Raw genomic sequence first — 71,939 nt, 5'->3', positions numbered from 1 at the left:
ATGCCCAGTCTTGTTTTATAATTGAATTATTTTTGCTGCACAAGCGCCTACCTAAGAGTCTACCATTGTACATGCCCTAACAACATTAGTAGTGGCTTGTGATATTTGCTCAAGAAGAAAGAGCATGTACACCGTATTATCCGTCATCCATGCTCTCATGAGGCGGGGACGGTGACATATGGGCGACAGGGACGAGCATTGACAATGGAGACGATGACATGGACCGGTGGTGGAGACAAGTATCGGAGGTCTACATAGCAGGGTTAGAAGGGTCAGACGCTGGCACTATAGAAGAAAACCATGCTCCCAGGATTAGAGGGATGGTCGAGGGTCATGGTAGGACGGTAGGAAGAAGTGGTTGGCTCGGTGCACGCCATGAGAATTGAGCAAGCTCAGACAAACCAATTGGGTGCGACAGAAGAAGAAAAATGTCTAAAAGATCAACAGACATTCTAGAAGAAACAAAAGACTGAATTATATATATGCAACCACAATAATGTTTATCTTGTAGTGTAGCTGTACTTTTTCCATTGATATTTAGAAATGGTGGTACCAGAGAAATAGACAAGGAGACATGGATCCCAACCAATCATGCAAGTGGTGATTTCTTTATACTTCTATATGACATCTCGCCAGATCACGCTTGATCATATGATGCTCAGATTGATGGAGCTATCAAATACATATGTATGGGCAAGTTTGGTTGGACTGCGATACTTTTAATACTGGTTATGTCTACTGAATTTGGTCATCTGCCGTGCATCACCAAGTGACAAAGGAAATGATAGAGTTGCACCTTCTCTTTCATTCTTGTCGTGGTCAGATAGGCCGCGCAACGCTTGTTAATTCATCCATTTGTCCCCTTTTTGTTCGTTTTTGAGTCCATTGACTTTCTAAATTTCTACTGCATACTTCCTCCGTTATGAAATACTACCTCCATCTCAGTTTAATAGGCACGCACGTAGTTTAAGAAATTGTTTTAACCATTATTTTGGTCAATAAAATATGAAATTTATGTCATAAAAATTATATCATTGGAAAACCTTTTAGCATACGAATCTAATGATATAGATTTTGTAGACATAAAATTTATATTTTGTTGACCAAATCAATGATCAAAGTTTGTCTTAAACTGCGTGCGTGCCTGTTAAACTGAGACGGAGGGAGTAGTCTACATTCTAGCCCTAAAATTTATTCCAAAATAGTACTATACATTCTAAGTTTTAGTCAACAACAACACTGAAAACGATGTGGTTTTGTTCTTTTTATTGGAGGTTTCTATTTTTAATGTAGCTTGGATTGGTTGTTCACATATCTAAGTAGTACTAATAACTGCAATGCTAATTTGTCTCATTTTTTTAGAATGTAGACTAAATCAGAACATATAGAGTAGATTTGTATGGGCAATTACTTCACCAAGGGAACAGTGGTGGCGCCACCGGAGGGCGAGGAGGGGTGCCCCCCGACTCGAGGGTTTAGGAGCAGGAACCCCCACTACTCCGAGGTCCAGCGGGGCAGCGCCATTACAGAAGAGGGGCGAGGGATGAAGCTTTTTGGCAGAAGTCAAGGAAGAAGCAGTTTTTTTTTAGAATAAGAAAGAAGCAGTTACGTGCTGGTGTTAGACCATGGGCTTGATTCACAGAATCACAGGTGAAATGGAAGAGGCCCAATAGGCAGTCAGGTGTCCAAAGAAAAGAATCAATTTCAAATACTTCACATTTTGAGCTACACAAAAACAATAGACGTGTGTGGATCTAAGTAAGCACATTTTTAAATCTCCTAACTTAATTAGATTTCATTATTTTTTGTCTAGACCATAATACAAAAAATCCGCATTCTGAGCATGCTTATTTCAAATCTCCAAATTTTATCATATTTTTCATTTTGCATTGCGATTTTGCATGCTTATATTTTTGTGTTTATTTTCAAAAAAAAATGCTGATCCCAGTGATGCAGCCTGCAATCAAGTTCTAGGACAAGCCGCCAAGGTCCAGGCTGGGATGGATGCCGAGGAAGAAGCGGCATGGATCTACAAGACGTAAAAAAAAGGAAACGGTAGAACGCCAACTGCTAGCAACATATTTGAATTCCCCTCACTTTTTGAATTTATTATTAATCACATCTAGTTTGATTTTATGCCTCAAAAAATTAGACCTTATTTGTTCAAGCTGGCCCATCTCAATTGTTGGCTCTGCCAGTGCAAGGGAAGGCCAACTTCTCACCTTTTCGGTCACTCTCACCCCGCTCGTTCCTTCACTGTGGCGACATGGCACTTCTGTCCGGGGTTCGTTTCCGCCTCAGAAGGTGATGGTGGAGCACGACAGCTTGATCAACTGGATCGGGTTGCGGTTCGTGCTGATGGAAACACAAGAGTTGTAGGGTGAGAGTCCTTAAATTGGTGGACTTATCCCACAAACGTCGCCTTGTTGAAGCCTTGAAGGTATTGCCCCGTAAGAAATATGTACATTATGAGTTCTGACCCACGCACGACATGCTTAACAAAACATGTGTCTTCTTCTACATGTTGATGCTCCGGCACCAAATGGTCTCGTTCATGCTTCGGCACCAAGTGGTCTCATTTGTTCTCTAGGAGGAGGGGTTGATGCATCTGTCCACACAAATTGAGAATGGTAAATGAGATCATTAGAAATATAATACTTCCCATATTTAAAATGTGGATATTGTAAAGTTAAGACAATACATGGATTAATAGTAATCCTATTAATATCTAGTATGCATCACATGAAACATTGTCCTTGTAAACTTGGTTTGGTTGTACTCCAACCAACCTTTTGATCTTTCTTCTCCTGCCTAACATATATACATGCATTTTTCTTGCATGGTTAATAAAAAAAATATTTACTTATGATTGTGTTCTTTTATCAATTACTGAAAACTTCAGTACATTAACTATTAGTTAAAAAATTCTTTAATGCACTAAAACATGTCTTACATTCTAGGATGGAGGTAACATTTTTTCTTGTTTTCAAGATGTGCCTATTTTTAGGTATTATTAAGATATTAAGGTTGTGTGGCATTGCGCTCGGACTTATAATAATGTTTTCCCAACCCCCACTTTTTTAATTTAGTGGTTGTCTGGTCCTCTTTTGAGCACATTTGGATATATTTGAACGACAAGTTATGACATCTTTACATTGATTTCTATTTTGTAGGGATTTTTGCTTTGGTGTCCCCTCCAAACTTTGCCCTCTTGTGGATGGCTAGGATCTCCTGAACCCCTTTGTGGAATAACTTATTCTAATTTATCCCTTCAACTTTAGTGGTTGATAGGGGAGGAGAGGATACCGAAACACACCTCATTTTGTAATCACAATCACCCATCCCATTTTCCTTATCTCCCTACGATCTCCGCAACTTATTACACACCATTATTAGATCTAACATGTCCGAGCCATTCATGCCACTTTTCCACGTGCACCCCTTCTTGCAAACAAAAACCCCTATCCATCTACCACACGGAAAGGAAAGGAAGTTCCCCCTCGAATTGCAAGGAAAAAAATAAAGATGCGGCTTGATTTATGTTTAGAAAGAAAAGAAGCAACCAGTAAAGTTTGGACCAAGAAACATGATAAAAGCTCATTCGGAGGAAAAAAAAACAACTTCAAATTTGTCGTGAAGATCTCGTGCGCATCACGCTCACAACGTTCATTCACAAAGCTATACAGTCCTGGAATGTCTCTACACATCTTTTTGTTTCCAAAGCTACATACTTATATGGTTTTGCTTTTCGTAGCAACAAGTAGTGTATTTAGATAGCAAGAATAAGACCCGTGAAGTGAGTCTAGATGTCGTATATTTTAATTTTACTAATTGAATGTCCATGAGTTGGCACGGGTTTTTTTACCGCATGGTAAAGTGTGCGTTGCTACGCAATAAAAAAAAAAGACTTGGAAGGGGAAATGCACTTTGGCTCATAGGAGCATTTGCTCCTATTGTGTGAATCCACATTTCAAAGTGTCAAAAAATTCTAAACTAAATTTTTACATGTACATCTAGACATTTTATGTTGGTACACAAATTTTCAGAAATATAAAGTTTTTTATGTGGCTCCTGTTAAAATGACAAATTTTGATGTTGTAACACGACTACGTACAACATATTTTTTTTGTCTTTTTTGTACACACCACACAAAATGTTGTTTTTCCATAAAAACTTGTTTACGAACATAGAATGTCACGATGTACACCAAAAAAATTATGTCAATTTTTTTTAACATTTTTAAAATTAATTTTTAATTATTTTGTATAATGGGAGCATTTGCTCCTATGAGCCAAAACGCCACTTCCGCTTGGAAGTCTTTTTTTTTTGAAAGCCTTCTTCTTTTCTTTTTGTTGACTGGTGGAACTTGGAAGTTATCTGTCAGTCACTAGGAGGGTGCCTTTGTCCTTTTGGTGGGCTGTGGGCTGATGGGCCAGGAGAAGATGATTTAAACGCGGGGCCAGGTGGTGGCGGGACAGGAATGCTAGGCAGGCTCCCTCTGAAGTGCAATATCCTGTATCGGTGTTGTCGGCGAGCCCATGTATAGCGGTTGAGCTGAGCCATGTATAGCAAGTGGGCGAGTTTATGCTCAAAAAAAAAAAACAAGTGGGCGAGTATAGTACTGTACTACAGTGGAATACCTCAAAAAAATAAAAAATAATACAGTGGAGACCCGGAGATAAGATCCATCTGTCAGTGAGTGCCTCTCTGGCACATGAAAACGAAACGGAACACCTTGCACCTTGCACCTTTGCATTGCCCCACACGCCAACTATTAGAACCAGCAAAAGGCAATAATCAGGACAAATTCGACGATTAGGACAGAGATGGATAGACGACGATGATCCAACTACCATACACTATAGTCCTAGTCCTAATTATTGCGCCGTGTCTCTAGCTCTCTGCGTGGCTGCTTCTTAATTCTCACGAGCTAGCTACCCCTGCCAACAACCTCGATCGATCATCCGTCCTTCCAAGGAAGAAGAGGCGGTAGTTCCCCATTTGGAAAGAAGGAAGAAGAGGTAGTACTAGCAAAGGAGAAGGAGCTTCAGGCTTCAGCTGGCAGGCATGACGAAGCCGGACACGGCGGAGCTGGACCCGGTGATGCACGCGATGGGGTTCGAGCTGGACACCGTGTCCCCGTCGCTGCTCGCCGGTCGGCTCCCCGTCACGACGCGGTGCTGCCAGCCCTTCCGGGTGCTCCACGGCGGCGTGTCGGCGATGATCTCCGAGGGCCTGGCCAGCATGGGCGCCCACATGGCCTCCGGGTTCCGCCGCGTCGCCGGGGTGCACCTCAGCATCAACCACTTCCGCAGCGCCGCCGTCGGGGACCTCGTGCACGCGCGCGCCGTCCCCGTCCATATCGGCCGCTCCACGCAGGTATGCACGTGATTCAGCTGGGTTCGCGACTTGTATGTGTTGGATTATTGAACTCTGCAAGATACATGAATGGGATGGACATGGAACTGATTGATTTGTCCAATGATTTTGAAGGTGTGGGAGGTGAAGCTGTGGAAGGTGGACCCTGAGTCGCCGGAGAAGAAGACGCAGATCGCCGAGTCCAGGGTGACGCTGCTCTGCAACCTGCCCGTGCCGGAGAACCTCCACAACGCCGGCGACAAGCTCAAGAAGTACGTCACTGACGCTGGGCCTGCAGCTCCGGCTCCTCCAACCAGCAAACTGTAACGAAGCATCGATCTGCCGTGAACATCTTATTTTGACCTCGATTGGAGTCAAATTAAACTCTATGCAAGTCAATGATCGACTCGATTGCAGAGCTGTGTGAAGCGTGTGCTCTGTTCTGTTCGTCGAACTCAATAATATCTCCTTTTCTTTTATCTGTAGTTGATCCGATATATCTGGCGTCGATCGTGCATACATGATACATGATAATCTTCTTGGTTTAAGAATTGATTAGTTGGAGGATACAAGAGTAGCTAGCACGATCAGCATGGTAGAGGATCAAAATATGGCTATGGCTTTGAGACGCCAACCAGAGACAGCACCTTGAAGGAGCACCTTGGAGGACTGGTGGGGACAGGTTAGGGGCCTCGGATAGGGAACGTTTCGATGGCTTTGTCTGCATGACAGGGTCTGCCTCTGGAAGAACGGAAACACTTGGCGTTTCAATAACACCAATCGCCAACGGTCCGCACCTGCTCTTGTTGACGCAATTCTTGATGAGTGTAAGGCTAGTCAGGCTAGCCAGACGATTTACACAAAAATAACCCTTTTCTGAAAAGAAAAAAAGCACAGACTAGCCCTCCGATTAAACTATTTGACTCGTCTAACCCATTTATGTGGCGCCTCTTCCACCGGCGCCACACCTTACTGTGTGGCACCCATGGCATCGGCGCCACTCATCCAGCCGACGTGGCGTGCTCGACGCTGCGCACGGTTGACCAGCCGACGTGGCAGGACATGTGGCGCCGCTTCCATCGGCGCCACACATTGAAAGCAATGGGCGCCACACGTCCACTTATAATTGCCCAAAACATACTGTAAGACAATTCTCCAGGGACTTAGCCGTTTTGGCGACCCTGTTTGTGTGGCGCCGACGCCAAGGGCGCCACACTGTGCAGTGTGGCGCGGATCCCATGGGCGCCAAAACGGCTAAGGACTAAGCGTCCGAAGCCCCTGGATGTTTTCGATATATAAGTTGCAATGTGTGGCGTCGATGTTATGGGCGCCACACAGTGCAGTGTGGCGCCGATGCCATGGGCGCCACACATTGACTTGTACTAAACCATGAAAATTTCTACCATTTTTCAACATTTTTCAATACAACATTGCACACAACATGTATGAGACAACATAATGGTTCAGATAACACATAAGGTTCGACGACATCAAGATTCGAATTACAATAAGGTTCGACGACATGAAGGTTCGAGAAGATCAAGGTTCACACAACATCAAGGTTCGACAACATAAAGGTTCGACAATATGAACCTAGCCAAACGGACATCACTGCGTGGCAAAGGCTCCCTCCCCCTTCGCCTTCTTCTTCTTAGATTGTTCAGCCAGTTCTTCCTTCTCCCTTATGTCATGAGCCAACTGAACCACCGAGTCGAAGAAATGGTGGCGCTCCTCGGTCTTTGAAGCTTCCGCTTGAGCTCTTTCCTCCCTTATGCGCTCAGCCTCCTTAGCCACCTCCTCTAGGTGCATCCTATTTGCCCTCTCCCTCGCTAGTTGAGCAAGTTGCCAGTTTCTCTGGAATTTTTCCCTCCATAGACGGTCTCGTTCGGCCTGGAGCTTCTCATTCCTCTTCTTCTCGCGTCATAGGTATTCCTCATACTCCCTTTGCATACGGGCACGCTCGGTCATCTTCTTGTCGTGCTCCTACTTCTCATTCCTCGCAACTCCTTCCTTCTCCCTCTTCCGCACCGTCCTCAGAGCCTCCTCCCAAACGGACTCCTCCTTCTCATTGCCCTCCCACGCCCCCTTCCCCTTGGTGGGTTGAGTTACCATACCTGAAAACAAAATTGAAAAAACCAAAGTGAGTCACGGAATAGGAAAGCAGAAAGTACAATACAATTAATATATTGGAGACACATACGGATAAGGCCCCGCTAGGTATCCTAGCATACTACCACCCCGACGTCCACCATGGCGACCTCTACTAAGCCCTACATGAATCCTTGGTTGCCTTGGAGCTTGTCGCCATTGTGATTGATGCCTTGGGGCTTGATGCCTTGGGGCTTGTTGCCTTGGAGCTTGTTGCCTTGGAGCTTGTTGCCATGGGGCTTGTTGACTTGGAGCTTGTTGCCTTGGAGCTTGTTGGCTTGGACCTTTTTGCGAAGGAGCTTGTTGCCTTGGAGCTTGTTGGCTTGGACCTTGTTGTGAAGGAGCTTGTTGCCGTGGGGCTTGTTGGCTTGGAGGTTGATTTGAAGCTTGTTGGCTACTTGATTGTTGGCTTGTGCTAGCATCATTGCCCTTTGAATTTTTGCCGGATGTACATTTTCTTCTATTGTGCCCCTTACTATTTCATGATCCACAATTAGTTGGCTCGTGAGCCTCTTGGAATAACTTGTTTCCCGAATGACCCCATCTATCAATATCTCCATGATACCTCTTTGTCTTTCTTCTTCCACGTTTCACAACCTTCCATTCCGGATCGGGCCAAACTTGCACTCCATGATACTCCGGCCATTGTGATTGGTCCAAGTAGGGAGAAAACCTTGGAGCCCATGTCCTCTTTGTGGCTTCGATGGAGAACTCGGACTCCCGAACGATGAGCGGGTCATTATAGTCCACACGTCTAGTGCGTGCCGCTGTGAGCAAGTGGGAGCAAGCCAAATGAAGCAAAAACGGCCTCCTACATGTGCATTCACATGTCTTTAGGGACACGCGGAAAGACCGGCCTCCGTGTTGGACAACACCTTGTGTGGTGCCTCCCGGCTCATTCACTTGATAAATCCAGTCAACATTGTCATAACATGTAGCCGTTTGGGAGTCCGCCTTCCTCGCCTGAAATTCCATGAACTCGTCAACCTTCTTTGGGTACTCGCAGTTCCTAGCAATTTTCTTCTCCGTTTCTTCGGTGTAGTTCTGGAAATAGACATTCAACGTCTCAAATGTGTATTGAATTATTGTCGTCACGGGCAATGCATGGACACCCTTCAGCACATTGTTGAAGCACTCAGCCATGTTGCTTGTCATTTGACCATATCTCCTCCCATCCTTATCATAAGCTCGAGCCCACTTTGAGTTAAATATAAGGTACCTCTGAAGAAACTCAAAACCACCCGGGCTGAGGTCTTTGTGCTTTAGCAAGCCGTTGTATAGGTTTGCGAAGCGGTGCTCGGAGTAAGCGAGGAAACAATCTTGAAGAAGGTCATACAACTCTTTGTTCTTGCATGCCCGGTAGAAGTTTGCACAAAAATGCCTCATGCACCATCGGTGGTGCAAGGGAGCATGCCCGGGATTGTCAAGCTCCACCGCATTGAGAATTCCTTGATGACGATCCGAGATGACACACACTTCCTTTGAGGGTGGTATGACCCTCGTCCTCAATATATGGAAAAACAATTGCCAGTTATCATTGTTCTCAACCTCTACCAATGCAAAAGCCAATGGTACTAAACGGTTGCTCGCTCATTTGCTATTGCCACCAATAGTGTGCCCTTGTACTGCCCGGTCAAGAAGGTACCATCGACGGCGACCGGCCTACAATGTTCGAATGCCCTCGTGCATTGCTCGAATGACCAAAATGCACGGTGAAATACCCTCACTCTTTTACCGTCATGCAATGTCATTTTGGTACTAGAAGGCTCCACCATATGCACCATGTCCGGGTTAGTAGCGGCCATCGCTAACAATAACCTAGGGACTTGGTTGTATGCTTCCTCCCAATCACCGTACAACATCTTGAATGTGGCTTGTTTGGCCTTCCATGCCTTCCCATACTTGACGTCGTAGTCAAACCGGGATTTCACCGTATCTTGCACGGACCTAATGCTCATGATAGGAAGTGATGATATCTCCGATGAAGGCTTGTATGCAATGAACTCGGATGTGAGTTGACGGTGGTCCGACTGCGCATCCTTGCCATCAAGCTTCGGCCCTCGGCACATGTGGGTGGCTACATAGCTTGTTATGTGCCAAGAGGGCCCTTTTTTTAAAGGTTTTGCACGGACAATCCATGGGCACCTTTTATCTACACATTTTAGCGTGTACCGCTTCTTCAAGTCCGAGTGAACAACGGTGTAAGGGCGATGATGCTTAATCGAGAACTCCTTCAACCATATCTTCAATTCCAAGAAGGTATCAAACGTGAGCCCTTTAGAGATCATAACCATCCTACCATCCACATCTCTCTTGGAAATTGGCCTAGCTCCAAGAAGTAAACTTTTGCCACCATCAACCACGGCTCCATCCGCAAGACTAACATCACGGAACAATGGTATCCAAATATCCCGTATGGTTACCTTCCTGAATATCTCGGCTCTTTCGGCTTCCTTAGCAGTCAAGCCATCCTCATCAAGTTCCTCATCAGGTCCATCATCATCCAAGTCGGACGCATAACATCGGGAATAAGGAATGGAGTGGTACATCTCCTCTTGCGTCCAATATGTATCCAAGTCACCGACATTGTTGTCATTCATCTCGAAACCATCATCACCATCGTCATGATAGTCATACTCCTTCTCCAACGGAGGATCTTGGGCAATGGGAGATTGGACAATGGGAGCTTCGGTGGCTTCTTCTTGGCTCATGGGTGGTGGACTCCTAGCTTGAACGTGGGAGGAGCGCCGGTTAAGGTCAAGCTCGATACGAGCATCAACCGTCTAGGTTTCAAACAACTCCAAAGCCTTGTCTTGTGACTCGGCCACCGTCTCCTTGTAAACGGACCAACGTTGCTCGGAGTTGATACGCATTGTGTTCCAACGGGTGTGCATTCCAAACCCCATATTATGTCTTCCCTCTAGCTCAACACCATCATTCTACCACCTCGGCAAAGCTAGGGCTAACGTCAAAAACCAAGTCAACCTCTTCCGGGTCTGGCTCTAGGTTTCCCTTCAAGAAAGCATCCTTGTCCACATGATGAACATGAACAATTCTTTTCATCCCCCTAGCATAATGTGAACAACACATACATACATGGGTTCATTAGTTACCACAATCAACACAAATCTACCCATGGTTTCTACCCATACAACCTAACACTACCATTTCTCCTACTTCAACAAACCCTACCATCCAACCAAATCCACATCCACCCTCAAATCAACATAGAGTTTCACATCTAGGGTTTCACATGTAGATCAAACCAAATACATCAAATCATTGGATGAAAAGAAGGGGAACTGTCGTTGCCTATTCGACGATATCCCGGAGGAGGGATCCTCACGAGGGGGAGAAGAAGTAGGGGCCATAGGGCGGAGTGCACACGGGACGGTGGTACGCGAGTTACCCAGCTTCGGAACACCTGCACGATGACAGGGCCTACTGCTGCTTGTCTGGAATTATCTGGGCGCTTTCGCGTTGTTACAATGAGTTGTGGTCGTGCCTCTAGGGCCCCCGAGATCCGGCTTATATAGGCGCACGGATCTAGGGTTTACATGGAGAGTCCTAGCCGGAATACAAGTTACCTAACTATGGTACAATATCTTGCCGTGTACGTCAAGGATCCGCCTTCCTTCTAGGTCGTGCTGGATCCGGATACTTTATGGGCCTCCACTGATCCGGCCTCCTTCGTAGGTCGGTTAAGTTCCGGCTCCTCGTTCCTGGGCTGGACTTCATCCTTCACGATCAACAGCAACTGGGCCGCCCGATGGGCCACATGCCACCATCGCCGTCAGTGGGCCACCCGGGCTTGCCGGATCCAGGCCCTGTCATTGACATACCCATAAAGTATACCCACAACAGTAGCCCCCGAAGTTCTCCGAGATTCATCATTCCTCCGACCTCATTCAGCTCGGATCCGAAGAGAATCTTGAAGAGCTTCAAAAACCTTTACTTGTTTCCGGTATCATCTATTCGGAAATCTTTCTTTCTTCTGGATTGGTAATGAAACGGAAGTCCCACTTATCCCGCGCACAACTTCCTTCTTTCCCGCGCTAAATTTTCGGAGATGCGAATCTTTTAGCCGGAAATTTCGGGAGCGCACAGTTAAGTTACCTTCACGTCATTTTACCGTTATCTGACCTAAGACACGTGTCGATCATCCAACGGCGTGACTGTTCAGTTTCCGCCGTTAGATCTGAAACATGAATCTCCGCGCGGGGTCTATATATAACCCTCGCCCGCGGTAACTTCTCATTCTTTCACCTTCTCACCCTCATCATCTTCTTCCTCGCGCTGCGCCGCCCGACGGATCTCATCTCCGGCGAACCTTGCCACGGTGAACTCCGCGCGCCGCCAGTCCAAGCCTCTCCTCGCGCCAAGATCCTTTCGGTTGAACGGGAAATCCTTCCCGCCGCCGATTCGTGGTCACGCGAGGTGATTTCCTGCAAGTCCGGCGACCTCGACTTCACCGGAGCTCCGTCGAGCCACCGCGCCATTAACGGTACGTGCGCCGGCCTCGTAGAAGATAAACTTAGTTTAGATCCGGATACTCAAATAATTTGCATGGGTGCAGCCGGAAGCATGCCACTTGATTCATCGCACTGTACTGGTAGCTCTCCGAGTAGCCCGGATCCCAATCCATTAGAACCAATATGTCCGGATCCCATAGAATACCTGCCACCATATGTTTCCGACATTAGGTTAGCTCAACCGTTTTCCGCATCTTCCAGCACCGCTCCAGGCCGGATCCCCTCCCTCAAAGAACTTCAAGAAGAACTCGAGGGACAAGCTAGGATGGCAGCCAAAGTACAGGAGGCGGAAAACAAGAGGGCGTCCAAGGCCCGGATCCGTGAAGGAGAGCGGGGTCAGTGGTGGCCCTGCGAAACTACTGATGCGGAGCTTAGAGAGCTCCAAAACGAGGGTATGATCTCCGCTCACTGGAGCTTCATACGCGATACCGACGTCCCCAAGCCCGGAGCCGGAGAAGTTGTTATGACCAAGGCTTGGGTGGAACGCGGACTATCGCTCCCTTGCTCGGAGTTTTTCCTCTCCATCCTCAACACATACGGGCTCCAGCCCCACAACATCTGCCCAAACTCATACCTCCTCCTCTCCAACTTCGTAACACTTTGCGAAGGGCACCTTGGGATCCGACCAGATGTCAGATTATGGCAATTCTTCTTCCGGGTGAAGAAGGAAACGAAGGACAAAGCAATGGTAAACTGTGGGAGCATGACGTTCATGCTCCGTCCTGGCCGCATGTATCCCCCTCACGATTCGCACGAATCCGTCCGGTACTGGAACGCCGGATGGTTCTATGAGAAGAACGCCTCGGTTCCGGACATCCACGATGGCTTGCCCAAGTTCATCAACGAGCCTCCGGAAGAGCTCGCAAGCTGGAGCTTTGTTCCCTCGCTCACCCAAACCCCTATCTTGGAGAAGGCAGCGCGGAGAATCTCCTGGCTAGTCCATGACGGGCTAACCGGAGCTCAGCTTACCCTTAGCTGGTTCACCCGGCGGATCCAGCCACTTCGGCATAATGCACGGTTAATCTGCGCATACACCGGGGCGGACGACCTGCTCCGGGCTACTCGCCACGACCTTCCAGCTGATTCCCTCAAGAGAAGAATCAAAACACTCGTGAAGATAGGCCGGGGCCAACCGGTCCCGGAACTGATCAAGGATATCTACACAAACGACCAGTGTCCTCCGGTAAGCTCTGTTCTTTTCGTTATTTCAAACTTCACAAGTTTTTGGATGTTTAACTTTAACTTTTATTCATGCTCCTCCCAGCTCAATACTTTGGCGGAGGAAAACTTCCGCACCATTCTTCGTGTCCCGGAAGACGAAGAAGAGGAAGAGGAACAGGCTCCCCGCAAGGCGGCCCCTCGTCCTTCGAAGCGTCCCCGCGCCAAAGCTTCCGGCTCAGAAGCCGGAGCTAGCGGCGAGGCCTCCGCCAAGAAGCCCAAGACCGTAAGGCCACCTCCGCTAGACTCGAGGAAAGCGGAACATGAACGTCTGAAGATGCTTTCAACAGCTGGCAAACGCTCGCGCCCCACCATCCCCGGTGCCCCGTAAGTTTCCGAATATGGTGTACCTTTATTTTGGCGAAGTTATTTCTTATGTGATCCCTTTCACTTGTTTGCAGGAATCCGAGTACCGCCGCCACACGGACCAGCAGCCAAGAGCCTATTACCAAATACATGAAAAAGTCTCCGGCAGTTGGTCCCACTACTCCAGCTCCGCCAAGTACTTCCCACCCCACTCCTCAGCCGTCTCCCCCTCAGGCTAATCAATCTCCCCCTCCTGCCGCAAACACTCCACCGGAAATAATTCCGGTTAGCAGCGAGAAAGTGGGCGGAGAAGATCCTAAGGCCAAAGGCCCTGCCCAAGAAGACGCAGAAGAACAAGGCCAGGGAGAGGCTGAAGTCACTTCTTCTGAAAAGGCCGGAACCGGCGCTGGCGACATCGTCGTTTTTCCAAAAAACTTTGGAGATCCGGCTGACATCACTTCCACCCCCAATGCATATGCTACCAAGTTTTTCAACAAGTTAACCGAGGCGGAGAAATGGGGGCTTGAACAAGACTTGCTCAACGCCATGCTGAACAACGCCTGGGGGAAGCCTGACGCCGCGACATCGGAAATCCAGGATTTCAAGAAGGATGTCGGCCAGTTCTTCGACAAACTCATCTGCAAGCAAAAGGTACTCCCCAGTAGCCCCCAAGCATGTAGGCGGAAACTCAAATAATAGTTAGCGCTTAAATGCTTAGAGAAAGATTACTTCCGGGAAAGTTTTTAAATTGGATCAGTAGCCCCCAAGCATTATGGCGGAAAGGTTCCGGCAATAATGCTTTGAAGGAAACCACTGTTACAGGCGGAATTTTTACTCCTGCTCTGTCTATGTTTTACAGGAACAGCAGGCACTGCATTACGAGCTGCACAAGAACATTGCCCTCCAGCGCCGCGTTACCCTGAGTCAGGCGGAAAATATCCGGACTCTGAAAGATGCTAATGCAGAACTGAACAAACAACTGGCGGACGCCCAAGGTTAGTTTCCGTCTTTTTTGTCATTAGTTCACATTCCGACTTTTGAACTTGTTTTTGACTTACGTTATTATAGGCGCATCCTCTTCCCTTGTTACAGCCTCCTCGGAACTTGAGAACCTGCGCTCCTCGTGCCAAGAATTGGAAACGAAACTAAAGGAGGCGGAACTAAAAAGGGAGCAGGCCGAGAAACAGCTGGCGGAGAAAAACTCCGAGCACGTTAGGGAAAAGGGCGAATTTATACTGAAAAGAAATGCTGACAGCGAGACCATCAAGAAGCAGCAGAAGGATCTCAATGGGCTCCGGAAATATATGGAGACCGCAGAACGTCATTGGGACTTACTCAATGAACAAATTCTCGGTACTTATCCGAAAGCTTTTCTAGAGGTCTAAACAATTGTTGTGCTCAACTTACATGCTGATATCCTGAATATCTTATGCAGAGCCGCTTGGGTATCCGGAAAAGCGTCGGAATTTGTTCCCACGAGACGACCTTCTTCAACTTGCAGGCGATGATTGCAAAGATCTCATCTCCGCCTCCCGCAAGATATGCCACAACTTATCCATCAAGAGGAGTCGCACTTGCAACGTTCGCAAACTTGTTAGAAAAATGGACGTTCTTCCGGAGCTGGTGACGGATCTACAAGCATCATCAGCCCGAGGCGCAGCTGCAATGACCTTAACTATGTGCTTAGCACATAACCCGGAGCTTGATCTTGAGCAGGTAACCACGGGCGTTCCTCCGGATGCGGATGTCAACGCGCTCCTGGATGCAGTGAGCGGCTACGACACCCGCATCGCGCGCAGGATCCGGCATGATGAATTCTACGACAAGGTCGTTCTTCCTGCGGACGAGCCCCTGGAAGCCGAACTTCAAAAGGAGCGCGACGCGGAGGCGCGACCTGCGGAATCCGGAACCCAATTTACCTGGACCAGCTCCAAGGACGCTCCCCAAGAGGAACCCAAGGCCAACGCTGCAGCTTCTGAAGAAGAGGAAGAGAGTGATGAAGACGTGTCATCTCCGGCCGAAGACGCCAAGGAAAAAGATCCAAAGGGCAAGACTTCTCCGGCTAAGGGGGAGTAAAAACTTCTATTCCTGCGGGAGAAACAACGCATCATTTTGGCCCCAGCGAGGGTTTGTAATATAATTTAAATTCTTGAGTAGCTAGGAACGAAACAAGTATGCATGGGCGGAAAAACTTATCCTGCTATCTGTTATATTTTTTGCATGTTTCGTTTTGTTGGAAAGCAAGTGCTGATATCGATGTTTTCCGGCTTACTCGCTTGACCTTCCGCGAGCCAGAAGACCTTTAACCGGGAACGCCGCGGCCGGCGACGAAGCCCAATGGCAATCCGTCAATAACCGCGGAAACAAGCCCCCAGCCAAGGTGCCGGAAATCGCTACTAGGAATCCACGAATTCGCAATGATAAAAATTTCCATCAGAAAACTTAAGCTTACGTCCTAAAGGACGATTTTGAAAATCAAAACTTTCATACACGCCTAGGCGGAAAGATCCAGCTCTGCGGTTTTAGTCGGAAAAAAAACATACACGATCTAAAATGAACAAGTAAAGGAGGTAAAAGACTCAAAGAGTGAACCATAAGCTTTATTTCATTGATCATGTATAACTATTACAAAGTTTGTAACTTGGAAAAAATACGCTAAGTGTAGAAAGGACGTAGCTGTGCGATGTTTCAGGGGCGATCTGTCTCGTCGTAGATGTCATCCGGATCCTCACGCTTGCGTTTCCGGTGCCAATTAGCAGGTCTGTCCTTCAGCTCTCGGAAATCAACAAGGTAGTACGATCCGTTATGAAGCACTTTGCTAACGACGAAGGGTCCTTCCCAAGGAGATTGCAACTTATGGTCTTTCACCTGCCGAAGGCGGAGGACCAGGTCTCCTGCCATGAAAGAGCGATTCCGGACTCGACGACCGTGATAACGTCGGAGCTTCGCCGGTAGATGGCGGAGCGCCGGTCAGCTAAATTCCGAGCTTCCTCGATCGGATCTACGGATAGCTGTCCGGCCTCGTCGACCGTTTCTTCGTTGAAGGCGGAAACTCGCGGCGAATCGTGGATGATGTCGGAGGGAAGCACGGCTTCGGATCCGTATACCAGAAAAATGGGGTAAACCCCGTTGACCTCGTTAGGGGTAGTTCGCAAACTCCACAAAACAGCTTCCAACTCGTCAGCCCAAGCTCCAGCTGCTCGTCGCAGCGGTTCTTCAAGGCGTGGTTTAATTCCTCGATAATATTAGGCCGTTAGCCCTTTCAACTTGACCGTTGGATTGTGGGTGAGCCACGGATGCAAGGTCCAGCCTAATCCCTACCTGTCTCACAATAATCCTTCAATTCTCCCTGTGCGAAGTTTGTGCCATTATCTGTGATTATGCTGTGTGGGATGCCGAATCTCATCACGAGGCTGCAGACAAATTTTAGTGCCGTAGCACCGTCGGCTTTTCTCACTGGCTTAGCCTCGATCCATTTGCTGAACTTGTCAACAGCGACCAAAAGGTATTCAAAACCGCCAGGAGATGATCTTTTTAACTTACCAACCATATCGAGCCCCCAGACCGCGAACGGCCAGGTGATAGGTATGGTCTTCAGCTCTTGGGCTGGAGCATTTGGTTGAGTAGCATAGTACTGGCAACCTCGACAGGTTTTTACCAACTTGTCAGCATCTTCTTTCGCTGTAAGCCAGTAGAATCCTAGCCGGAAAGCTTTGGCAACGAGGGACCTGGGAGCGGCGTGATGCCCGCAATCCCCTGCGTGGATCTCTCTGAGAATTTCAATGCCATCTTGACTGGAGACGCATTTGAGGAAAACTCCCGTTGCGCTTCGTTTGTAGAGGTGTCCATCAACGATTGTGTAGGATCTTGCTCGCCTGATGATCTGTCGCGCTAGGACCTCGTCCTCCGGCAACTTCTGATCAATGAGGTAGTCCAGGAAAGGCTGGGTCCAAGCCGGAATGATAACCATCACTTCCTTTGCCGGAGATACTGCCACTTCTGGATTTTCCGGATTAGCGCCCTTAACTGAGGGTATCCGTAGGTGCTCCAGGAAAATGCCAGGCGGAATTTGCTTCCTGCCGGATCCTAGCTTGGATAGCATGTCTGCCGCTGCGTTATCGTCTCTCCGGACGTACTTGACTTCGTATCCGAGGAAGCACTTGGCGATCTCGTCAACTTCGTCTCTGTAGGCCGCCATGACGGAGTTTCTGGCGTTCCAGGTTCCGGCTACTTGTTGTGCCACCAGGTCGGAATCTCCACAAGCATATAATGTGCTTGATCCCGATTTCCTTAGCGATGCGCGTACCGTGTAGTAGAGCCTCGTATTCCGCCATATTGTTTGTAGCTTCGAAGTGGATCTCGCGAACATACTGCAGCTTCTTCTCCGGTAGGGGACTTCAGGGTGACTCCGGCTCCTGAGCCTTGATGCTGCTTGGATCCATCGAAGTGCATGACCCATGTTTCTGATTCCGGCTCCAGGCTTGCATCCGGAGCTTCTGTCCAATCTGCGATGAAATCTGCCAAGACTTGGGATTTAACCGCAGTCCTAGGCTTGTAAGCAATGTCGAAGGCGGATAATTCGATGCCCCATTTGGCCGTACGCCCTGTTGCGTCAGCGTTGTTGAGAATCGTTGACAGCGGAGCCTTGCTCACAACTCGTTAATGGGTGCTCTTGGAAGTAATGTCTCAGCCTTCCGGCTGCCTAGGAACACTCCATAAGCTAGCTTCGAAAGTGAGGGTATCTTTGCTTTGACTCCGTCGCACCTCGCTAATGTAATAGATCGGTCTTTGGACGTCATATTCATGACCTTCTTCCTTTCGCTCCACCACGATGACGAGATCGATGACTTTGTTGGTAGCTGCCGGATAAAGGAGCATTGGCTCGACTCGCCGGGGCTGCCAAGATAGGTGGGGAGGTAAGTATTTCCTTCAACCCCCGAAGAGCTGCATCGCCTGCGTCGTCCCGTACGAATTTGTCTCGTTTTCTTCAGCAGCTTGTACAAAGGTAGCGCCTTCTCGCCAAGACGACTAACAAACCTACTGATTGCTGCGACGCAACCAGTTAGTCGTTGCACATCTTTAAGACAAGTTGGCCGTTTGATACACAGGATTGCCTTGATTTTTTCCGGGTTAACCTCAATGCCTCTGTGAGAGACTATGAAGCCAAGGAGTTTTCCGGCTGGCACGCCAAAGACGCACTTCAGCGGATTCAACATCATCTTGTACCTGCGGAGATTGTCGAAGGTTTCTGTGAGGTCGCTGATCAAGTCGGATCCTTTCCGGGTCATGACCGCGATGTCGTCGACGTAAGCGTGCACGTTCCGGCCGATTTGGTCTTTCAGGCACCGCTGCATCGTACGCTGGTAGGTGGCACCTGCATTTTTCAAACCAAAGGGCATGGTGACATAGCAGTAAGTGCCGAAAGGGGTGATGAACGAAGTCGCCTTTTGGTCAGACTCCTTCATCCGGATCTGGTGATACCCGGAATACGCATCAAGAAAACACAGAAGTTCCGCCCCGCCGTCGAATCAATGACTTGGTCAATGCGCGGCAAGGGGAACGGATCCTTCGGGCAATGCTTGTTCACGCCAGAGTAATCGATGCACATTCTTAGTATTTCAGTTGTTCTTTTTGGGTACAAGGACCGGATTTGCGACCCAATCAGTATGGATAACTTCTATTACAAAACCTGCCTCTAGTAACTTAGCTAGTTTCATTCCTATGGCGCGACGCTTCTTATCTCCAAAGCGTCGCATAGCTTGCTTCACCGGTTTAGCCCCCGGATTAATGTTGAGGTAGTGCTCGGCGAGTTCCCTAGGTACTCCGGATATGTCAGAAGGCTGCCATGCGAAGATATCCATGTTAGCGCGGAGGAACTCGACGAGCGCGCCTTCCTATTTGGGGTCCATGTTGGCTCCGATTGAGACCTGCTTGGAATCATCGCCTTCCTTGAAGTCGTGACTTTCTTGGTCTCTATCGCGGCCTTGAAGGAGTTTTTCTCGTTCCGAGATCTCGCTTCTTGGTGGTCCGCATTTCGCCGGATCCACCGCGGCTCCGTAGCCTTGCAGCTCTTCTCCGGATATTACCGACTCGCGAAGGCGGCTTCGCCTAGCTCGCACTCATGAGCCTTTTTGTAGTCTCCGGATACGGTGATCATACCCTTAGGACCCGGAATCTTGAGCTTATTGTAGATGTAGCACGCTCTCGCGTGGAATTTGTGGTAGGTGGGCCTGCCAAAGATGACGTGGTAGGAGCTCTTGAAGGGCACAACTTCAAACGTGATCTTTTCTTCGCGGAAATTGTGAACGTCGCCGAAGGCCACGGGAAGTGTGATGCTGCCGAGGGAATTCGCCTTCTTACCCGGAACCACGCCATGAAACTCAGTTGTGCTGTGTTTGAGCTGTTCCTTGGTGAGGTTCATCCGCTCTAGAGTCTCCAGGTACATGATGTTCAAGCTGGCTCCACCATCCATGAGGCACTTGGAGAAGTCATACCCGTCTATGCGGGGACTTACAACCAAGGCGTAGCATTCTTTTGGCACAATGACAGGATGATCCTTCCTGTCAAATGTGCACGGGAATTCCGACCACCTGACATACTGCGGCACAGCCGGAACTGTGGCGTTCAGGATCCGGGTAGCTGACTTGGTAGCGCGGACTGTTGGGGTTCCGAGGAAAGTGTGGTAAGCCCCCACGCTCTTTTTCTCGAATGGGTTGGATTTACCCGCGGACCCTGCCTTGGGATCCGGCGAGTTATCATCCTCATCCATTGTCTCGGAACTGTCCTCCTCCTTGTCTTTGTTCTTGCCCTTGCCTCCTTTGCCGCGAGGGCGGTGCTTCCGGGCTCGCTTGTATCCTGCTTCCGGGTCGTTTTTCAGATCATTGACCCACTTGCAGTTGCGGTTGGTGTGAGTGAACTTCCCTGTAACCGGATCCAGGTGGGCCAGGCAAGGCATGTCTCTGTACTCCTCGTAGGTTTGCGGGGCGCGGGATCCGCCAGCCGTGACCTCGCGCCGTGCCGTCGACCCCCGCCGGCTCCACCTCCACAGCCGCGTCCTCTTCCGCCTCCTTGGCCTCCGCGCTGGAAGGCCATGGCGATCAAGTCGGATCCACCACTCTTTTGGTCATCGGGATTTTTCCGCTTGGTGCCGCTGCCGCTGCCGTTATCACGGTTCTTCTTTTGCTGATGCAAGGGGATTGCTGTAGCTGCTAGATCTCCGCCAGCGTCGTCATCGGTGGCAGTATGATCACTGGCGATGGTGATCATGTCATCCAAAGTCAGCTTGTTTGCATTGACCAAGCAGGTCAGCTTGTGCCGCAGTAGTCCTCCTCGCTGCAAGCCACCAATGAAGGCGTGCATTGCTGTGCGGTTATCAACGTTCTCGCACTCGTTTCTCGCATGCCAACCATCGGGTGAGGAAATTCCCTGGATGTTTCACCCTTCTTCCGGATACATGCCCGCAGGTCACTTGTTGTGGCAGGTCTCTTGTAGGTGCCCCCGAAGTGTTTCTCGAAAGCGTTCTTCGTGTCAAACCAGCAAAAGATGGAGTTCTTCTCGAGGTCGCCGAGCCAGATCCGGGCTGGACCTACAAGGTACAACTGAAGCATGCGGCAGGCGATGTTAGGGGTTCCTCCGGCGAAGGTTACAGCATTATAGTAATCCTCAATCCAGGTATCCGGCCTTTCCGTGCCATCATAATTCTTCAGATTTCCGGGTAGCTTGAGATTCATCCTTGGCTTTGGTTCCTCTCGAATCATCCTCGCCAAAGCATTTTGGACCGATGTAATCGCTCTGTATTCGTTGAGGCGTCCCGCGCGTCGCGCGAACCGTGGCGAGGAGACCGTGAACGAGAGCGAGATCTTCGGCCGCCGCCTCCGCCTCCACCTCCGCCGCCACCGCTAGGTGGTGGTGAGGGAGACCTGCGAGGGGGTCGATCTGACTTCTTGCTTCCGCCTTCAGATTCTCCGCGGCCTTCCCGGTGCTGGCTCCGGCTCCTGTGGCTACCTTCGTCGCGGCGTTGGCTGCCCTGGCCGTTCCGGCTCCGGCGAGGCTCTGGGTCGCGCTCTTCATTCCGAATCCTCCTAGGCTCGGGCTCACGATCGTTGTTCCGGCGAGGTTCCGGCGTGCGCTCCCTGTTTCTTGAGGGCAGCACGTTGTCGCGGATAACAATTCCACCATGCCCCTGGGGCCTGATGTTTCCGGCTGGACTACGGCGGTGAGGGGGACGCGGGTAACCATTAGGCGGAGGAGAGGGGTTGCGGTACTTGTCCCGTCCCGGAGTACATTGCATCCTTTCCCTTTCTTGGATCTCGACGGAGGCGTCCTTGATGGGACGGGGATTGGATTTGGGTGCTCTCCGGCTTTCCGTCTCGCGTTCCGAAGAGCCGGTTCGCGATTCGTCATCTCGATGGCGATTATCGTGGGCGTCCTTCGCGCAAGTGGAGACGCAATGCTCCGGGTTAGATTCCAACTTGCGCGAAGTGTCTGCCTTGCTCTGCTGCATCATTGCTGAGGCGACGAGCGTGCGAACATAGTCGATATCGATCTCCTCGTTCTTTTTCTTCAAGATCTCTGCAGCCTTCGTCATATTGTCCTTCGGGGTGGCGAACGGCTGCTGCTCCGTTGGAGTTGCGAAGGTGATCCTCGCGGGGAGCTATCAACTCACGCCGGACCTTTTCGACCTCATGATGAGCTTCAACGATCTTGTCCTCCCAATGCTTTCGGAGTTCCTTGACCTTTGCCGCTCCTTCGTCCACCCCTGCTCGCGCCGGATGAAGTCTTCCACAAAAACTCGCGGCGTGCTTCCGTTCCTCCAGCGATGGCGGCTGCGATGTCTTTAAACTTTTTGGCTGTGGCCAGCAGCTCCAGTCTCTTAGCTTCTAATGCTTCTATGTCTTCGGGAGTGATGGGTTTGTTAAGAATATCCGAGCGATAAACCGCATCCATGTCTGCTTGTGCAACCATCTCTTCAGGCGACAGGAGGTCCTCCGAGGAAGAATCCTTGCGGGGTCGCTCCCGCGACATTGGAGATCCCTGATGGGATGGCTGGGGGTCGGATTGGCTGGCTACTCCTTCTAATTCATGTTCTCCCAGCGCCGCCACGGTCGCAAGTACCTGCTTTGGTCGGGCGGAATCAACTTCGGACCGATCACCATATCCATATTCCTTCACCCCGCGGTCGAACTCTTCGCTGTCCATGGATTGGGTATCTCCGGAAATTGGGCTTAGATTCCCGTAATCGACTCTTCCACCGGGGCTCCGCTTTCTCCGACAGCCTCCCCGCTCGATCCGGAGCAGCGTTTTCCGCGCCTCAACCTGCACGGGACCAGCTCCGACTTCTTGAGGGGCGGCTCCTGCGGTATGGGCTATGAAGTGTACGAAGTGACACCTTTGCTTCTCTAACACCTGGGAGACCCAGGCGGATCTGCACTGGTCTTCCACCGTTATTTCCTGCTCAGGGGCGGATTGGGTGGGTTTTAATTTTTTCGCATCTAAGGCGGAATCCTTCTTAGGAAGTTCCCGCGACTCGGATCGGATCTTCGCGATCGCGTCCCGCTCGCGGCGGTCGTGTCAGCGTTACTTACCAGTGGGTTTCCGTCGGAATCGACGGTTTCCCCGATGAAGATGTGTATGCCGCCAACTGGGACGATGGAGAGCTTGATGGGGTCGGTTTTAGCCGGAATCCAGCACTCATCCGGAGGGACGATCGGCAGATTCCCGGCGTAAAGGACACGCCCCACAGCGATCGTATCGTCGAAGCTTCCCATGGCGGAACCCTCCCGGCTCCGGCCTCCGCGACGCCGCAGGCCCCACGGTGGGCGCCAACCGCCGTTGCCTATTCGACGGTGCCTCGGAGGAGGGATCCTCACGAGGGGGAGAAGAAGTAGGGGCCATAGGGCGGAGTGCACACGGGACGGTGGTACGCGAGTTACCCAGCCTTCGGAACACCTCGCACGATGACAGGGCCTACCGCTGCTTGTCCGGAATTATCTGGGCGCTTTCGCGTTGTTACAATGAGTTGTGGTTGTGCCTCTAGGGCTCCCGGGATCCGGCTTATATAGGCGCACGGATCTAGGGTTTACATGGAGAGTCCTAGCCGGAATACAAGTTACCTAACTACGGTACAATATCTTGCCGTGTACGTCAAGGATCCGCCTTCCTTCTAGGCCGTGCTGGATCCGGATACTTTATGGGCCTCCACTGATCCGGCCTCCTTCGTAGGTCGGTTAAGTTCCGGCTCCTCGTTCCTGGGCTGGACTTCATCCTTCACGATCAACAGCAACTGGGTCGCCCGATGGGCCAGATGCCACCATCGCCGTCAGTGGGCCACCCGGGCTTGCCGGATCCAGGCCCTGTCGTTGACATACCCATAAAGTATACCCACAACAGGAACGGAGGAGATTACCTCAAGGAACGGGTTGGGAACGATCTCCACGGACAGATCTGCAAAATGGAAGAGATTTGGGGAGGGATTTGGTGGGGGAGAGAGAGGAACCGCTGGGGCCGCCTTGTTCCTGAGAGGAAACATAGAGAAGACTGCCTGGGTCGGGCTGGGGCGGGCTCAGGCGGCCACACATAAGTGGATGTGTGGCGCCCTTCCCATCGGCGCCACACTTTCAATGTGTGGCGCCGATGAGAACGGAGCCACACATCCTGCCACGTCGGCTGGTCAGCGTCGAGCACGCCACGTCGGTTGGATGAGTGGCGTCGATGCCATGGGAGCCACACAGTGAGGTGTGGCGCCGGTGGGAGGAGCGCCACACAAAAGGGTTAGACGAGTGAAATAGTTTGGCCGGAGGGTCAGTCTATGCTTTTCTTTCAGAAAAGGGTTATTTTTGTGTAAATCGCCGGCTAGCTATAGTGCTAGTATCATAGCTAGTATCATGCACATTGGTCCCAGAAAAATGCTGATGTGGCAGCTAATTAAGGAGGAGAGAGGAGATTATAGTAACATAGGTGGATATTGTATCATGGCGCATGTCACGAGACAAATTAATGTCAAACAAATCTTGTGCACAAATTTACATTGAGATTCTAAAAAGCAATAAATATAGCACCACTTCATGATACTAACCACTATAGAGATAGTAACATACACAAGTATCATATGCATGATACTAGTACATGATACTTACCACTATGGCCAGCCTCATAGTGCATAGTATCATACAATACTATCATGCATATGATACTTGTCTATGATACTATCACTATAGTGAGAAGTATCATAATCTTCTAAATTTATTGTTTTGTAGAATCCCAATACAAATATGTGTACAAGATCTATTTAGCATTAGCTTTTCTCATAACGTGCGCTATGATACAGTATCCACCTATGTTACTCTAATCTTATCTCTCCTCATTAATTAGATGTTATATCAGCATTTTATGGGTCTAAGATGCATGATACTACGTAAGATACTACCACTATGTCCAGCCTAGGTTGGTGTCTCCGGGCTTACGGCTAGCAGTAGGAATGGGAGTAGGAGTGCTAAATAACGGATGAGAGAGTAGCCCGTGTGAGTTGTGTTGGAGTTCTTGGTTTCCTTTGTTTGCATCTAGAACCACTCATGTAATTAAGGCATGCGTCCGCATGCTCTCGAAAAAGTGATTAACTAACACAAGAAACTAACTAATTGGCACAACATAGTAAAACTTCATCCATGCGTGGGTGTACAAAAATATTTCCATCTAAAAAAACATTAAGTAAAAGGGGAACAAAGAGGATATTTCTTCAATCTGAAAACACTATTTATCGTTAGAGCATATCATTGGTAACCAAGCGAGCATTCTGATATCATCGAGAAAGAGTGGTCGAGGTATCCAAACACATGTGATGGAGAAAGAGAGATCAAATGTATCTAATATACAATGGTGTGTACTTGCTTTGTGAACGATCGAGTGTATATGTTTGGCCGACTTGTTTTTTTTTTTGTCCAGGTGCACATGAGCATATGGAATTGCACGACCAATGGGTAGGAACCAAATAATATCAGTCAGGGATCTGAATTTATACTGAACCATGAGTCTCACAGTATGATTGCTGCACCCCCATGGAGCTCTCACAGCGCTTTGGATTTTCGGCCGTCCGATCGAGCTGACGTGGCGCGATCTCGGCCGTCGTTCCGTCCAGGGCGCTGAGGCCCTCCCACAGACCCACTTTTTATCCATGGGTCACAGAAAAGCCCCGCTCGGCCCGATCTCGCTAGCCCTCCACCAATCGCCACGCCCCCAATCACTCCCCAATCCCCACTCCTCTGCCCGTCTCCTCCCCTTCCTCTCCCCTCGCGCCCCCCATCCCGCCGCCACCTCCATCTCCTGCGCGGGCGACGGGCGGCGCGGCCGACATCGGCGCCAGCGACGAGGACAGCGCGGGCGACCTCCGCAGGAGCTGGCATGGCGGGGTGGCTTGGGGAGGAGGAGGAGGTGGAGCTCCGGTGGCCGAGCCGGCTGCAGCAGCGCCTGGCCGTCCGAGCTTTTAGATCGAGGATGATGGCGACCACCGCCGCCGGTCGACCCGCATCTCTCGCCTGCAAGTACCGCACCGCCGCGGCGCTCCGCATGACGCTGGTCGACCTGCAGCGCTCAGCCCGCAGGTACGCTCTCCTCCTTCCCTGTGCCCGACCTAGAGTGCGGCGGCAGCGGCCAGATCCCGAGCGCGGCGGCAGCGGCCAGATCCCGAGCGCGGTGGCAGCGTGTACCTCGTCGTTGTCATCGGCAGCGACCGTGAAGGTCTCCCCAGGTACACGTCCCTCCCCCTCCTCCATCTCTTCCCTCTCTCCCTCACCCTCGCCCATCTCTGCTCTCTCTCTCCCTCACCCATCTCATTTCCATTTTTGCGCTCGTGAATCCACCTCGTCTTTTTTTGGAAGAACAATTGTAGCATTTAGACGTGAGCACGGCTACACCAGAGATTATCTAAGATAAATATATATGTGCTATGCTTTGTCTGGCACACATGGTTTAGTAGCACAACGTACATAAAAGCATTAGCATTCCTGCAATTGTTGCAAGTAAATCAGAGAGGCAGCAGCGCTGTTGTATATTGTTAGTAGTAGATCCTATGAAAAATCTGTAGAACTAGAAGAGGGTAGTGTGTCATTGCTTTAACTGTGCTTAAAGGTCCAGGAGGGGTTTGATGTTGTCGTGCCAGGGATGGTCAGAACCTGCCTTGCCTCACCGTGGGTGTGCAGGGTTCAGGATTGGTTTTTTTAGTTGTTCATTACTCTAATAGATGTATCCTAAATACTCAGTGACCAAAGAGTGATGTTTGTTCATATATTTCGACCCCTATCTTGATAATTAGTGTTATTCTACACCAGTGAATTAATATTTTCTGTAAGAAGAGCAGAAACTATCCTTGATACTCATGGTGGCAAAAATTAATTTGTGTCCAAAAACTATATTTGGGACCCCATCTTGGTAATTAGTGTTTTCCTGCGACCGATGAATTAGTATAATCCTGTGAGAAGAGCAGAAACCCCTTTTACTTATTATGAAAGTATTTCGTCTTTTATTCCGCGCCACAAAGCTGTATTGCCAGTTGTTTACTAAGATGTCCTAAAAGACATGATGCTCTGATTATTAAAACCTGTATCACCAGATGTGTATTGTTTTGAGTATTACAAAATTTACCCGCTAGCATTGTTCAGTTGCTAGGTTAGATGTGCTTGGTCTATTTTCTATGTTTCCATATGATGTGATAGCAGCCATTGTTATTTGTTTCTGCTGCTGATAAAAGACATACTAGAGCACATGTCATTCAGTCACGCAGATCAATCAGATAAAAGGCACATAACTGTTTTATCATGTTTTCATGTCTAGCTTCTGATGCTCTGTTTGCCGTTGTTGTTTGTTTCAGGTTATCTGCTGGTGTGGGTTGGTAGTTGTGGTTGTCTCTCTGTCAGGTACCTCTCTTTGCCTGTTTCATATCACTGCGCGTTCATCTCTTCCATGTATACATTATTCCCTGTGCTAATCATTGAAAATTGTATGCTTCAACATTGCCTTCTGGGTTTTTATCCTTCTTTTGTGTGCATTGCCTTCTTTTGGCTGTTTCAGTGGTGTACGTGATGTTCACTCTCTGCCATTTCCCGCTGCATTTGCTCTTGTACATAGATAAGCTTAATTTGCCCTTCCCTATATGCATTGCCTTAATTTTCCTCTGCATTTGCCGTGTTGTCTTTCTTTGCTCTTGCCTGCAGGCAGTAGTTTTCTTGCCCTCTGCGGTTGCTCTTCTCTATATATGGTATCTTACTTATTTGCTTGTGTTGCTCCGTAGTTGCTTTGTCCTTTAATTCTGTTCAAATTGTGCTATGAGCTGTCCTAACATGCGTGCATGTCTCAGCTGTGATATGTTGTTTGCAATTGATGTTTCTTTCAGGTTATTTGCTGGTGTAAGCTGTTGCTTGGACTGTGTGTGAGCTGTTGTTGGGGCTCTTTGTTTGTCAGGTAGTGATCTTTGCCCATTTTATATCATTGTCTGTTTATCTCTTGCTTACATGGATTTTATCTTTGTTAATGACTGAATGCTATGTTCCTAATGAAAGTATGCCCTCTGGGTTTTCCCCTGCTTTGGTGTGTGTCCCCCTTCTTGCATTTATTTATTTTGTGCCACATGATGTTTGTTGTCTGCTATTTCCCTCTGCATTTGTTCGAGTTGGTTGCTTCCCACTGCCACTTTTCGTACCTTCTTAGCTGCATGTAAATAACTTTGTTTGAGTAACGGTTGCCCAACTTCTTAAATGCCAATGTGTGTTTAATATCACATTTAATTATCATGTTTTCCATCTACTCCACTGCAGAATCTACTAGCTTGCTACTGAAGCTTCTATTATCCTATTTCAGAAATTGAACGAGTACGGAGAAAGTAGCGTAGGGGATGTCATTTTAATTACTTGCTAAAACTGTATGAGGACTGACTGAGTTGTTTTTGATCTATTCAGAAAATTTATAGATTGGATTAGACTCATATGCTTAAGCCAAGCTCGGGTTCAAGTGCGCTTCTCATCTAAACAAGAGTGCCATTGATGTTGTCAAAATTTAGGTGAGAACCGTGAATCTGTAGTTGTTTTTGCACTTATGCTGTTTGGCAGTAGCATTGATAGCTTTGTTAGAAAGCAAAGTAGCTTTGCACTCACGCACATGGACAATTACATTAATTATGTTCTATACCTATCAACTAGCTAGCTGATTTTATATACGTGAAATATGATGCTTAATCAGATCTCCATCTTTATTTACATTTATGACATGACATTTTTTTTTGATTCCAGAACTCACAAGGAGGAGGTCGTTGGGGTCATCTCCAATGGTGTGGAGCTCCATCCTTTGCGCTGAACCGTTCTGGTTTGCCGTTGTTTCTGCAGCCTGTGACATCGGCTGAGGTTTGTCTAATCTCAGCATCCACATTCTTTAAATCTCCTTTTGTTTGTCGAAGAATCCAAAGGTCATGAGCAAATTAAATTTTGGGATTTGTTTGCTCCATTGATTTTTACTTTGCTGTCTGTAGATGGTTCCTAATTTCCAAGTTAATTCAGACATCTCCACAGAAGTGAAGGAAGAGAGCAAAATAGCAAAACCTGAGGATAATCTATCTACTAGGTGAGCATCTATGAGCCTATGACCTCTAATCACCATATTTGTTTTGGAAAATTTACTGAATTATGAATGTATATGTAATCTTCTAAAAGATTCCTTGACATTACTAGCATGTGTCTTTAATCTTTGTGGAGGCACGCAAGGATCCTTTTTTATCAATTAAGTACAGCAAAAAGAATCACTACACATGTTTAGTAAGTTATGATCCTACAAATTATGTTTATCTAGGATTAGTAATCAGATAAGTACTGAATTCATGGGAGTACTAATCCATAAGAGTGTTGATCCAGTGCTGCAAACACCGCATCAGTGTCGCTGGATTGCCTTGGGCACGAGCTCCGAGTCGGCGCGAGCGGGCCCTCCGCCCTTGGGCGTGGGTGCCGCGAAAGGCACGAGCTTCGTGTATGGCAAGCCCCATCCGACCTGCTCAACGCTAGGTGTACTGTCATTTTGGTTATTTTGCAGCTTATTTTGGTTTTCGGTATAAATGAAAACCATGTACTGTCATTTTCGGGATAGCAAGGGTTAATTAGCTGGGTTTGCTACTCCAACCAATACCAAAACCAGAGTTGGAACTCCCTAAAATAATTCTTCAGGTGTTGATTTATTGTACTTCATATATATGAAAAGATAGATGTGTTGTTTAGTTTCAGTAGAGCTTGAGAAATTAGTAGGGGGCGCATGCCAGCATGGCGAGTTAAGGTTCAGAATTGATAGCCAGTTCAGTGTTGACCTTCAGATATCTTTTATTAAGGTTCTCCTTGGGCTGTTGGGTGCAGTGAGTTCGGAATTAAGTCTTGTCTTTCTGCAAGCATAATTTTGAGGCACACCCTAAATAAAAGGTGTAGACCCTGTTTCGGGCTTTTCATAGAACATTCATTTTGCAATTTGGTTGGACACATTTAAAATAGAAGTCAGTTTACTGATCTGTCGAGAATATGTTTCTGCTTCTGCTGTACATAGAGAACTTCTTTGTAACTTTAGGCCAACATACTAACTAAATGTTGGGATAAAGATGAAAATTATGTAGAATATTTTTCTGATGTATCATGTTTAAGTGATACATCTCTGAATTTGTAAACCAAGGTATGCTTATGTTTTGTAGCTGAAACTGCTACGTTGTTGTGTAATAAATTAATGCCTTGTTTCCTGGCAAATTAATCTGAATTGTGGGCCATCCATGTTATGTAAATAATTGCTAAACTGAATCTTCTTAATTAGAAATTCACCACCAAGCAAAACCAAGGATTGTAGTATTCAGAGTAGTAGATCTACCTCAGTACCACAACCCACTTTACACCTGACAACTAATTTTCAGAGGAGTCCTATAGCATATATATTCAGTTTCGGCAATTAAACTTGGTTCCATGAAACCTTCAGGCTACTCAGGTTCATAGTAGTTTTGTAGTAGCGACAAAGTCAACAGTGTGCCATCCGAATTAATAAGCCATGTACTGTACTCATACCTGTAGCTCCAGGTTACCGATTCACATTATTCCTGAACTGTGTAGTTTGGAACAGCAAAGTAATACTTTACTTTCAGATGTATAACATGTATGACTGGTTTAGCGACATGAGTTAACTAGCAGGTTATTTCTCTACTAACAGTAGCATTTAGCTGAACCAATAAATTAAATCAGGTTTTGTTATCGAATTATTTTTACAAAAAGCTAATGCAAAACCTAAAATCAAAGTTCACCGAATTATTCTTTTGAACCATGTAAACTAAAATCTGTTATTAAACTAAAATAAAATTTGATTTAGCATCTATAGCTACAACTAAACTTCAAATTTAATCAAAATGCACAAAATGTTAAGTTTCCTGGACTGCATACAGGAAAGCACAAATGTTCTTTATGTACAATTCAAGGCTGATACCTTTCACCCTTAGCTAATATGATCTCCTGTCCTTACTTACCAGGTTTTAGCCATGAACGTGGTTGAGATTCCATCCATGATCATGATGAAGGTAGCTTCTAAAGCCATTGTATAATAGTATACCCACGAAAAGGAAGCTCGAAGTTCTTCGAGCAAGCAGTGCTGCCTGTATAGTTAGAACCATGTAGTAAGACATGTTGTAGTACTAATAGAGATTTACATAGTATTTCACCCATTGGATACCATCAATGCTTAATATAGTGTTTTATAAATTGTTTGCAAATAATCCTCTATTTTCCTGATTATATATGTGTGCTCCTTTGTTCATGATTTCATGTTGTTTTATCCTAATTTTGATCTATCGACTTTGACCCTAATTTTGATCCCGTAAAACATAAAGAAAAACCTACAGTGCTGTCTGTTTTATCCTAATTTTGATCCTGTAAAACCTAAGGAAAAAGTATTATTACACTTCATTTTCATCATTGTTTTATAAACTCTAAGTTGGACTAAATTGTACGGGATCGTGCGCCAAGGCGCACATCGAAATCTAGTTTCTTTTAATGATAGCAGTGTTATATTCATCGCAGGAGAAGGTCAAGACGACCAGTTGAACCATACGTGGGTCTTGAACTTAGACTCATGCTCAAACATAGAGAATTAGTTGGCAAGCCAATTTGGATCTTCTGGAGAACAAAATGTCACTAGTCGTGTTCGAATGTAGAACTTAAGAACGCGGCAAGTGTGTTTCACGCACATATTGTTAAATTGTACGCCGCTACAACCTCCTTTGGTGCACGTCATTAGCGAGAGAAGTGTTTAGTCGAGCTACACCAATAGCGGACTTCGGGCCTCTGCTCCTCCTTGCCTGAGTGATGTTGCCAATCTTGACGAGCGGGGCAAGGTGCTTGCTTGACCTTCCAAACCGTTCTTCTTGAGAGGCTTCCGAACCTTGTAGTCGTTGGCATGGGTTTTGAGAGAAACACGCCCAAAGTTGCCGCGTGAGAGAATTCTTTCGCAAGCACTCATCTCGCGCCTCCGTTACTTGGAGTATGTCCACAAGCTCTACATATTTTGTGTACTTTACCTTCCGGTAGTGGTGTATTGATCTACAAGAACTTTTGTATTTTGACATCCCACTACTAGGAGTTGTTTTCCTAGTAGAGTCTGGTCCTGTCAACATAAAAAAAAAGTCCATTTTAAGCATGCCCCAAATGATTAATCTCAAATGAAGTCAAATATCTTGATATTAATTGTCATGATTGATATTTGGGACCTTCCATGTTATGAAATGTTCTACCATCATGAAAAAATGATTGTGTAGAAAAAGAGACCGGAGAGATGAAGCCCTCGACTTATTTTTATAAAATAATTTGTGAGTGCAATTCGGTATTACGAGCTCGTTGGCTAAAAAAACCACATAGGCCATCCCATGGTGAACGGTGGCGGCATGACTTCTCCGCTCGACCTCTTCCTTCCCCAGCATGGTCCTCTTCCTCCTCCAGCTAGTCGTGATCTCACGTCATCCTTACGCGCGATCCCTGCCACCAGTTACCGCCGCTGCACCGCCTACCGCCAGTACACGTGGCAAAAAAATATGGGGGGAGCGCAAGGCAGGGCCTATGGGGCCACTGCGTCCATGATCTGACCATCTTCTTCGACCTCGTGGGGATGCCAGAATCATTTCAAAAGCCTATGCAGCCACCAATGGCTGCCACAACGGTTTCTCTAGGATGGGTTACACCGACTTTGGGCCTCCCAACCCTTCGCGGTGTCGATCTCGAAACTTTTCCGAATGCGTCTTAGGGCATGACACTGCCATTGCCGATAGCTACGATCCTAGGGAAGGTTAATGACGACCACCACCCGCATGACATCATGTTTTCTTCGGCACCATGGGGCACGTCTCCACGGCAAATTCATTGCTGCAATTTCTAAGGGTGTCGGTAAGGAGGTGAATATCAAGGATGTGTGTGTTCAAAGAATTTGACCACTCTTTAGAGGTAATAATCACATCTCAATGGCTCATATAGAGTTTGAGAATGATAAGTGTAACAAGAGGCAGATCATGACCATGACGTCTGGGAAACTCGCCTTGCATGGCCATTGTGCTCCTGCCCGGGTATTTCAGGTATGCAATGGGTGGAAAGAGAAGGATGATTCATCGCATGGTGTGTGGGCTTGGTTCAGTTTGTATGGCAAAGTCCACATCAAAACCACATGCATGCCATTTTATATCGATCAGTCAATTGTAGGAGTGGCGGATGGTTGATGGGGGCGGCAACATAGGATGTCTTCGATTTTGGTGGTGCTCTTCGAGTATCGAGCTTTGGTGGGTGGGAACCCTAAATCTAACATTTATTGATTGTACCTGACAATAAACTTGCAATGTTTGCAGATTGATCGAACTTCTCGAAGGTGAAAATCCATGATTTGACTTTATGGCTAGATCAGGGGACGATGGGGCTTGCGCATTATTCATTTTTCTTTCTTAGAGGTGTCGATGTTGGAGGAATTTTTTTGAAGTTTTGGTGTTATCTTGGTGATGGTTTATTTAGTTTTTTTTAGATTTGTGTATTTTTAATGTCTCGGCTAGATCTTAGCATTTTATTGTTGGCCAAATGTAATTGATATTCTCTTAGTATTAATATATATTCTCTTTACAAAAAACAAATAATCAAATGGGCAGAACGATGAAACCAGCCAATAGGGTGTTCGGTGTATTTTCTTTTTCTTTCGTGGTAGAAACGATAATTGTTTACCATGTCCAAAAAAAATGTTTACCCGGTCCTTTGGACCCACCAGTCATGCTACCTCTCTCCCCCATGGCGTCGCCACCGCCGCCGGCATCCGCCGCCGCCGCAGCGTCCCACAGCGTGTTCGTATACGGCACCCTGATGTCGGAGGAGGTCATGAGCGTCCTCCTCGGCCGCGTCCCGCCGTCCTCCCCCGCGCTCCTCCCCAACCAGTACGTGCGTGCCCCTCCCGGTCTTCCTCCCCCTCCGCGTCCCACATCGTTATTCTGTTTTGCCGACGCTGATTTGAATCCCGCGTTGCCCTTTCTCGCAGCCAGAGGTTCAGCATCAGGGGGCGCGTCTACCCGGCGATTCTGCCCGTCGACGGCAACGAGGTTTCAGGAAGGGTATGCAGAACGAATCCCTGACATGCTCTGTTTGCAGTACGAGTGCAGAGCAAATGCCAATCTGTTCCTCTGCGTGTGCTGCAGGTGTTCAAGGGAATTACTGATGGCGAGCTCGATGTGCTGGATATATTCGAAGATGAGGAGTATGTGAGAGAAACTGTTGGCGTCTCGTTAACTGTAAGTCCATTCAGCTCAGATTTCCCTGAAGAATGATTGCATCACTGAAGATCCCTGCTCCAGTCTGTAGTAGCCGGGGTGCCCGGGTTGACATTGAAGTGCAAAACTCGATGGAATGTTTGTTATCATTATCCTGATGTTTCTTTTCATGACTGAGCCCCTTGCCTGAAGGAAATACGCTTCTTCTTTTTTGCCTTCTGGGACATAGATACTGCTGCCATAGAGTATTTTTGGTTTATCGTGAGCTAGATCGTGAGAGACTACTTTCTGGTATCTTGGGTATCTTAGTTCCCTGTTTTCAATACACTGTCTTGGATCTGCAGGATTCATCGGAAACAATGCTTGCCTTTGCATACATATGGGGGAATGTGGATGATCCTGATCTCTATGGTGAATGGGATTTTGATGTGAGTACTTTCCTTCATGCTCATCTGAAGTATTCTGGTATTGAATGAAAGCCAAGCACGCACTGCCACAATGGAACTCACCACAGAACAATCTGGTCATTGCATGGGAAGCAAGCTCCTGCGTAAATGGGTTTATTGACTTATTGAACATTCTACCTTCGGTTAATCGACCTAAGACATTTTCTAATTGGATTTTTTGTTATTGAAGAATAAATAACATGACCGATCAACTAGTTCTAACAAAAGCACATGCTTGTATTCATGAAGTTCTGAATATGCAAAAACATGGCATCCCATGGTTACAACTTTGTACTAGATCAGAGTCAATTAATACTGAACGGAGCAAGTAAATTCCTGTGTGATAGGAACTGTTGGCATCATTCGAAAAATCACCTTGGAACTCGGGCAACAGGCAGCCCTTTATTTTTCAAAGTTTCAGAAAAATCTAAACAAAACTTCTAGATGTAGACCCTGAAATACCTTATATTCTAGGATTAACCAAAATGACAAAGTCTGACAGAATTTGGATGTTCGAAAGTATGCACCATTGACTAGTTTAGATGTTAGATTCGTCTTTTTTGTGCAGCCCAAAATAGCTATTTTTGTAAATAATACACATTTTTTTGTTTATTTCTGAAATAATACTCGGTTTTGAGATATTTCAGGAAACCCGAAATTTAAAACTCGGGGTAGAGGAACCCGAAATTTCAAAATCGGGGTAGAGGAACCCGACTAATCCTGTTTCCGCACGTTGGAAAAAGAAAAAGAAGGAATTGGGGTAGAGGAACCCGAAATTTCAGAATTAGGGTAGAGGAACCCGAAATTTCAAAATCGGGGTAGAGTAACCCGAAATATGCGGGAATCTCGGGGTCGCCTAACCCGATTCACTAATATCGGGTTTCTAAAGCCCGATTCTTTCTTTTCCTTTTCTTTCTCCTTTTTCGCCTCTCGCCAAAAGAATGAGTCGGGGTTGCCTGCCCCGATTTTAAGTACTCGGGTTCTGTTACCCCGATATTTAAAAATCGGGTTCAACGAACCAGACGGTGTATTATTCGTGGAAAAACCAAAAAACGAGTATTATTTCTAAAATAAACAAAAAAGTGTATTATTTAAAAAAACGTGCCCCAAAATACTAGGTATTTCGAGTTAGGATTTTTTTCAGATTCGTAGAGTACATAATTTTCTACATCTAGAACTTTTTCTCTTAATTTTTTGGGACCTCAAAATGCAGATTTTTAACTGTTCAAAAAACGGGCTACGTGTAGCCGGAGACCCCAACGCTCGCACTCTGGCATCATTACCTTTTTGTGTTAGTTATCATAGGGAAAACTCAAGTCTTGATACGGTTACTCCAATGTGAACTGCTATAGGCCAAATTTCCTGGTTTCTTATATTTTCTGGGTTATGTTTCTAAGTATCCACTGAAGCATCGACTTTTAATTTTAAAACTAACTTACTACTCCCCCATACTTTGTGCTTTACCTTAGGAATGGAAGAAAGTGCATTTGAAGGATTATCTGACAATGACACAAGATTTCAAGGAGGAATTGGAACAGCTTGAATCGAAGACAGAGGATTGAAGCACCAATCATTGTTCCAGAAGGGTTTATTCACCTGGATTGTTTGTTGTTTGTTCAACCAGCTCTAATCTCAATTGTAAATAAGATCTCTATCGAATCGCCACTAACCCAACAAATAATAGTAGTACTGTTTTGAGTGTAATTTTACCCCTCTGTTTTCTGGACCAGTCAATGCTGCCTCAGCCCCTTGTATGTGAAACAAATTAAACTTGAATTTGATTTGCGTAAGTTGTGTGAGTCATTTTTGCCTGTTTATTCCATGCCTAATGTATACCTACCAGTGGCACCCTTCAACCCTTCTCCTGATCAATGATCAGTTACTTGACCTTCAGTCATTGACTTCAACCAAATAAGACGGAGGGAAAGTCTTACATTTCTACAACATGCTTAAGGGGTATCCTGACAATTATCAACAAACTCATCACATTTCCAGTATGATATGGAAGGGCAACATGTCCATGTCCATTTGTTGGAATGTGAACCAACTTTTCTCAGAAAAAGAACATAGTAATATGCAGAAAACAGTTTTAGTAGTTTGATAAGAAGAAGCAGTATATTCTTTTTGGTACGAGCAGTTTCTATTTGGAGACTGGCGATCTTATCAGCAAGGGCTACAATCCCAACAGTAGTTCGGTCAAATGAACACACTGTCTTCAGATTTGCCTAATCCTCTGTCTCTCATTAACTCTAGGCAAGTATCAATTCTCTTCCGGTCATCCCTACTAGTTTCCCTACTAGTTTCAACTGCTAAAAACTACATATATATCCAAAAGAAAACCTAATCTGAGGAGCATTTCCCCTCACAGCTATAAGCTGGCACATCTACAGTTTCTAGTGGCAACTCTACGTGAATGCACCTCAAAATCAGGTCATTCGAATTGGTCAAAGGGGCCGATGGAAGGGTTTCCAGAGTTCTGGTCATAACGAGGCTTCCAAGCGTTCCCACCTTCTGAGCTGCTGCAAGCCTGGTTGGGAAGGACATTGCTCCCCAAATCACCATCCAAGCTCATCTTTTGCACTTCTTGAGGGGACAGGATCCTAATGCACTTCACACAATTCACAAACTCTCTGCATCATCCACATAAAAAGAAATCAGGGAAACAATCAATAGAATCTTTCATTTATGTGAATATTCATGTTAATATCCTAATACACTAAGCCACTAACACAAACTTGTACGTGTGGAAAGATGACACTGATGCAAACACATTGTTTTCCAGTTTTTCTCTTCACATGTGCATGTTTCCATTATATCAGCATCCTGGATTAACCCTATTTGAGTTTCCTATCTAAACATCTCTATATTTGCCCTTTTGAGAAACTGTACTTGCTTGGATACTATTTGAGACCTGGAAGTTCAGAAATTCATGTAAGCACGGGTAGAAAAACAGATCTACTTACTCCCATGGGTCATCGCCAAGAAGTAGAACATCATCCTCATGATCTGTGTAGACTAGCTTCCAACCTATTCTCTGGCGGTCTTCAAGTTGCCCCTCTATACCAAACATCCGGGCCAAAGCTTGATTCAGCTCTCCATATCCAGAGAACCTACCGATGTCAATAGATCGGCCTACAGCTCCACGTTTGTACACCTGCAAGACATAGATTAAGCTAAGATACAAAAAGGGGGACTCATATAACAGATAAAGCATATTCTCAAGAGACTGGCGCCATATTAAGCATGGCCATACAAGGCTCCAATTTCCAAATGTCTTGCCTTCAATAGATTTTAATACTATATGTGCATATATGTGACCATCTCATTCACAATACATACAACTGATAGATCAATACTGTGTGGTGCATATTCCAAATTGTTGTCCTAACTTATGGACTACGGTGCACCTTCAGTCAGAAGTGCCCCTTATTTTCCAGTAACACCTTGCACTTTAATATTTGGTAGTACAGGAACCACAAAACATATACTGTTTGAAAATCCTACTGTTGAGTGTTGACACTCCATAAGATAAATATGTAACAGAAAAGTATAAACCTTAGTGAATGTACGCATCCTCTGGGGTGGTGGGGCAGGGGGCCAAGAACTTCTGTTTAACAAGGCACCATCATTGATTGCAGAGTCAATGGAATTGAATGCCATATCTGACTGACCAAATGACTGTGAAACCATGGAGGTCGACATCTCTTGACGGGCTTCCTTTGGCATTCGGTAGTTGTTTTCGTCATCAGTTGAGAAATGATTCCGATACTTCACAGAATCTAGTGCATTTTCCAACAAGCCTTCTGTTTCCATCGGGAAGCCTAATGGGCTATCATTGTTCATCCCAAACATGCCACTGCTACTTGGATCCACACCTTGAATTTCTACATCAGGAAGTTCATCTTTGAACATCTGGTGCTGATTGAAGTTAGACGTGGCAAAACCTTGATGCAGAAGTCCATCTGTTTGTGAAGGCCATAAAGAAGTTGCTGATGAAGCTGTTTCCAGGTTGTCAGTTGGCAGCGCATTGCTCATAAAATTTTGAAGACCAGCCACAACATTTGGTAATTTTGAGGTGATCACACTTGGCTTAACACTATTATTCAACTTTGACAATTCCTTGGTCGTTACTGGAGTTGCTGTTGCAGCTTCAATGGAGGTCAGAATCGACATCTGAGCAGTTGACTGTGACACCTTATCTGAGTTCATCTTGCAATGCTCGTTCCTGCCAATGGTTGGCTGCACAAGATGGTTGCCATTAGCTGTGGAAGGGGATGTCGAGCAAGAAGGTATTTCATCTGTAAGTGCAGATCGTGCAGCACTTGGAACTATCATAGAATTTCCAGTTTTTGATATCAGACTGGTCGATGAGATTTGCGGAAAGGCAGCTTCTGGTACATATGTAGATGCAACTTGTTTCTGTAAAGGCTTCTCCTGGTTCTCTTGCTGCATGGGAGGGGGCAGTTCTGTTGTCTGCAATGAAGAAGTTCTGCAGTCCTGTTGAGGCATCACTTGTTGCTGGGAAAGTGAATGCAAATTCGGCAATTGCTGTTGCATGTCTACAAGAAAATTCTGCTGCTCTTGCATTAGTGGTAATCGTGAGAGTGTAACTGTGGGTTGTGACATCAATGATTGTTGTTGTAGTTTGTGTAACAGCTGCAAGTGGAGTTCTTGATCAGATAATTGTGTTTGCTGACTTGCCAGATTAACTAGCTGCCCAGGCAACTTATTTAGCTGCTGCTGCTGTAACTGTTGCTGAAGGAAAAGCTTTTGCTGCTGCAGTTGCAAACTATGGTCTTGTAGTTGATGAGACTGAGACAGCTGTTGGCCACTGGCCGCTTGCTGGTTTTGAGCTGGAGACGGTGATTGTTGTTTTTGTTGTTGTTGTGGCTGCTGCTGCATCTGATTCTGGAGAATTACTTGAGCCTGGACAATATTAGTTTGAGCCTGGCTCAGGGGGATCACTTGGTTACTGGACTGCTGTTGTCTCTGCTGGTCTTGCTTCTGCTCTTGGTGATTCCTGATGGCACCAAGTTGATTCAACGGAAGTGATGTGTTGGACAAATCATTGATAGGTTTCATTTGCTGATGAAGCTTGGGAGGATTAAACTGTATGCTGTTCTGTTGAAGGAGATGGTTCTGCATATATAACTGCCTTGCAATATCGGCAGCGCCAATATTTTGCAGCGCAGGGTTACTTGCAGATCGCAGGTACTCGGACTGCATGGCCGTGCTAGCCAATGAGGAGCTCTGCTGCCGGTTCATGTTCATCCACTGAACCAAGCTCAGCCCAGGTATTGTAGCAGTCTGGGTTTGAGCATCCTTTATGCACACGTCTTCACCAAGCCAAGGCATTGCTCTCTTCAAAAGATTTTCCATCTCAAATGACTCGTCATCTGTTGATTCCAGTTTAAAAGAGTATGAAGCATGAAAATCGTCAGAAATCCTACGGTATGTGATGTAAATTAAGCATATATCATTTCAAATTTTAAGAACTGTAACATCGATTGTGACTGACACATTTTAGTTCAATCTATTGTTAGCAAGACAACGACTAGATTAGCTTAGCTCTTGCCTCTTTGGTGCAGTTCTGATCTCTGTATCCAATGGCATGTTAAGGTATGCAGTCAAGTTAGTGTATATACAACTATGGTGAAGTTCATACGCATAGACTAACAATGCTCAATAAAAAAAAGTATCAGAAGCAGTCAATCTCCATTCAACCAAAGTAGGTTATACACATCACATTGCAGTAAAGATCTTCATTCCCACACATGTAGTTATCATAGTAACTTGAAGAAATTCACTGTATATTTACCATACTAAACACGACGTACCTAATTGCCTAGGGCGCTTCACACCAAAAAATGGCTGGGGGCATATGAAAAAAGGAGCAGCAAGTGGTTCAATCTCCCAGATTGAAACTCTGTTCCTCCTTTCACCTGCTGCCGACTCGTCCCACCCAACCTATCGTAGAGAATCAAATCAGTGAATCGGTAACCAAAATGGACAAAGAGTAACACAGTGCAAGGGCATCAATTTGGACGGTGTTCTTGAATCCAACCTGTAAGCTGCGCCACTGGGAATTTTTCCATCTCACTGGGTCTAGATCACTTATTCCTGTTATCGTACCCATGTACCTGAAAATATTAGATAATTTAGTTAGGTAATTTGCTACTGGTGACATACCAATGAATAGAAATGTTTATGTTTGAAATTGGAAAATAAAATGCATGAATTGTCAGCAAACTTGGAACTTGAAAGATAAAGAGTTTGTACAGGAAATTTGGCATACCGTCTTGTTCCCAACTCTTCGGTCTCGCACATCATGCGAAAGCGCATCCCTAAAGAGATCTGATTACTATACATTGCCTTCTGGTATTTGGCGAATGGGATAACAAATTCAGTAGGACTGGCCCTGAAAGTCCATAGTTGAAAACATAATTTTAGCTGCTAGTACTGAATTGACATAGAATCTAGTAGGTAGATGTTGAAACTAAACCATAGATTTAGAGACTCACCTAGGATTGTAAAATATGGTAAATGGGCTGGTGTTGGCAGAGGCATGTGCAGCTGCAGCAAGGACCCCAATGTGCATACTGTCGCTTGAAAGTACCGAAGACGATATGTTTGTGGGTTGTCGGTTAGCACGCCTGATTCCCAGTAGAAGTTGATGTTTTTCATCCCTGGAAGGTCAAACAAAAGGAACTGTGGCATTTACTTTTCCAACTCTATCTGCAGTTGAAGTTTGAGATTCTAGGAACAACGGGATAACTTTTACAAGATAGAGGAAGAATGAGAATTTACCTAACAAATATGACAGAATCACCAGCAAATAGCTTCTTGCCACTCACAAAGAGGCTCCAACCAGTTGTAAGTAAATGTCTTTTGGGCTGGCCTGATTATTACAAAGCGCGATAGTATTAGCAAAACTCTTATTTTACTCAATAGACTTTCAGCAGAAGAGAGCTCTACTCAATGTACAACATCTTCCGTACCTCGAAATATATGACGGAATGTCCACACATTGTCATGTATATCTCTGGCTTGGATTTCTTGACACGGAGGTTGCAAAGAGAAGTCCTAGAGCACAAAGTACCAAAATCAAAATGGTGCGTTAAAAAATGGTGAACGATTTTTATGGCGGAGATAAACTTGGAAACCTGATGTCTGCTTACCAGGGCAGGGAATATCTTCTCCGCGGCACGGCGAGGCACGGAGAAGCCTCCATGTGTGCTTGTGTCACTTGCGGTGAGCGTCTTACAGAAGAACTCCATCTGTGGCCTGGCTTGCCTTAGTGCAAGCTCCGACAGCTGCAATGCCTCTTTTGCATACTAATAAACACAAAGCAAGACAGGGATTAGGGTACTGGACCATACAGAGAAATTTTGGGAAAGCTGCTAATTTTTGGATGCTTACTGTATTTACAGGCTGAAGAGTCATCTGTGCATATACCTCATCAGTATCTGGGTCCGCCTGAAGAATTAAGAGAGACAATCTTTCAGAAATTGTGATCACAAGCGCACTATGTCAGGAAATATGGAGGACGAGCTGTAGATTACTTGCAAAGTAACACTGTGTAGGAGACATATCAACTTTGAAGGAAGATTGGGGTAGCTTGGTACGTGTGCTTCCACATCCTTTTGCATAGAAGCTGCAACCTGAATCAGAAGAAAAGGAAATGTTATAATTAAAGAAAGAGTTTTCCAAAATAGACCTAGCTGCTTTCTGTACACGTACGCTGTCAGGCTACTCATCATACATTGCTAACTTTGCATTGAAAAATAAGAATTATTTCATGGACTGATTAAGGAAGTACAAGCATTCAAACATGCTCCCCTTTATATGCCAACTTTCTGTAGTTTTCCTTAAAATATGAAGTGAAAAGTATTCTGCAATCCAGAAAGTGCTAAGTTCATGAGTGAACTCCTTTTAGATAAACTCTGCATAAGTACAGTGACAAAGTGTTCCTCCCACACATCATCATGGGCAACACAACCAGCCCCACATGCACCAAAAAAAACTACAGTAATACTTTTATTTCTAGCGATTTTTAGATTTTTGGATTCAGAAATGATCCTTTCAGAATCAACTGAGAACACCACACAACATTATTTGATAATCTTTCTCAGAGGAAAGCTGTCTCAGTGCAAAATCCGTGGAAGGTATAACAGAAATCAGGACCATAAATGCAAAAAATAGAAAGCTATAGATGCTTGTCGCATACCAAACTTGATAACAAGAAAACAGTACAACACACAACAACCGAAAACCAACAGAAAGAAAGGAAGGAAGTAGGCCCAAAGCTCCAACCACCTTGGCAATAACCCAGGATTACTGGCTTTGAGAAAACAAGTAGCAAGCAAGTACAATCCAATCACAAGTACAGAACTACTGAAAATGCAATATATCCGTGATAGCAACTTTTAGTGTTTGGAAGAGCATGCTAAGAACCCTCTTGAACTTAAGAATTCCTCCCATGGTAGATCAGACCAAAGATTAATTAAAAAACCAAACTTTTACTACTTTTTTGACATAGCCAGGAATCAATCTTTAGTGTCACAAAAAACGGGAGAAGAACCATGAGCAGCATACACTACTGTAGAAATGGCACTCTATGATGAACACTCACCTGCTCGCTGTGGCCCTGGGGGAAGTAGACGACGAGGCTGCCCACCGGCGGCAGCGACACCAGCGGGCCCGCGCAGGCGTGCCAGAGCTCCCCGTTGATCGCCGGCGCCTTCCGCTCCCCTGCGACCACCCACCGCCGCGTCAGCGACCGAACGCCAAGAAAATATATCTAGCTGTCCTTCCGCCGGCGACGGACGGGGACCGGAAATGCGCGGAAGTATGAAAGAAGTACCTTCGCACGGGATGGCGGCGGCGGAGCTCGCCGGCGACTGCGCCATGGCTGCTTCTTCACGCGGAAGCTATGGCTTCAGTCGCCTCCGCGCATGACGGAGGAGCGCGCGCGGCGCCGGGACCTGGCCACCTGCTGGCCGTGCCGTGGCGACGGCGCTAGCTATGAACGAGCGGCGGCGCCTCTGTCCCGACAAGCTTGACGAGGAGCAGCAGCAGCAGCACGAAGTCCAAGGACCCTAGAGAGAGAAAGAGGAGCTAGAGAGAGAGAGAGGGGGAGAGGGGTGGGAGTTGTGAGCTGAGCTCTCTGGGCTTTCTTGGCTTGCTGTCGCTGGTTGGTGCGTCGTGTGTGCTGCTGCCTGTCGGGAGTTAAAAACCAGACGCTTCTGCGCGACCTCCCTCTCTCTCCTGGATTCGGAGGTGAGAGAAAGCACAGTGGACCTCCGAGCGAGCTCAGCTTGCGTCTTTCCGGGAGCCATTTCGTCCTTTTCTAGCGTTTAACAAATTGTTTCTTTTTTCTGTCGAAAAATAAATTATTCCTCTTTTTAAAAAGAAAATAATACTTCCTCGAATTTCAGGAAGAAAATCACTTGCAAAAAGAATTTGAAGAGAATTGTTGCAGGACATGTGCGTTGAGAGACAAGCTATAGCTTGTATAAGGCGAATGCAGGTTTTGTTATATTCTTGTCAGTTTTGGAAACATTGTGGTAAGTTTTTGGTACATCTTTTGTGAAATCTAGTTCAAGAGGCACATCACCTCCACTAACCTTCGGTGAAACTTTTTTGAAGCATTCAAGTGTCAATCATAATGTATGATTTTTGAAGGGGTTTCCGTAAAACTTACATGTTCACTGAACTTGCTCTTTTGCTAAGAAACTATGTCCGAGTCAACCGGCCAAACATCTGGCTAGTCCTGCTAAACAAGCCACCTTGGACGTCATCCCATGCTGCTAAAATAATACTAGAGCTACGACTAATTATCTGTTTACTCCTGTCTAAGCTAGAAAGAACAAGCTAGTAGTAGGATATACTAACGCCCCCACATGGAATTTTCAGGGATATTCACTCCCCGTGCATAACCCAAGAAAGGAGGGAGGAAGAGCACCGAAGTCTTCGACTCAAGGTTTTTATACACACTGGTCGATGGCACTACGACTAAATTATCCATGCAGCCGGTAGGCCGGTACTGTAAGTAACCTAATAATTATACTAACCCTGCACCAAAAACATACATAACACACCTTATTCTTCCTCTTTCTGAAAGGGGAGGCATGCTTGATAGATTAGTGCTCACTCGAAACATAGTGCACATTATTAGTTTTGTATCATGAAGTCAAACTCAGTACAGTTTGATCAAGTTTAAAGAAAAAAATATTCATATATGCTATGCCAAAATAAGTACTCCGTACCATATTATATTTCATGATTGAACTAACGATGCTGATTTAGTATTGCAAATGTTGAGATCGTATTCATAAATTTAGTGAAAAGTTGTAGTTTCACTTATGATTGAACTAGTACCACCACCTTTTGAAATGAAGCCAGTATAGTTTGGTAATTGCACGATATTACTTCCTAAGTCGATGTAGAATTTTTAATACATTGATTTAAAAACATGCATTTTGATCTTACTATCTAAACTCCCAAAATACATGTTTTTTCTAATAAATAGTGGACATAGTGTTTCAGCTCCTGAGGTCATTTGCTCCTAATGGAAAAAAATAAAATAGGAAAATGATAAATAAAATTATAAACATCTGAAGTTTTCGTACAATAAACACTCACACGAAAATTCTTCAAGAGAAGACATATGTAATGCTCTATGCAAAATATCTCAGTGTTGTAAACAACAAATTTAAATGCTTTAAGCCCACCGATTATTTTTGCACGACCACACACACACACATGTCATTTCCTTGCAAAATATTGGCTGCAGTATAGCATCAATTAAAAAAACAAGATTGTTTTAATTTTTTTGCTATTTTTTTCATTTCTATTCGAGCACTACGAGCTTGGTTTCACATGTGAATTTTCATGAAAATAACACTACTCTTACCACACATCGATGAATACATGAAAAGGATTTTTTTTAAAAAAAAATCTGATTTCAACCGAAGATCGGTTACTTTGAGACGTATGCAAACCTAACAGATCACATGTACAAGTTCGGTGAAAATCATACGAATACAAGAATAACCGACCGAACACGTACGTATATAATTAATTTATCTGTGGGAGCAGAACTGTGTTCATCAGTCTTAGAGAGAGAGAGAGACAATGTGCAACACTGCTATACGATGCTAGCTGGACACGATCTTGCAGTTAGCTAACCATCCAAAATTAGTTGGGATGTCCAAGTTAATCACACGGCAACTAACTTATCCAACTGGCACGTACACTACGTACCAGCTGCTAGTTTGCGCGTGTCCGTACACCATCAGCAACCGCCATTTTCCTCTGTGCCTACGACGGCGATAACAGTGTTGGATTGACTAAACACGTGTATTATGGGGTTCGTACGTATTGCCAGTTGGTTAAACGAACCGGGCCATCGGTATATGCCTGCATTCATGCATGGGAAATGGTATGCATGGTTGGAGGTTAGGCCCAAAATAGCCATTCGGAAAGCTTTTAGGAGTTGATCTAGTACTTCTCACTCTGTTTTTATACACCAAATGTATGTAATATGAAATATATTTTATGATGATTCTAAATATATTGATCTTATAGTATTACACTACATATTTTTACATATTTGGTCAAACCTTTCACTGTTTGACTTCGACTAAACCAGGAACATGGGTACTTAAAAGGTAGAGGGAGTAGCTAACTATAAGTGTCTTCTAAAACATATATTTGGTGATTGGTCAGCTTGGTCCTCTCGCTCCCACATGCCTCCCTCGCACGACATCCCGCCTCCCCGCTCTCTCTCTCTCTCTAGTCTCCTTTGTATGCATCTTTTATGCCCTCCTCCTCCCACAAAACAAGCCACACTAGATCATCTCATCACAAGCCCTCGTTAGGTCATCATTTGTCTTCCTTGGCACCATCCTCTACCTCCGGTTGGTGCTCATGTCGTGGACAAATGACCTAATGATGAAGCTTGATTTCATGCCCCTCTCCCCCAGCTGAGAATGGGATAGCGACGCAGTGAATCCGAGGTCGCCCGATCTGGTCACCTGTGGTAGCATCTCAAGTGTGTACACTTACATCGTAAGGTTATTGGCACATTGGTGGTGTGCATGGTTGGTCGAGTCGGCATCACCTATGTGCATAGAGCTTGTGAAGCAAGTTTTGTCAACGTCGACACGGGGGTGAGGTATTGGGATAGAGTCACGGCCAAACATTCCACATTTCTCTCTCGTCCTCAGTCGCATGGATGCTCATCTTCTACATAGCCTTCAGGTTGCATATCCCTTGGGTTCTCTCACTTTCAACTGTGACACGATGACTTGGACAAAAAAAGCACACAACATCCTGGCTACATGCCTCGTCACCCTAGACCATTTAGAAACGACATGCCTCTTTGGCTGAAAGTGCACGCATTCGACATAATCTCAGGCACTCCATGGTGTGTAAGCAAATCGCTAGCGTCTCGGCTTCGATTATGAACTATATATGAATAAAACATTTACATGAAGCAGTGATTTTTTGTTATAAATTGTTTGTTGAGATGATAAATACATTTTGCTTGTTGAGATTTGAGGTAAGGGCATCTCCAGCGGCGCGACGCATTTCGGACGCCCAAAAGTGGTCGCGAGCTTCCGTTTGCGTCGCCCCGCGGAGATATTTTGTCCGCGCGTCTGTTTGCGTCTGGGTGTGCTTCCACCGGGGCGACCCATTTTTTGAATTGCAACATAGTTAAAAACTTTTAAAGCAGTACTGAATGCATAAAAACTATAGAAAGTAGATCTATAGGCCTAGTCTACTTGCTTCCTGACGGGCCGGCACCGTCGTTGCGTCGCTCCGTCGCCTGCTTCTCGGCCGCCTCCCGCGCGGCCGCTATGGCTTGGTGCGCCGCCGCGTCCTCTTGCGGTGCTCGCTCCAGCCTCGCGTTGGCGGCGTCGTCCTTCAGCGTCTCGAAAGACTCGACGATGGCCCTCTGCTCCGCCGCCTTCTCCTCCGGCGTAGGCGCATCAAGGTCATCGGAGGACCAAGAAATCTCCGAGTCAGAGTCCTCTGCTGCAGCGGCGGCCGCCAGCCTGCGCTGTTCCAGCTCGGCGTCGATAGCCGCATGGAGGGCCAGGGCCGCGGCGTCCCTGACCGGGTGGAGGAGGTTGGTGCTGTCGTCGGAGTCGAACCCATCGTCGGAGCTCGAGGCCGGGGGAGGTGGAGTGGGAGGTGAAGGTGGAGGTGGAGGCGCGGCAGCCTGGCCGCGTTCGGCGCTGCTCATGGTGGATCTGCTAGGGCTGAGCAGAAGCGGCGCTACGGCAGCGGCGGCTAGGGTTTAGTGGGGACGAGATGAGATGCTCGCGCCCCTGTTTATATAGGTCGGAGACAGGGCGACGGCCGCGCCACGCGGGGCATCGCCATTACTACGAGCGGCACGCGAGGCTTCGCCATTAGCGCGGCCGCAGACTGCCGAAGCGACGCCTCGGTGCCAGTATGCGGCGGAGAAGACGCATCGACCGCTGCGCACGCTCGCGGAAGCCGAGGCACGCGCATAACGCGACCCCCGCAAAGGCTGCAGCGCGCCGCCCGGAAGTAATGCCGCGGAAGACGAAGCAGTTGTGCCGCTGCCAGGCAGGCCCGTGCGAGGACCGAGCGGACATTTTGCGCGTCCGCGCAGCGTCCGCCGAGACGCAAACCTGACGCAAATTTGGGCCAGATTTGCGTCTCCGCAGACGGCCCGGTCACTTTGCGTCGCGCCGCTGGAGGTGGTGCACGACGCATTTCCGGTCACGGCGGACACAAACGGTCGCTCAGCGTCCGTTTGCGTCGCGCCGCTGAAGATGCCCTAAGACTAAAATGAACAAGTTGAGGCAAATTTTGGCAAGCCAACAGACGAAGCAAAGACAGAGCACCAAACAAATGGAAGTGGTTTAAGCATTTCTCAATGTTGCATACATTGTTTCGACTTGCTAGAATCTCGTTTTCTATTTGCCGCAAACACACAAATGATATGTTGCGATGACTCTGGGTATGTGATGCAAACGTACATTCTTGTTGCAACCTTTTTTGCATTGTTGCAGATGTTTTTCTTCCATGTTGCGCACGCGTAAAGGTGTTCGGCTGCGACGTAGATGGGGATTTGTTGCATAAAACACTTTTTCTGTTGCATGCTTGTTTTTAAACACTTCATTGTTCTTTTTTTTTCCTATTTACACATTTGAGGGTTGTTTTGAGTATGTTGTAAACGTAGAAACAAAAGTTTTGTGCGGGTGAGGGCTATGTCGTAATGTTCCATTTCAAAATATATATCACTTGTACGAGAGATCGAACGTGAGGAAGGTGGATGACCAGGGACGACCTCCACCCTGTCAAGGCTAGCAACGAGTGTTCATACGCACTTTGCATCATATCTTGGAGATAAAATAAAATTGATTGTCATTCAACTATGGAGTGATGTACACGAAAAAAATTGGATGAATTTCTTTCGTTTGATTTTCTCAAACACACAATAAGAACTTTACACATTTTAATAGCAGGAAGGATCCATTGTTTACAGACTGATTCACCACGATATTCACACGGCCATTCATTAATTCAGAAGGTCCAAAAAATTAAGTGAGCTCGAGACGGTGAGAATGCTAGAAAATGATTCGTAGGGGACATGGGTAGCAGACATGTATGCCGGGCTCGCAGGGGACACCCGGCCTTCCTTTTCGGCTTTTCACCGCCACCTCTTTTCAGTTTTCACCGTCTCTCTCATCCGCGCGAGGCAGCAGTGCGACCTGCGTCATCACGCGTGGAGCTCGGCTTCCGAGGCGCGCCATGAGCCCTGCGGACCATGCCTGGCCTGTTCTAGCTCGGGACTCGCGCTAATTAAGCCATGGACAAGCATGCGTCGTCGCAGGGGAGAAGAGAACAAACTGTCCAAAGAGGCACAGATGTCGTATTTGAGCAAGAAATCGCATGCTACTGGTGCGTGAGCTGAATGCCAATGGGGTTTCGAGCACGTGATGGAGCGTAAACTGCAAGGAGAAAGCGACTGGCCGATGATCAAGATTGAACGGCCCATTAAGCCGTCGCGTACGGTGGCATTTAGTTTAGCGTCATGGTCCACAGTGTTGGAGAAAACCACGTACTACTACGTAATTCGATAAGTGTAGTACTACTGGCCATAGTGCTAGTATCTTAGGTAGTATCATGCATCTTAGGCCCACAAAAATGCTGATGTGGCATCTAATTAATGAGGAGAGACAAGATTAGAGTAACATAGGTGGATCATCAGTATCATAAGCAAGACGTTACGAGAAAAGCTAATGCTAAATAGATCTTGTACACACATTTTGTATTGGGATTCTACAAAACAATAAATATAGAAGATTATGATACTACTTTATAATACCACCCACTATAGTGATAGTATCATAGACAAGTATCATATGCATGATACTACAATATGATACTATGCACTATGACCAGCCTAAGGATCAAAGTGGAGAACCTAATCTAAATTTAGAATTTTCAACAATACTACTCTTAATTATGGTTTTGGTCTTTTTTTTTTTTGCCTCTGTGTCAATAGAGATGTGTCATCGTTTGCCTTTGGTCGTTCTTTCGACGACGATATCTCCTTCACGTACGATGTCAATAGTGGTGTCAGAAGATTAAGGTATCTACGCTTGGCTGCCTCCAGAACATTAGAAGATTGTGCCATGAAAGCAGACCTTGAATATTTGCTTCTTTCTTTCAGATTTTATTTTGTAACTGTTGACGAGAGCTCATGTATCGCTACCATTACTATTTGCTACTACCTTTGTTTTAATGAATAAGGTGCACGTGTATTCAAGACGAGCTTTGGCTGAAAAAATTGAGCAACAAAATCTTACTTATACTGTACGTAATAGTATTAAAAACACTTTCTAACGATTTATACCAGCAATCTTTATGAATTTGAAGAACTTTTGGTAAAAAAAACACGAAAAACAAAGACGTCTTATTCATTGGAAAGAAGGGAGTACTATTATAATTATATGTGGTATTGATTGTCAAGAAAAATGCAAAAATCCAAGCGGTTGTGTGGTGCGATAAAAAGATATAGGAGTAATTTAGAAGAAAATTATAATTCACTATCCTCCACATATGGAAGTAACGTGAGCTAGAACACCATATGCCACATGCACTTTAGCAAGGATATACGCCTCTCCGGTGTTGCTAGTGAGTAGCTAGTATCCTCCATTCAGTACTCCCTCGTCCCTATTTAGATGGCACCCTCACCTCGCTCTATGTGATCCAACTTTGATCATCAATTTACTAGATCATATTTGAGAAAATTATCATAAAAGTATCATTTACTCAAAAAAAATTCAAGTATGGATTCAAAGGTATATTTTTTGTAGCACATAACCTACATTTTGGTGCTAAATTGAAGGGCTTAAATTTGAACCTCGAAGCACATGTGTTTCTCCGTATTAGTGTTTATCACAGGGATGGCAATGGAGCGGGTTTGGACGGATATACCAAAACCAGATCCATGCCCAAATCCATCAGCCTCGCTTTGCCCCGCCCACGAAAGTATCCATGGGCATGGTTGTCGCTCCAAATCCAAATCCGCCGGATATTCAGGTATCCATGGATATCCATGTGTTTACGCACTATGTACGTCAACATAAAATATTTGAGCATGACAACAACACTTTTTTAGCATTTCTATAATATTTTTTTAGCATTTCAACAATAGTTATGTGGGCAATGAATAGGAGGAGGCGGAAGGGAGATGGGATGAGAGCAAGCCCGCTACCTGCCGGTGCGTCTCCTAGGCGGAGGAGACCCAAACTTACAGAGAGATGGAAGGGATGGCCGCCGACCAAGCCCTCCGAGAGGGGGAGGCCATGAAAGAACTGGTAATCGAGGTTACATCTTGGTTTAGCGGTCCTTTGGTTATTTTGGCCTCAATAGAGGGGCAGCTAGGCCTAGGTAAGTAAAATCCCGTGTCTCACTGATATGTGGGACCCACATGTCAGCTGGATATCTATTGGATATCCATGGGGAAAAACCTCTACCCATGCCCACCTCATGAGTTATCGGATATCCGCCCCATGAAATCCATGGGCATAATCAACCCTCCATATCCATGCCCGTTGGGTCAGATATCCGTGGATACCCGGATCCGTGGATAAAATTGCCATCCATAGTTTATCATCATGTTAAAGAATACTCCCTCCGTTCACAAATAAGTGCATATGTTGGTTTTCTAAGATAAATTATAAAATAAAGTAAAAAATACATTGAAAAGATGCAAATCTATATCTCACTCTTCTTTACTTCTTCCACCTCCAATAAGCTAAGTGCAGGTAGAAAACAAGAAGAATACTCCCTCCATCCTCAAATAAGTGGACATATAGCCTTAAATTTCGTCAACAAAAGAGTGTACCTCAATCTTCCCAATGCACATTAAAGTAGCAAAACTTGATTCTCTTTCATTGCACGAAAATCAAACCCAATAATATTTAGCATATATTCTCCTTGTTTTCTACATGCACTTAGCTTATTGGAGGTGGAATAATTAATGAGAACTGAGATGCTGGTTTGCATCTTTCCAATGTAATTTTCACCCCACTTCATAATTTATCTTAGAAAACTCGCATGTTGTGTACAGAGGGAGTATGTGCTAAATGTCATTCGATTTGATTTCCGTCCGATTTGTAGTATTTTAATATGTATTGGGAAGATAGAAATACACTATTTTATGGACAAAATTTAGAGCTAAATATCCACTTATTTGAGGATAGAAGGAGTAGCAAACTATGCAAACTATTCTCCCCTCTATCCCTCAATAAGATCAATCCCCTGTGCTTTTTAGCCGTTAGCATGGTATCATAGCCAGACTGCTACATTGACGTGTATCCCTTTAATTTGTGTATATTTTGTTCGACTCAAGAACATCGATTTACATGGCAGTGATCCCTCTTTGAAGACATTATCTTGGAGTGTTGTGGTTTTGTGTTGGATCATGTCAAGTTTGCCCACTGGATTTGGCCTTAGATAATACTCCATTGAAGACATTATCTTGGAGTATGTTAGTTGTAGTAAATGATGGAGAATATGGCCGTATGAAGATAATCTGCAAGAAAATGGTCTTAAGTTTTCTTAACTTGAGGCTGGTCTATTCATATTTATGCTTGACATCATTTTAATAAAATAATGCTTGTGTCATGGCCTTTCGTTCCGATTTTTTTTAATGCAAGGTGTTTTTAAGAAAATGGTCTTAAAGAAATCTCCATTTGCTAGAGTAAATTTATGGGAGCGCTTAGAGATCAGTCGCTTGAGACTTAATAAGTCTTAGTCGCTGACATCAGTAGCTTATTAAACAGTGTACTACTTTAGTTTTAGCGTCCAGTTTTGTGTGTTCACATTTTTCAGTACAAAAATAATAATTTGTGCAATCATTTATGACATAAGAAATATCTGAGTAGCAATTTACATGTAACTGGAAAAGATCCAGTTGCAACCCACATGTAAGTGAAAATTCTTAGTTGTGATGCATGCGTAATTGGAAAAATTCCAGTTGCAACCCACATGTATGTGGAAATTCTTAGTTGCAACATATGCGTAATTGGAAAATTCTCAGTTGCAACGCTCATGCAATTGGGAAAAAAAATATCAATTGCAACCCACATGTAAGTGGAAATTCTTAGTTACGACCCAGGTGTAACTAGAAAATCTCAGTTGCAACCCACATGTATGTGGAAATTATTAGTTGCAACATATGCGCAACTGGAAAAATCTCAGTTGCAACGCTCATGCAATAATTGGAAAACAAAATCAGTTGCAACGCACGTGTAACCGAAAATAGTTTCAGTTGCAACCCACATGCAACTGGAAATATGTCGTTTGCAACACACACATAATTGAAATGCGCGACGTAAGCGGTTTCATGGGAGAGAAAAAGACTTGTAGATAGGAACCGTCACCACGAGTCCACTCCGCGAGGCCCGTAAAAAACAAGTCAGCCAGCTTATGCGTCGGGCCTACAACAACACAAATACACAGAAAACAGCTCAAAAAGTCAGAGCACAAAATACGAATCTTCCAGCAAATCCGTAAATTTATTTAGGCTCAAACTAAACACCGTTTATACCGTTTAGCGCGTGACCCGGCATGAGAAGAGCCTAGCCTGGACCAGGACCACTGAAGGCAGGGCATATCCGTACGCGGCGCAGCCGATAAACCAGAGCAATGAAGTTACCAGTTAGCACGAGAGTAGTTACTGCAGGGAGGGAGCAAGCAGCACATCTGCGGATTTGGCTTGTCCCCTGTCCCCGAGACACGCCTGCGCCCTCTTTCTTCCACGGAGCAGTCATATGTTCCACATTCACAACCAACGAACGCAAGGACGGACAACGCCTCGCCTGGTCACCCAAGTGCCGCTCGATCGACACCGCCGCAGCAGCATGCAGCTGCCAATGCTAATAGTATGAACTATGAAGTTGCAGCGTACGGCTACTGCTTGTATCGTGTACGGACGCGTGGAGCAGGAAAAAATGTTTTCAGGTGCGAAGAAAATCATGCAATATCTTGTCTTTCAAAACCAACACATTTGATTTGATTGGGCCTACTTGGTTCAAACGAAAAAAAAAAATCATATGCATGATTGTTAACATATAGTAATCCCTCCATTCCGCATTAGTTGTTGTTGCTTTAGTACAAAATTTAATACCGTGTACGAAATCAGCGACAACCAATATGAAACGGTGAACACGGTTAGTAGCGAGCAATGTTTCCATAATTTAGACGGGATACTTGCTGATGATGATGTAGATGTACCTTGGTTATATATACTGCACAACATGAAGGTTGCTTGATATAGCTCATAACATGTCCCCTCCTCACTTTTTCGCACGTACGTGAATATTTGTAAAGTCGCCATATTTCAAATATTACTATTTAGTGTATGATATACTTAGGTTCCCAAATATGTTGTACGAACTTTGAAAAGGTGGTGGGAAGAAATAGCCATTTAAGATATTTATCGATGTATGGATCGAAGCCTGTGTTATTTACAAACGAAGCGAGCGAGTGAGTTTTTGTAAGAGCGCGTACCATAAATTTCCCACCTTAATGATATCATGTATTTTTCTTTTGTGATAGATTAGACTATGTATAAGTGTTTGAATGAGAATGAAATGAATGTGATATGTTGTTTCAAAGATACCTGAGTGAAAGTGAAATTTATCATTTCTACTTTTGCTTGGCTTGGGCCAACACAAAGCGAATAAATCCCTTGCCTTGACCCTTGCATTGTACACAACAAACATTAGCATTAACAATAAAGTGATATTTGATACAAATTTTCTCCGAAAGTAAAAAAACTATGATATGAGAACCATCCATTGGTTGCATGGTGAATAAGGTGATTGTACCACAACCCATTGTTGATCAAACTCTCGGCTCGATGTAACGTGTTTCTGATTAAAGCGCCTGTGGATACCGAGATGTCTTTGGTGATTTCGTCCATTCAAAGCTTCAAGATTTATTTATTTATTTATTTAAAAAATGGAGACAAAAACTTTACATCATCCATTAATTAAGAAGAGAGTGTCCAATTTTTAGAGAAAATTGACCGAAAACCTACAACAAGACCAAGGCCACACAAAACACCCCACAATCACAACCAAGCCTAACAAAAATTCAAACAACACGGTACCCACACTAGCTAACACAAAGGACCACATGACGACACAAGCAAACTCCAAACACGACAATCCAACGCGCCAACAAAGGCATGCCATGACATTGGTGGCACCCATCAATCAACTGCGGATGTAAGGTAGGTAGACTTCAAGATTTAGGTAGGCTAGTATGAATGTGCGAGCGCGCGCACGTACATCTAGATTTCTTGACGTTAGAGCATCTCCAGCCGTCCCCAGACGAGACCCCTGGTAGCCTTTTTTCATCCGGACGGCGTTATTCGGTCCAGTCGCGTCCCCGGATCGTCGTTTTCGCCCGAATTTGGGCTTTCATCCATCCAAAGAGCCCAAGCCATCCCCGACCTCCAGAGGCGCGGTCCGGGACTCCGGACGAAACAAAAACGCATGAAACGTCAAGCGGGCCCGCGTTGTCGGCCACAGAAAGGGTAGTTCTCTCCATTTATTTCGTTTTCCCTCCAAAATGCGTCGCATATACCCATTTTCCCCGCCGAATTTCGGAGGAGCTACCGCCATTCCCCCATAGTTGCAGCTCCTCTTCCCATCCACCACCATGCCGCCGAAGAAGATCAGCGACGACGGCGCGCCGAAGGCGAGGAAGCCGCGAGCGCCGAAAGAGAGGCCGCCGGGCTGGACAAATGCAAGGTGGGCAGCGGATGTGGAGCGGCGGCGGACCGAAATTCGCGGCAGGGCGGAGAGGGAGAAGAACCACGCGGCAAAGAGGGCGGCGGCGGACGGACATGCGAGGATGATCTCCATGTCCATGAACATGGGCCAGCCGCGCGTCAGCCAATTCCCTGGTACATGGCCGACCGAAGGTACGATTGGCTCTCCTTCCACCTTCTCACCGGCGTCACCGGCCATGTTCCAGGACACCTATGTCGCCGGCATGTCGAGGTTTACGCCATCACCGCCGGAGTACGAGGGCATCTCTCCTGCCCTGCGCCATGGGCCGCTCTCCTTCTCCAACCCCGGGATGCCGCCGCCGAATGACAGAGTGATGCACAAGATGATCACGTCGGGCTCCATGGCCGCCGCGTTGAGCCCGGGTTTCTTCACACAAGAGGAGGCAAGGGAGACGGAAGCCGTCGCCTCGCGGGGTGCCGTCGACGATCAGAACGACGGGTTTGGAGACAACACCCTAGACGTCGATGAAGAAGAGGAGCAGGCTGACCTCGACGAGGAGGAGGACGCACCTGAGCCCACGTCGACGTTGAAGGGGAGGAAGAAAAGGAAGAAGAACTCGCCGCCGACCGAGCCGCGGATCAAATGGACGGGCAAAGAAGAGGAGTGCCTCACCGAAGCTTGGAAGACCGTTTCCATGAACGACATCATCGGCACCAATCAAAACTATGAGACATATTGGCAGCGGGTGTAATATCCCAGGTAATGGGGTTACAAAATTAGAGGAAACAGATGTGTGCATTGCATTCATGCATAGAAAATCTGGGGAATTTTCGCGCTTTAAAGTAAAACAACTACAAGAATCGAAGTTTCACTTGATCTTGGTGGAATTGAAGTAGCTCATCAAGTCAAGCGCTATAAACCTCAATGTGACCTTGTTAAAACCTTGTTTTGGGTAGAGATGATTTGATCTAAGGGGTTAGATCAAATGGAACTAATAATCAACACAACAACATTTTACTCAATGATCAATTGCTTGATCTTATAAAAGATTATAATATGGTAATCCTTCTCATAACATATGAACATCCATTTAATTGGAAATCAAGTAACAATAAATGGAGAAACCATTCTTCACTTATCTTCTCCATGTCTTAAAACTAATCCATGATCCTACCATGAAATCTCATGGTATTCATTCCACTTCAACATTGGAGTTATAACAAGAAGATCCACTCTGAAATAGATATTCTTCTCCATTCCAAGTTATTACACATCAAACTTAGAGAGGTGAGATTTCTATTACAATTATTAAAGATGCATTAACAAACCTTGAGTTAAACCTTGGATATGCATCCAAGTAATTCAAATCATCATCTTTAAGAGAAACCCTAGGTTAGTATTGAAGTCCTTCCCAAGTGAGAGAGCCCATTCATATCAATGTAAGCTTTACCTATTTCAGAATAAAGGACAACCTTTGAACTATAGTATTGGGAGGTAAACCATTTCATCTTGGAGTGATGGGATAACCAAATACCAAGTGGAATAAGACTATATCCATGAATTAGGGAAATAAGGTTTGGACCAATCCAACTAAGTTAGACAATTGAATCTTTAGCTTAGCTACCTAAATAAATATTAGGAGTACACCATAAAATCCTAGAATAACTATTCCTATATGAGAGAACTCAAGTTATGGTGTTACACTCAAGTTAATGAGGCAACACTTGGACTTGGGAAAGAGAATTATCCATATACCCAGATGATTATATCATCATTCCCTGGAAAGAACCCTAAGAATTATCTCGAGCAATCTCCTGGGATATAAACTATAGAGGCCATCATAATAGCTCATCCTAGAAGATAAAATTAGAAATACTATATCCTAGTTGATCAAGACAATATTTGACCATGGAAGTGAGAACACCATTTAATGAGAGATCATTAGGGAGCCAAACCTTGATCATTATAAATTGAGTGATGATCATAAACCCTAAGAACTTGAGGTAAAAATGTTAAAGATGATCATGCCTAATCCATGATCATGCTCTTGAGGTATTGAGGAAAAACCCTAAAAGGATAAGTAGATATCCTTCACCACATGAAATCATAGGGAGGTAATTAATAAGCAACCCTAAACTTATGTTCCAACCTTAACTTATGAATCACTTGGTGATCATAAGAAGAATCCTACCATATCTATGTTTCATAAAATTAAAGAACCTAGGAAAACCTTAGAGTAAAACTCCATACTTTATATGGTGAGAAACCAACAATCCATTTGACCAAAGTTAACTATAAAAATAAGTATTACCAATGTAGTTACTTTAATGATAAATTGGAAATAATGATAGAAGTAATTGGTAGAAGTAAAACCAATCCTCAAATCTTTTGTGATTAAAGAAGCACATAAGATATGAAGCAAGTAACCATAATACCATGGATTGGGGGAGATTAACCTTAGCACATGCAATATGGTGCCATTTCATCTCGACAACCTAGATTAAACCTCAACCCTAGTTTAGGTATCACTATGGTGATCATAATATAAATCAGAGCTATAATTGAGATTCCAAACCATATGCCATTAGGTAAATAACATTAGAACCCTAGTATTGCACATTAACCAAGTCTTATGCTTCAATTCTTGAACATAAGAAAAACCTTGTGCTACATTCCATCATTAGAACCATATGTGTAGTAATCAATCATTTATCCTTGTAACCAAGATCAACCATGATGAAACAATACCTACCTTAGATACTTTCAATGATAATTATAGTGTTAACTTACAAGGGGGATTGTAATGGAAATCATAAAACCCTAATAGCATTAATGCTCACATAAAATCATATTTGAACAACCAACTTCTCAAATAGAAACCAACTCCTAACCTCTGAAATACTTTGAGTTGCAATTATCAACTCTTATAAATCCTAACAGAATTAATTCACCAGAAAAGGAAGTTAAAAAAATATGAGAATATGAACTCATACATATTTTTCTATTTTGAATAAACATGCAAGTATGAAATATAATCAATTATACAATATTTGTTTCAAATAAAGAATGGAGCAATAGTCATTGCACTATATCTTAATTCAGTAAACATAACAAGAAACCTGCAAATAAAATTTGAATTCAAGTCTGAATTCAAAATAGAAAATTTAAAACAGAAATACAAAACAGAAAAAGAAAACAGAGAAGAAAATAAAAAAAGGAGGCTTACCTCTCGGGCCACCCCAGTCCAACAAAAGCCCGCAGAGCAGCCCAACACCATCACCACTTCGCAGCCCAACACCAGCCCGTGTACCGTTTCGTGCGGATAAGGGCGAGGAGAGCGTCGTCTCCTTCTTCGCCACCGTCGACGCACAGGAGGACGCCACGGCGACGAGCAACTCCACGTCCCGGCCGCCATTCTGGACTACGCGACCGATGACGACCCGCCTCAACCCTATAAATATTCGGCCGTAGCCTCCCTCGCTCCTGTTCCTCGATTTTCCCCAATTCATCAAACCCTAGCACACCGGACTCCGACTATCGCCGCCGGTGGGGACCTTCCCTGGTCTCGCCGTGACCATCGTTGGAACCGCCGTGCTCGACAAGCCCACCGTGCGGGGGGATCGCTCCGAGAAGCTCCCGGTAGCCGTAGAGCCGACGTTCCCTTCCGACGATATCTCACAGAAACTCGAGCAATGGCGCCGCCACCGTCGACAATCGGCGTCGTCGAGCCATCAGTGAGCATCGCGGTGAGCTTATGCTTCTCCGGAGCCCCTTAATTTACTCTAGCATCCACCGTAGCGCGCCCGCATCGCTCACCGCCGTGCACCGCCGCAGTAAGAGCTCGCCGGAGCTACTCCGACGACCGTTCCGAGGGGGGCCGCCACTTTATGGCTCAGCGCGTCGCCCTGGGTCGAGCCAACCCACGCGCGCATCCGCGGGACTAGCCCAACGCCGACGCTCACCGCCACTGCCGCCGGTGAGAGCCTTGGTTGCCACGTCGTGCCACCGTGGCTGATGACGTGGTCTAGCCCCACCAGTCAGTGACTGTGTGGGTAAACCAACCGGGTAACTTTAGTCATTCTAGATTTTAATTTCAAATCCATTAATTACTGCAACTTCAAATAAATGTAGAAAATTCATAAAAGCTCAGAAAAATGCAAATAAGATATCAAAATTCTTATAAAAGAAAAATCTATCCAATAAAAATATAAAATGAAATTTATATTTTTAACTAGAAATTCATTATTTAATACTTATTAAATAAGCCTTTTCTTTAATTCTAAATTGAATTAAAATTCAATAAATAGTAAAACCTTCTAAAACAAATAAAAACCAGTAAGAAAAATAAAGAAAACATTAAATCTATTTTTCTTTATTTGTTATTTTGTTAAATCTTTATTAGTGGAAATTTAAACCCTGATTAATAATTACCCTAATTATTTAATTGTTTAAAAATTAATAAAATGCCAAATACAATATTATTTTCTATTCCAAGATATTAATAACTTCAACTTTAAAATGAAGTTATTAATTATAGAACTATATGGTAAATAGCAAACCCTAATTTAATATGGAATGATATTACAACCCTATCAATTCATGTAAATCCAAAACCCTAATTCAATTAGGAACCCTAGCTCCACTAATTCAATTGAACCTTAATTTGTTTCTAACCTAATCCTAGGATAGAACATGAGATCATGTTACTCAATTATCATAGGGCCATGATTAGCAACTAAAGACATATCTATATTCACATAAAATGTAGAACCCTATCACTACCAATTTAGCATTCCATGTATGCAAACCATTAAACCAAATTGATCAAGTAGGATCAAACCTAGTCCCTATCACCAAGGATATAATCCTTTATGAACCATAATTAGCATCACACCCTTGTGATGAACCATAATAGCAACCATACCCAATATTGTGCATCATATACTATTCACACTAAACTCTACTAGTGTGAGATATTTACGAACCATCCTATTTAGGAGCCAATAATTCCTTACTTAGTGGATCCAGTAGCAAAACCTAGACAACCTCAACCCTAATTGATATACTTCTTATTATTTAAGAAGTATGTTCTTCAAAAGTTATTCTTTTGAAGAAAATAAGGAATCATCACCAACCCTGCTTATAAGGACCTATAAACCCTAGCCGACTATCATTAGCAAGATAAACCAACCTTGACAACAACCTTGTATAATGAATTGCTTAGGATGCCTAGGCTTATCTTAACCTTACAAGCCCTAGGTGTCGATGAGTCCAACATTGTTGTGATCCATCTAACACTTACTCCCAAAAACTACTTGGAACCATAATAAATTATAGAACTCCACCAACCTAATTATCATACTTGTTCTTTATTAAAGAACATGTTCTTCAAAAGTTATTCTTTTGAAGTATATGATAATTAATCCTTAACCATGCCATCTAGTACTAAAATTGACCACTGTTCTTTACTTGATAAAATTATGCCCATTATCATTCTTTGTGTGCTCAATTGATTATTATTCTTTATTGTCTACTCGTTGATAATACCAAGTAATCACACTCGAATAAGAACCTTGTATGTGAATCACTCTAAAAGTGCAACACACCCTAAACTAATTATTACCACTCACCATTCCTAAATCATCGGGTTAGGTCACGCTTAGAGCGATTGCATCTCATACTTATGCATTATTGCATCCTTGCCAATCTTTTAAACATCGCCCTTACCGGACGATGATGCTATTTCAGAATTTGGAGTTATTGCGTATCGAAGACCTTGTCCGCATAATCTTGCAATCAAGAAAGGCAAGTTCATCACTTGCTCATGTCCTTTGATTATTTCTATCAAATTACTTGCAAAGTACTATGGTTATCACTATTGCATAAAAACCAAAACCACTACTTTCATAACTATGAATATGACTATGTGGTGGGCAATGGAACCATGGATTGTGTTGATATGGTGGAGGTTCCATTGCACGGGTTTATATCCATCTAGGATTAAACACAAATGTCGCCAGTGATTCTTGTGCCGTAATACCCGTGTTAACCATAAGATCCGGAGTGGGACGGAGTAGTCAAAAGTGTTTCCACCTCTCGTTCATCAACGGATGCGTTTTACCCTAGACACTTGTATCTGTCGGCGGCAAGCGGTAGGCTGGGGAAGCCTTAAGTCCCCACGGCACAGTCCGTAGACACTTGTCGTTCGAAGAACAAGCGGTAGGCTGGGGAAGCCTTAAGTCCCCACGGTATTGCGGTCTATGATGGGTTGCAGCTACCGGCGTAGGAGTGTATGGTAGAGCCCAACGACTGTCGTCGTGGTCGGGGTCCACCTTGAAATCTACGAGGAATAATGGGACCGACGTGGACCCAGGGTCGGCGCATGCAACAACGGGTGGGTGTTCGAGGTAGCGGAGGAACATGATTGGCTAGACCTTATACCGGGCCTCACACCATAGGAAGTGTGGACGAGAACATGACTCGGTTGGCACCAAGGTTAAGATCTCTTATGGGTAAAGCAACACACCTCTGCGAGTGTAATGAACCGTGACTCGTCACTCCCTCGTTCCGGGATATGGAACTGCGAACGCGGCCGGAAAGGAGCTCCATGAAGTTCTAGTAAACCGGTGAAGGCCGACGGACATAGTTCTTCCGAATAAAAGCAACCTTTTGAAGAAATGGTTATGAAAACTTGCATTGGTATTAGACTTTCTGGTCTAATGTCGTAGCTAGTGCATTAAACACCTCTTTCCTATAATGAACTTGTTGAGTACGCTCGTACTCATCCCACTCTTAAATCCCCTGCTTAGATAAGGAGGCATCGGAGGAGGATCTACAGTGCAACTCGAAGACCGAGGAGTCGACAACTACTTCAAGAGACAGGACCCTGTCAGAGGAGCCAGATACCACATCCATCAAGAAGACAACCTAGTTTAGCCATAGAAGGGAACTAGCTTCCTAAACCTAGCTCCTACTTAGCTAGAATCTATTCATAGCCTCTATAGATAGATAAATACTCTACAAATAGAGTTCTTGATAGGATTAGACTACGAGTCGTTCTTCTGGAGTTAATTTGCAGATTTACCTCATTGTAAAGTAGGAGGCTGTGCTGATCTTATGTAACAGAGTCTGTATGTAATTCTATAGACATGCCTTGGACCCGCATATATTTCTGTTGTACCACTCTGAGCGATATGATACTAGTGGAACGATGTTTCATTGGTGTTATATCAGACTTGCATACTACACCATGCGGTGGTATGCCGGGTCAACACAGCTTGGTATCGAAGCAAATGCTTTGACCTTAGGATTAAAAACCCTTTAAAGGAGACCTATAGGATTGGTAGTGTCTATAGGAAGTTGTCTTAGGTGAACCAAATCTTTTTATGACTTGAGATGGATATTCACTTGAGAATAATCCTGACACACTTGAGTCAACATTTCTTACCTATATTTCCTAGGTAATGTTAGCTAGCTAATCTCAAGTATGTAGCATACTCTTAAGACCCTAAAATAATTATGAGTAGACCACAGTTGGTATACAATATATGGTAGTCCAAAGAGAGGATACAACCATAAGGAAGATATCCTATTGGAAGATGTGTACCAACATATGTTATGATTAAGTAAGAGTTATCCGTGATCGGTAATAGGAGTTATATCAATTGATGAAGATAATTAAGATATCCTAATAGAAGATGTAGACCAAGTTAAGTAATGAGTAAGTAAAACTATCTAGACATGTGAAACAATTGATAGTAAGTGATAACTATGAGTCATATGAGGTAGTATAGACCATGATGAGTCAATCATGGGAGATAAGGAAGAGAGATATGAATAAAATATGATTACTTACATGGTAGAGTTGTTAATCATATATGATTCACCTGAGAATCATTATGTGATGGAATAGAACATTATAAGTATTTTGGAGGAGTACAATGAGAAGCCAAGTGCTAAACAATAGTGCAAGAATTAGGTCCCAAAACCATGGGAACTGTGTCAAGAACATTAGGTCCATAGCCTTACGATACAATAACTTGGAAGTATAGGAGCTATATTCCAATAGTTATGTGTCTAGAATAGTGATGTTAGAACCAGACATATCACTGAAGTAGTCCTCAACAAAATGGAAGCTAAGTTAGTACTTCCAAAGAAAATTAGGTTAACCTTAACTATCCTAGACCACTTTGATTCAAGTTTATCTCATTGGGTAAAGGTTGAAACAAATAGTAGAATTCCCTATATTCGTGCTAAGTATCACGATATAAACCTATATTATGTGGTGTTCTATACTACACATCGGAGCCTGATGTTTAGAGATGTCTTACTCAACAATCATATTCAGTGCTTATGATGATGTGTATTATAAGCACAAAGCTGAATCTTCTTGGAATTTATTGGATTTTCATTGTTTGACTAGATCCATACATGAAGTTTGACTTTGATATGCAAATGCATGTTGCTATATCAAGTTCTTACTTAATGCTATAGATCTAGAGGGTAATGGTATTCGTGTGAGGAAGTGACGAATTCTGAAGATTCTGAAGACAAGATAAAGGTTCATCAGAAAAAGGAAGCAAGGTTGTGGGAAGTAACCACAATACTCTGAAGAAAGTATCAATCAAAACTCATGCTTAGCCTCAACAGAGGAGTACTTTAGTACGGAAGAAGCATGAAGGTGAGAAATCTGGTGATTATGGTGAAGCTGAAGCGGATCCATAGTCAACGAGAGAAGAGGGAATGCATGGGAAATCACTTAGGATACTATATTCATAGTGTCGGCCTAGTGGTTTTCTTGCAAAATAAACCCCGAATGAAGGAAGGTGATATATGAAATCATAGCAGACATAAGAAGACCATAGTCGATATCAGAAGACCACAATTGGTATAAGATCAATACTGCGAGATGGAGTAGAAGATGTCTCGTCCAGTTGATCAGAACCTATAATAGATTTTTTTTTTGATATCAAATAGCCACAGCTGGTATAATAACCACAGCTGGTATCAGTTGGTATTACAAATAGTCCACAATTTAATTATTTGTATCAAAAGTTTGTGAACAAAGAAAACTTTTGTCAGCCAAATAGCTAGATCTATAATCATTTAGTTGAAGGATTCATGTTGGATATCCACAAATTGAGTGGATACACCACAAAGTTTCTTCGCAAAACCTTAGAGGAATATAAATTATAAACAAGACCTATACCAATATTCTAATCATAAGTCCAATAGTTGGAAGAAAAGAAGTTGAAGATCATAAGAAAACTCTAAGGGGTAGAGTAAAGATTGAGTTGGATGTATAAAGACTCAATACTTTGAGCAAAATAGAAGAAGAAGGCCTGAATTGAGACGAAGTTCGATCTTATTTTCATAAGATTTATGAACAATACTTTCGGAAGGAAGTCAGACCAGAAGCCGAGGTTCATACCTCGAGGAAGTAAGAAGTGGACTATAATTTGAAAAAGTGAGTAATAGTTACTCAAAAGTACGGAAGCTCAAGTAAACTAAGGTTAATAAAGTTGAACGAAGGAAATATCGTAGACCAAATACAGCTCTAGAAGGCCAAAGACCAAAAGAGATTGACTATACCAAAACTTAAGTCCATTTGAATGATTCCTTTCATGGAACCTAAATAACCCAAAATAGTTATAGGTATTAATTATAAACCATGATTGGATGGACTAAATGAGTCTAATCCATTCCTAGGGAAATAAACCATCACGAACATTCCCATGATAAATACCTTACTAGTACCATTGTTGCAGTTCTGGTAGTAATGGAAAAACAAAGACCTATTTTATCAAATAGGAGAATGTTATCCAATTAGTCCTCAATTAAGACTGTCAGTACAAGAAGAAGTCCCAATCATTGAACATTCAATGAGAAAGGAAACAAGCTTATAATATTGGAGGAAATCATGGAAGTAAAGGAAGTAATAGTTGTTTGATGTCAAACACTAATGGATTCCAGGAAGAATCTGGACAAGGGATATATTCAATTATATCCAGTGAGATCACCAAGGAGTTTGAGAAAAGATGTAGTCCGCACAAGTCGGATCCACACTCCGAAACGTGAGGGATATCAAACTTCGAGGACGAAGTTTAGTTTAAGGGGTAGAGACTGTAATATCCCAGGTAATAGGGTTACAAAATTAGAGGAAACAGATGTGTGCATTGCATTCATGCATAGAAAATCTGGGAATTTTCGCGCTTTAAAGTAAAACAGATCACAATGAATCGAAGTTTCACTTGACCTTGGTGGAATTGAAGTAGCTCATCAAGTCAAGCGCTATAAACCTCAATGTGACCTTGTTAAAACCTTGTTTTGGGTAGAGATGATTTGATCTAAGGGGTTAGATCAAATGGAACTAATAATCAACACAACAACATTTTACTCAATGATCAATTGCTTGATCTTATAAAAGATTATAATATGGTAATCCTTCTCATAACATATGAACATCCATTTAATTGGAAATCAAGTAACAATAAATGGAGAAACCATTCTTCACTTATCTTCTCCATGTCTTAAAACTAATCCATGATCCTACCATGAAATCTCATGGTATTCATTCCACTTCAACATTGGAGTTATAACAAGAAGATCCACTCCAGAAATAGATATTCTTCTCCATTCCAAGTTATTACACATCAAACTTAGAGAGGTGAGATTTCTATTACAATTATTAAAGATGCATTAACAAACCTTGAGTTAAACCTTGGATATGCATCCAAGTAATTCAAATCATCATCTTTAAGAGAAACCCTAGGTTAGTATTGAAGTCCTTCCCAAGTGAGAGAGCCCATTCATATCAATGTAAGCTTTACCTATTTCAGAATAAAGGACAACCTTTGAACTATAGTATTGGGAGGTAAACCATTTCATCTTGGAGTGATGGGATAACCAAATACCAAGTGGAATAAGACTATATCCATGAATTAGGGAAATAAGGTTTGGACCAATCCAACTAAGTTAGACAATTGAATCTTTAGCTTAGCTACCTAAATAAATATTAGGAGTACACCATAAAATCCTAGAATAACTATTCCTATATGAGAGAACTCAAGTTATGGTGTTACACTCAAGTTAATGAGGCAACACTTGGACTTGGGAAAGAGAATTATCCATATACCCAGATGATTATATCATCATTCCCTGGAAAGAACCCTAAGAATTATCTCAGGCAATCTCCTGGGATATAAACTATAGAGGCCATCATAATAGCTCATCCTAGAAGATAAAATTAGAAATACTATATCCTAGTTGATCAAGACAATATTTGACCATGGAAGTGAGAACACCATTTAATGAGAGATCATTAGGGAGCCAAACCTTGATCATTATAAATTGAGTGATGATCATAAACCCTAAGAACTTGAGGTAAAAATGTTAAAGATGATCATGCCTAATCCATGATCATGCTCTTGAGGTATTGAGGAAAAACCCTAAAAGGATAAGTAGATATCCTTCACCACATGAAATCATAGGGAGGTAATTAATAAGCAACCCTAAACTTATGTTCCAACCTTAACTTATGAATCACTTGGTGATCATAAGAAGAATCCTACCATATCTATGTTTCATAAAACTAAAGAACCTAGGAAAACCTTAGAGTAAAACTCCATACTTTATATGGTGAGAAACCAACAATCCATTTGACCAAAGTTAACTATAAAAATAAGTATTACCAATGTAGTTACTTTAATGATAAATTGGAAATAATGATAGAAGTAATTGGTAGAAGATAAAACCAATCCTCAAATCTTTTGTGATTAAAGAAGCACATAATATATGAAGCAAGTAACCATAATACCATGGATTGGGGGAGATTAACCTTAGCACATGCAATATGGTGCCATTTCATCTCGACAACCTAGATTAAACCTCAACCCTAGTTTAGGTATCACTATGGTGATCATAATATAAATCAGAGCTATAATTGAGATTCCAAACCATATGCCATTAGGTAAATAACATTAGAACCCTAGTATTGCACATTAACCAAGTCTTATGCTTCAATTCTTGAACATAAGAAAAACCTTGTGCTACATTCCATCATTAGAACCATATGTGTAGTAATCAATCATTTATCCTTGTAACCAAGATCAACCATGATGAAACAATACCTACCTTAGATACTTTCAATGATAATTATAGTGTTAACTTACAAGGGGATTGTAATGGAAATCATAAAACCCTAATAGCATTAATGCTCACATAAAATCATATGTGAACAACCAACTTCTCAAATAGAAACCAACTCCTAACCTCTGAAATACTTTGAGTTGCAATTATCAACTCTTATAAATCCTAACAGAATTAATTCACCGAGAAAAGGAAGTTAAAAAAATATGAGAATATGAACTCATACATATTTTGCTATTTTGAATAAACATGCAAGTATGAAATATAATCAATTATACAATATTTGTTTCAAATAAAGAATGGAGCAATAGTTATTGCACTATATCTTAATTCAGTAAACATAACAAGAAACCTGCAAATAAAATTTGAATTCAAGTCTGAATTCAAAATAGAAAATTTAAAACAGAAATACAAAACAGAAAAAGAAAACAGAGAAGAAAATAAAAAAAGGAGGCTTACCTCTCGGGCCACCCCAGTCCAACAAAAGCCCGCAGAGCAGCCCAACACCATCACCACTTCGCAGCCCAACACCAGCCCGTGTACCGTTTCGTGCGGATAAGGGCGAGGAGAGCGTCGTCTCCTTCTTCGCCACCATCGACGCAGAGGAGGACGCCACGGCGACGAGCAACTCCACGTCCCGGCCGCCATTCTGGACTACGCGACCGATGACGACCCGCCTCAACCCTATAAATATACGGCCGTAGCCTCCCTCGCTCCTGTTCCTCGATTTTCCCCAATTCATCAAACCCTAGCACACCGGACTCCGACTATCGCCGCCGGTGGGGACCTTGCCTGGTCTCGCCGTGACCATCGTTGGAACCGCCGTGCTCGACAAGCCCACCGTGCGGGGGGAATCGCTCCAGGAAGCTCCCAGTAGCCGTAGAGCCAACGTTCCCTTCCGACGGTATCTCACAGAAACTCGAGCAATGGCGCCGCCACCGTCGACAATCGGCGCCGTCGAGCCATCGCTGAGCATCGCGGTGAGCTTATGCTTCTCCGGAGCCCCTTAATTTACTCTAGCATCCACCGTAGCGCGCCCGCATCGCTCACCGCCGTGCACCGCCGCGAGAAGAGCTCGCCGGAGCTACTCCGACGACCGTTCCGAGGGGGCGCCGCCACTTTATGGCTCGGCGCGTCGCCACGGGTCGAGCCAACCCACGCGCGCATCCGCGGGACTAGCCCAACGCCGACGCTCACCGCCACCGCCGCCGGTGAGAGCCTTGGTTGCCACGTCGTGCCACCGTGGCTGATGACGTGGTCTAGCCCCACCAGCCGATGGATCGTGTGGGTAAACCAACCGGGTAACTTTAGTCATTCTAGATTTTAATTTCAAATCCATTAATTACCGCAACTTCAAATAAATGTAGAAAATTCATAAAAGCTCGAAAAAATGCAAATAAGATATCAAAATTCTTATAAAAGAAAAATCTATCCAATAAAAATATAAAATGAAATTTATATTTTTAACTAGAAATTCATTATTTAATACTTATTAAATAAGCCTTTTCTTTAATTCTAAATTGAATTAAAATTCAATAAATAGTAAAACCTTCTAAAACAAATAAAAACCAGTAAGAAAAATAAAGAAAACATTAAATCTATTTTTCTTTATTTGTTATTTTGTTAAATCTTTATTAGTGGAAATTTAAACCCTGATTAATAATTACCCTAATTATTTAATTGTTTAAAAATTAATAAAATGCCAAATACAATATTATTTTCTATTCCAAGATATTAATAACTTCAACTTTAAAATCAAGTTATTAATTATAGAACTATATGGTAAATAGCAAACCCTAATTTAATATGGAATGATATTACAACCCTATCAATTCATGTAAATCCAAAACCCTAATTCAATTAGGAACCCTAGCTCCACTAATCCAATTGAACCTTAATTTGTTTCTAACCTAATCCTAGGATAGAACATGAGATCATGTTACTCAATTATCATAGGGCCATGATTAGCAACTAAAGACATATCTATATTCACATAAAATGTAGAACCCTATCACTACCAATTTAGCATTCCATGTATGCAAACCATTAAACCAAATTGATCAAGTAGGATCAAACCTAGTCCCTATCACCAAGGATATAATCCTTTATGAACCATAATTAGCATCACACCCTTGTGATGAACCATAATAGCAACCATACCCAATATTGTGCATCATATACTATTCACACTAAACTCTACTAGTGTGAGATATTTACTGAACCATCCTATTTAGGAGCCAATAATTCCTTACTTAGTGGATCCAGATAGCAAAACCTAGACAACCTCAACCCTAATTGATATACTTCTTATTATTTAAGAAGTATGTTCTTCAAAAGTTATTCTTTTGAAGAAAATAAGGAATCATCACCAACCCTGCTTATAAGGACCTATAAACCCTAGCCAGCTATCATTAGCAAGATAAACCAACCTTGACAACAACCTTGTATAATGAATTGCTTAGGATGCCTAGGCTTATCTTAACCTTACAAGCCCTAGGTGTCGATGAGTCCAACATTGTTGTGATCCATCTAACACTTACTCCCAAAAACTACTTGGAACCATAATAAATTATAGAACTCCACCAACCTAATTATCATACTTGTTCTTTATTAAAGAACATGTTCTTCAAAAGTTATTCTTTTGAAGTATATGATAATTAATCCTTAACCATGCCATCTAGTACTAAAATTGACCACTCGTTCTTTACTTGATAACATTATGCCCATTATCATTCTTTGTGTGCTCAATTGATTATTATTCTTTATTGTCTACCCGTTGATAATACCAAGTAATCACACCCGAATAAGAACCTTGTATGTGAATCACTCTAAAAGTGCAACACACCCTAAACCAATCATTACAACTCACTAATCCTAAATCATCGAGGTTAGGTCACGCTTAGAGCGATTGCATCTCATTCTTATACATTATTGCATCCTTGCCAATCTTTTAACATCGTCCTTACGGACGATGATGCTATTTCAGAATTTGGAGTTATTGCGTATCGAAGACCTTGTCTGCATAATCTTGCAGTCAAGAAAGGCAAGTTCATCACTTGCTCATGTCCTTTGATTATTTCTATCAAATTACTTGCAAAGTACTATGGTTATCACTATTGCATAAAAACCAAAACCACTACTTTCATAACTATGAATATGACTATGTGGTGGGCAATGGAACCATGGATTGTGTTGATATGGTGGAGGTTCCATTGCACGGGTTTATATCCATCTAGGATTAAACACAAATGTCGCCAGTGATTCTTGTGCCGTAATACCCGTGTTAACCATAAGATCCGGAGTGGGACAGAGTAGTCAAAAGTGTTTCCACCTCTCGTTCATCAACGGATGCGTTTTACCGTAGACACTTGTATCTGTCGGCGGCAAGCGGTAGGTCGGGGAAGCCTTAAGTCCCCACGGCACAGTCCGTAGACACTTGTCATTCGAAGAACAAGCGGTAGGCTGGGGAAGCCTTAAGTCCCCACGGTATTGAGGTCTATGATGGGTTGCAGCTACCGGCGTAGGAGTGTATGGTAGAGCCCAACACTGTCGTCGTGGTCGGGGTCCACCTTGAAATCTACAGGAATAATGGGACCGACGTGGACCCAGGGTCGGCGCATGCAACAACGGGTGGGTGTTCGAGGTAGCGGAGGAACATGATTGGCTAGACCTTATACCGGGCCTCACACCATAGGAAGTGTGGACGAGA

At 44.4% G+C, this 71,939-nt stretch overlaps 3 protein-coding genes and 1 long non-coding RNA gene across 11 annotated transcripts; 3 read left to right on the top strand and 1 right to left on the bottom strand.

Annotated features, from left to right (window-relative positions):
• The first annotated feature begins 5,050 nt into the window (after nt 1-5,050).
• On the top strand, nt 5,051-5,837 carry LOC124685990 (1,4-dihydroxy-2-naphthoyl-CoA thioesterase 1-like). The gene is made up of 2 exons (XM_047220006.1): nt 5,051-5,379; nt 5,494-5,837. The coding sequence occupies exons 1-2, from the start codon at nt 5,068-5,070 to the stop codon at nt 5,683-5,685; spliced, it is 504 nt and encodes a 167-aa protein (XP_047075962.1). The 5' UTR covers nt 5,051-5,067; the 3' UTR covers nt 5,686-5,837.
• A 21,318-nt stretch (nt 5,838-27,155) lies between these two features.
• On the top strand, nt 27,156-31,312 carry LOC124685989. Of its 8 annotated transcripts, none has more exons than XR_006997672.1 (5): nt 27,156-27,469; nt 28,367-28,420; nt 28,508-28,608; nt 28,838-28,948; nt 29,074-29,509. It is a non-coding gene; the product is annotated as an uncharacterized LOC124685989 (long non-coding RNA). The 8 variants fall into 8 exon arrangements; XR_006997677.1 differs by lacking the exon at nt 27,156-27,469 and having other exon boundaries at nt 28,071-28,608; nt 29,074-29,165; nt 29,273-29,356; nt 29,453-29,506; XR_006997673.1 differs by lacking the exon at nt 28,367-28,420 and having other exon boundaries at nt 27,159-27,469.
• A 2,553-nt stretch (nt 31,313-33,865) lies between these two features.
• LOC124685988 (AIG2-like protein D) lies at nt 33,866-36,458 on the top strand. The gene is made up of 5 exons (XM_047220005.1): nt 33,866-34,008; nt 34,110-34,182; nt 34,267-34,359; nt 34,683-34,766; nt 36,254-36,458. The coding sequence occupies exons 1-5, from the start codon at nt 33,866-33,868 to the stop codon at nt 36,344-36,346; spliced, it is 486 nt and encodes a 161-aa protein (XP_047075961.1). The 3' UTR covers nt 36,347-36,458.
• A 622-nt stretch (nt 36,459-37,080) lies between these two features.
• On the bottom strand, nt 37,081-43,723 carry LOC124691320 (auxin response factor 5-like). The gene is made up of 14 exons (XM_047224594.1): nt 43,648-43,723; nt 43,417-43,535; nt 42,347-42,445; nt 42,204-42,260; nt 41,963-42,118; nt 41,783-41,867; nt 41,592-41,682; nt 41,306-41,470; nt 41,080-41,202; nt 40,849-40,924; nt 40,622-40,751; nt 38,340-40,180; nt 37,748-37,938; nt 37,081-37,414 (listed from the first exon to the last, which is right to left on the bottom strand). Exons 1-14 carry the CDS (start codon nt 43,691-43,693, stop codon nt 37,216-37,218), a joined length of 3,378 nt encoding a protein of 1,125 aa, XP_047080550.1. The 5' UTR covers nt 43,694-43,723; the 3' UTR covers nt 37,081-37,215.
• Between the last annotated feature and the right edge of the window lie 28,216 nt (nt 43,724-71,939).

This window comes from Lolium rigidum, chromosome 2 (genome assembly GCF_022539505.1).
Source record: "Lolium rigidum isolate FL_2022 chromosome 2, APGP_CSIRO_Lrig_0.1, whole genome shotgun sequence".
Lineage (NCBI taxonomy): Eukaryota > Viridiplantae > Streptophyta > Magnoliopsida > Poales > Poaceae > Lolium > Lolium rigidum.
The sequence above is the reverse complement of the archived record's forward strand: the minus strand, read 5'-3'. Positions and strand labels throughout refer to the sequence as shown.

Bases quoted from the DNA above. Each gene is read 5' to 3' on its own strand.
- LOC124685990 (XM_047220006.1), top strand. From the start codon at position 5,068: ATGACGAAGCCGGACACGGCGGAGCTGGACCCGGTGATGCACGCGATG. The intron at 5,380-5,493 runs GTATGCACGTGA...ATGATTTTGAAG, and splicing joins ATATCGGCCGCTCCACGCAG to GTGTGGGAGGTGAAGCTGTG.
- LOC124685988 (XM_047220005.1), top strand. From the start codon at position 33,866: ATGGCGTCGCCACCGCCGCCGGCATCCGCCGCCGCCGCAGCGTCCCAC. The intron at 34,183-34,266 runs GTATGCAGAACG...CGTGTGCTGCAG, and splicing joins GCAACGAGGTTTCAGGAAGG to GTGTTCAAGGGAATTACTGA. The intron at 34,767-36,253 runs GTGAGTACTTTC...GCTTTACCTTAG, and splicing joins ATGGTGAATGGGATTTTGAT to GAATGGAAGAAAGTGCATTT.
- LOC124691320 (XM_047224594.1), bottom strand. From the start codon at position 43,693: ATGGCGCAGTCGCCGGCGAGCTCCGCCGCCGCCATCCCGTGCGAAG. The intron at 42,261-42,346 runs GTAATCTACAGC...TTAATTCTTCAG, and splicing joins TACACAGTGTTACTTTGCAA to GCGGACCCAGATACTGATGA. The intron at 42,119-42,203 runs GTAAGCATCCAA...TGTGTTTATTAG, and splicing joins CTCTTCAGCCTGTAAATACA to TATGCAAAAGAGGCATTGCA.